This window comes from Rhododendron vialii, chromosome 5a (assembly GCF_030253575.1).
Source record: "Rhododendron vialii isolate Sample 1 chromosome 5a, ASM3025357v1".
Lineage (NCBI taxonomy): Eukaryota > Viridiplantae > Streptophyta > Magnoliopsida > Ericales > Ericaceae > Rhododendron > Rhododendron vialii.
Genome location: NC_080561.1, coordinates 18,942,582 through 19,014,670, shown reverse-complemented (window position 1 = coordinate 19,014,670; position 72,089 = coordinate 18,942,582). Strand labels below are relative to the sequence as shown.

Sequence of the window (72,089 nt, the reverse complement as noted above, 5' to 3'; positions counted from 1 at the left end):
CGATGCAAAGTACTTTATAAACTGAGTGCACATCGCAACACTTTAACCAAATAAATATTCTTGGTGGTGATCACAACAATAACTCCATCAACAATGGGGAACCTCAATCAAATAGTACCATGGCCATAATAAATCTCATCAAAATTGGATCCAATATCGAACTTAGAGTCACCAGGGTTGGCAGCCCGTGGTACTTTTCCCTAAGACGATCCGGCAAAAGAAAGCCGTTGAGCATTAGGGTCACCGGCCTAACACGGTCTTTTCCATAATGGCCAGGGTCACCGACACGAAAAGGAATAATTTCCCTGGACTTCCGAAATAAATGTTCCCATTAATATCCGTCAAGTTCTCACCAAAAAGAATATTAACAATTGATCTCAGAAAATTCATCGCATGCCAATTTATAGAACAACTTATAAACAGTTTTGAGTCTCTGAATAACATTCATATAAATTTCTCAAGGAAATACTTTTAAGGGACACAGGGACCTTTCGAAAATACGTAACATACTTAACTACTCACCTGAATCCAAAGGTAATATACACCGAACAACGTGAAATGAAGTTAACCTAAACAAAAGAATAATACGAACTGATCATCTAATCTGCAAATTACGCTGACCATAAAACTAGCTAGGGAACAATGTATCAATAAACTAACCAATCTCCAATTTAGGTTGCTAATTCTTAGTACCCAACCGAAACTATAAAACCCAACTTCTGAACCTTATTTATTCCAACTCCAAACCATGATCTGTTCTTCACTTACCCAATATGTTCCTGCCAATAAAACCAAAACATGTTCCTCTTTTCCAATATAATATACTAGTCATGCATTAAGCCAAGATTTCACATCCATCTGCCGAGATTAATCATAATCAACAACACCCATGCACGCACCTCACACCGCACCATGTCGCGCACACAAACCCACACGGCACATACATCTCTCAAACCACCATAGCCTCACAAAAGGACAACCTCCAAACCCAATAATTTAACTCGACACTTGTGCGGCAGTGCCCAATTCATTGGCCTATCGCTTGTGAAATGGTAGATCAAAAGAACGAGAGAGATGAAGTAAAATATTACCTCGAAAGACTCCAAAGATAATCTCCTCTGTACTATGGCTGCTGCTCTTCTCGAACTTCAGAAGTTCTCTTATGCTTCTTATCTCAGACGTTCTCTCAAACAAAATCCTAATAACCTTTTGAATATCTGACCAAGTATAACTCTTATATAACAACCCCCTAATAACGTGGTACCCTAAATTATAGCTAATTAGTATTAGATAGAACGTAACACAATATATAAAATTACCATTCAGTTCTACTATTTTGCCCAACATCAATCTCGTACCCCAAATATTACAATCGTGTCAACAATATCCATAGCGCGTACAAAATAATTAGTTGGGACCCAATCATAACACCAATTAATAATGGCAATATAAATAATTAAAATAAACAAAAATGCTAGGCCGTAACATCTTTCCCCCCTTAAAATAAATTTCGCCCTCGAAATTGCATACTAACCTCATCCGTACAAACATGGGTATTTTCTTTGCATTTCCCTCTTCACGATGCAAAGTACTTTATAAACTGAGTGCACACCGCAACATTTTAACCAAATAAATATTCTTGGCGGTGATCACAACAATAACTCCATCAACAATGGGGAACCTCAAACAAATAGTACCATGGCCAAAATAAATCTCATCAAAATTGGATCCAATATCGAACTTAGAGTCACCAGGGTTGGCAGCCCGTGGTACTTTTCCCTAAGACGATCCGGCAAAAGAAAGCCGTTGAGCATTAGGGTCACCGGCCTAACACGGTCTTTTCCATAATGGCCAGGGTCACCGACACGAGAAGGAATAATTTCCCTGGACTTCCGAAATAAATGTTCCCATTAATATCCGTCAAGTTCTCACCAAAAAGAATATTAACAATTGATCTCAGAAAATTCATCGCATGCCAATTTATAGAACAACTTATAAACAGTTTTGAGTCTCTGAATAACATTCATATAAATTTCTTAAGGAAATACTTTTAAGGGACACAGGGACCTTTCGAAAATACGTAACATACTTAACTACTCACCTGAATCCAAAGGTAATATACACCGAACAACGTGAAATGAAGTTAACCTAAACAAAAGAATAATACGAACTGATCATCTAATCTGCAAATTACGCTGACCATAAAACTAGCTAGGGAACAATGTATCAATAAACTAACCAATCTCCAATTTAGGTTGCTAATTCTTAGTACCCAACCGAAACTATAAAACCCAACTTCTGAACCTTATTTATTCCAACTCCAAACCATGATCTGTTCTTCACTTACCCAATATGTTCCTGCCAATAAAACCAAAACATGTTCCTCTTTTCCAATATAATATACTAGTCATGCATTAAGCCAAGATTTCACATCCATCTGCCGAGATTAATCATAATCAACAACACCCATGCACGCACCTCACACCGCACCATGTCGCGCACACAAACCCACACGGCACATACATCTCTCAAACCACCATAGCCTCACAAAAGGACAACCTCCAAACCCAATAATTTAACTCGACACTTGTGCGGCAGTGCCCAATTCATTGGCCTATCGCTTGTGAAATGGTAGATCAAAAGAACGAGAGAGATGAAGTAAAATATTACCTCGAAAGACTCCAAAGATAATCTCCTCTGTACTATGGCTGCTGCTCTTCTCGAACTTCAGAAGTTCTCTTATGCTTCTTATCTCAGACGTTCTCTCAAACAAAACCCTAATAACCTTTTGAATATCTGACCAAGTATAACTCTTATATAACTACCCCCTAATAACGTGGTACCCTAAATTATAGCTAATTAGTATTAGATAGAACGTAACACAATATATAAAATTACCATTCAGTTCTACTATTTTGCCCAACATCAATCTCGTACCCCAAATATTACAATCATGTCAACAATATCCATAGCGCATACAAAATAATTAGTTGGGACCCAATCATAACACCAATTAATAATGGCAATATAAATAATTAAAATAAACAAAAATGCTAGGCCGTAACATCTTTCCCCCCTTAAAATAAATTTCGCCCTCGAAATTGCATACTAACCTCTTCCGTACAAACATGGGTATTTTCTTTGCATTTCCCCCTTCACGATGCAAAGGACTTTATAAACTGAGTGCACACCGCAACATTTTAACCAAATAAATATTCTTGGTGGTGATCACAACAATAACTCCATCAACAACGGGGAACCTCAATCAAATAGTACCATGGCCAAAATAAATCTCATCAAAATTGGATCCAATATCGAACTTAGAGTCACCAGGGTTGGCAGCCCGTGGTACTTTTCCCTAAGACGATCCGGCAAAAGAAAGCCGTTGAGCATTAGGGTCACCGGCCTAACACGGTCTTTTCCATAATGGCCAGGGTCACCGACACGAGAAGGAATAATTTCCCTGGACTTCCGAAATAAATGTTCCCATTAATATCCGTCAAGTTCTCACCAAAAAGAATATTAACAATTGATCTCAGAAAATTCATCGCATGCCAATTTATAGAACAACTTATAAACAGTTTTGAGTCTCTGAATAACATTCATATAAATTTCTTAAGGAAATACTTTTAAGGGACACAGGGACCTTTCGAAAATACGTAACATACTTAACTACTCACCTGAATCCAAAGGTAATATACACCGAACAACGTGAAATGAAGTTAACCTAAACAAAAGAATAATACGAACTGATCATCTAATCTGCAAATTACGCTGACCATAAAACTAGCTAGGGAACAATGTATCAATAAACTAACCAATCTCCAATTTAGGTTGCTAATTCTTAGTACCCAACCGAAACTATAAAACCCAACTTCTGAACCTTATTTATTCCAACTCCAAACCATGATCTGTTCTTCACTTACCCAATATGTTCCTGCCAATAAAACCAAAACATGTTCCTCTTTTCCAATATAATATACTAGTCATGCATTAAGCCAAGATTTCACATCCATCTGCCGAGATTAATCATAATCAACAACACCCATGCACGCACCTCACACCGCACCATGTCGCGCACACAAACCCACACGGCACATACATCTCTCAAACCACCATAGCCTCACAAAAGGACAACCTCCAAACCCAATAATTTAACTCGACACTTGTGCGGCAGTGCCCAATTCATTGGCCTATCGCTTGTGAAATGGTAGATCAAAAGAACGAGAGAGATGAAGTAAAATATTACCTCGAAAGACTCCAAAGATAATCTCCTCTGTACTATGGCTGCTGCTCTTCTCGAACTTCAGAAGTTCTCTTATGCTTCTTATCTCAGACGTTCTCTCAAACAAAACCCTAATAACCTTTTGAATATCTGACCAAGTATAACTCTTATATAACTACCCCCTAATAACGTGGTACCCTAAATTATAGCTAATTAGTATTAGATAGAACGTAACACAATATATAAAATTACCATTCAGTTCTACTATTTTGCCCAACATCAATCTCGTACCCCAAATATTACAATCATGTCAACAATATCCATAGCGCATACAAAATAATTAGTTGGGACCCAATCATAACACCAATTAATAATGGCAATATAAATAATTAAAATAAACAAAAATGCTAGGCCGTTACATCTTTCCCCCCTTAAAATAAATTTCGCCCTCGAAATTGCATACTAACCTCTTCCGTACAAACATGGGTATTTTCTTTGCATTTCCCCCTTCACGATGCAAAGGACTTTATAAACTGAGTGCACACCGCAACATTTTAACCAAATAAATATTCTTGGTGGTGATCACAACAATAACTCCATCAACAACGGGGAACCTCAATCAAATAGTACCATGGCCAAAATAAATCTCATCAAAATTGGATCCAATATCGAACTTAGAGTCACCAGGGTTGGCAGCCCGTGGTACTTTTCCCTAAGACGATCCGGCAAAAGAAAGCCGTTGAGCATTAGGGTCACCGGCCTAACACGGTCTTTTCCATAATGGCCAGGGTCACCGACACGAGAAGGAATAATTTCCCTGGACTTCCGAAATAAATGTTCCCATTAATATCCGTCAAGTTCTCACCAAAAAGAATATTAACAATTGATCTCAGAAAATTCATCGCATGCCAATTTATAGAATAACTTATAAACAGTTTTGAGTCTCTGAATAACATTCATATAAATTTCTTAAGGAAATACTTTTAAGGGACACAGGGACCTTTCGAAAATACGTAACATACTTAACTACTCACCTGAATCCAAAGGTAATATACACCGAACAACGTGAAATGAAGTTAACCTAAACAAAAGAATAATACGAACTGATCATCTAATCTGCAAATTACGCTGACCATAAAACTAGCTAGGGAACAATGAATCAATAAACTAACCAATCTCCAATTTAGGTTGCTAATTCTTAGTACCCAACCGAAACTATAAAACCCAACTTCTGAACCTTATTTATTCCAACTCCAAACCATGATCTGTTCTTCACTTACCCAATATGTTCCTGCCAATAAAACCAAAACATGTTCCTCTTTTCCAATATAATATACTAGTCATGCATTAAGCCAAGATTTCACATCCATCTGCCGAGATTAATCATAATCAACAACACCCATGCACGCACCTCACACCGCACCATGTCGCACACACAAACCCACACGGCACATACATCTCTCAAACCACCATAGCCTCACAAAAGGACAACCTCCAAACCCAATAATTTAACTCAACACTTGTGTGGCAGTGCCCAATTCATGGGCCTATCGCTTGTGAAATGGTAGATCAAAAGAACGAGAGAGATGAAGTAAAATATTACCTCGAAAGACTCCAAAGATAATCTCCTCTGTACTATGGTTGCTGCTCTTCTCGAACTTCAGAAGTTCTTTTATGCTTCTTATCTCAGACGTTCTCTCAAACAAAAACCGTAATAACCTTTTGAATATCTGACCAAGTATAACTCTTATATAACTACCCCTAATAACGTGGTACGCTAAATTATAGCTAATTAGTATTAGATAGAACGTAACACAATATATAAAATTACCATTCAGTTCCACTATTTTACCCAATATCAATCTCATACCCCAAATATTACAATCGTGTCAACAATATCCATAGCGCATACAAAATAATTAGTTGGGACCCAATCATAACACCAATTAATAATGGCAATATAAATAATTAAAATAAACAAAAATTCTAGGCCATAACATTAACAATGTACTTGTTCTGGGAATGAATATCAGAATGCAGTAATACCTTGGGCTTTGCCACGGACAGAATCAATTTCAAAATGTTTGCTTTCACACGGACAGAATGAATATCAAAATGTTCTTTAAATGTCGATGCCAATGCCAATGTTCATCCTCATCTCAAAATGCAGTAAGGGGGGCGGAGAGGAATGTAGTAACCCCATCTCAGAATTCAGTAACACCTCTGGCACTGCTCTAAAAACAAGGAGCACATTCAACCAAAGAAGGCCAATTGCTATTCATTTATTCTGGTTGTTGGTTTATTCAATAAGAACTTAAGCAACCAATTCGCAATTCCTATGCATCTATCATTTCAGTTACTAGCAACGTCAATAACAATGACTAGAAGGTAACTAAAATACTTTTGTACTCCCTGTTTTCCAGAGTCAAACATCTCTCCTTCCCTATTTTTCAGAAGTTCTCATTTCCCCTGTTTTCATTCCATAAAACATAACAGAATATATATCTCCAACACTTGGCTCTACATACTAGAGTACAAGCATAACTACAAGTCCCAAACATAAAAAACATAGCTCTACATTTCTTCTAAGTAAATGAAGTCTCTCTATTGCTTTGCCATTTTCTCCATCTCCATCTCCGTATGTCGCCATCTTGTCACGAGTCGTTTTCCCATCCTGAAACACGAATAATTCATAATCTACACTACTTCTTTTAAATGTACGAAGATGTTTCCTCCTTTTTGCATTCCACAAATGCCCCTAGCACTTGCAACTAATACCAGTCCTGTCCTACACCTCTTCTCAACCACACAATACGCTCCAACCAAAACGATACAACTTGAAATGAAGCACCGCACTACTCCAACGCCTCTACACCAAATCAGTGAATATGTCTCTGAAAACCCCCTCTAGAATCACTTCTGTTGACGACCCCCTTCCGACGATCGATCGAAATTCCTTCCTCCACCATTGTCCATCTTCTAGAATCTCTTCCTGTCGCAGCTTCTGCCTTTTCTCACGGTAAGCAGTCTCTAAATTCCAATAAAATGTTGTTTTAGATCATGATGAATTATGTCGCAACAACTCTTTACTGCACTCAAACTATTAGACGAATTGCTTCCATCGGAATTAACGAATCGAACTCTCCTGACTCTCTACTTTCCCACCAACGGACATCAAATCCAATGGCGTGTCTTGAGCCACTCCTACGGATGACTCAAGTGCCGATCAAATCCAGAAGCCTTTCGACGTTGTACTCCTCCAGTGCCCACCATCTCTAACACCAGAGCCCACCAAATCCATCAACACCGTTTTTCCTTTGCTGTTGTCCACCGTTCTTCAAAATCCCTTCCTGCCGAACTTCTCTCGATTTCAAATGGTAAGCATTCCTTAAATATGGTAATCTAATGCTGAGTTTACATCATAACTGAGTTGGTCATGCCAAACAGTTATTGCACGTAAGTTGTTTGATGAATGGTTTTGAAATTTCAGAACCCGACGTTTTGTCTTTTGAGGCAACGTATTCTCCTCTACCGCCTGTTTCTTTCCCTCCACCTCTCCTTTTGCGAGTGCGATATTTCGGACAATAAATTCTCATTTCTCGATGCTCCTACCTATTGAGAAATAAAGGCGCAATTGATAGGTTCTTAGCTTTTGCCGCCGATGGGGAAATCGAGGCGGTTGCCCCTGTGGACATCGATGGTGCCAATGTACTCTATACTTAGCATTTGTCTCTCTCTCTCTCTCTCTCTCTCTCTCTCTCTCACACACACACACACACACACACAACTTGAGTACCTTCCGCCTTAGTGAAGTTTCTTCCGACAACAAAAGGCAATTGTTCATCTTTGCCATGATATGGTTGACTTTCACATTGACCATGTTGATTTGCTTTTTCTTCTCCCTAATGTTTTTTGGTGTTTTCAATTGCTCCCTTTTGTTTCACTATTCTAATTTTCTCTTTTGAGATCCATTTCCTTAATTATTGTTACAAATTCTTTTGTTGGTGTTGACAATTATGTATGCACGTCCTACATATCCAAGGGGTAAAAATTTTGACAACTTATGGCCAAATGTAGGTCTTCTTCCTAACTCTCACCTCCAACAGAAAAGGGTGGAAAAGAGAAATTAGTTTCCTTTAAGTAATAGTATTTTGTGCTATCTACCACTGATTACCACCTAAAAATATTCCTTATATTCCAATTTTATTAATCCTTTACGAATTGTGGGTGGGCACTGCATGTCGATAAGGTTGGTGAATTAGGTTCTTGAATTCAAAACAGAGATATAGTAGCCCTTAAGGATGCAAGGTCACTAGAGATAGAAAGCTTATATTTGGATAGTAGCTAAGAAGTAAGAAAATGAATACTAGAGTGAAAACTTTTGGATTTAGTAGTTATGTCCATTGGGCCACCTTCTACTTCTTTCTTGTGCAACATGGGTTTCTTTTGCACCAAGCGTGTATAGTTCTTTTCGGAATTCTACGTGATGCTTAAATTGTTTACTTAATTGTCACATTATGAACATTAGTTTACGATCTTGCATGTGAACAAAAAGGCTGAGTACCCCAGTCTTTTAAGTTAAGATTGGATCTTTGCATTGGTAGAAATGAATTGGGCACTGGCTTCAATCATGGACATGTCTATATTATGGAATGTGAAAAGCATATGTGCGTAAAAAAAAAAAAAACTATATCAATGCATGAAAAAGGTTTGAAGATGCACTTTAGTACGAGTGTCGTGAAAAGACAAGGATGCTGGAGTATGTATTTCTCCTTTCTATTTGCCCCTGTGTCTTGTTTCCTTTCAAACAGAATTTCCTATGTATATGTTGATTTTTGTACCTTGAATATTGATGTACTCCATTTTATCCTAGCGGATATATGAATTGGAACAAATGTTCCAGAACATGGTATGCATTTGTTCACAGACAGTGAATTTATCCATCCAAATCTGGTAGATAACAAATGGAAATAACCAAAATCTAGAACCACCGAATTTTTGGCAAAAATGGTGATTAATGCTCCTATCAACACCTTTTTGCATAACAATGTGATGAACGAAAGTCAGCTTTAGTTGTTGTTTAAGTACCACAGAAATGTCCTATGGTCTGAAGTATTGAAATATGACATGTGTCGGACACATACGCAACACAGGGCACTCTTTGGCACACTTGTGAGACATGCCTAAATATGGGTCCGATTTTTGTATTTTATTTGTTAAGTCTGGTACATTGTGGACACGCTCGGTCACATTTGAGACACTTTTCGGATACATTAAGGCCGCACTAGGATGTTAAGATCATTCTTTCTCTGTTTTTTAATTTGATCAGTTGGCATGAGTCATTTGTAGTGTTTGCATGTTAGCCTAGACCTAGTTGGCTAGATTCTTGAAACGTTGGAAGTAGAACATGTTTATTTTTGTTGCGTTGTTCTATTTGTGTTATATGTTATATTTGATGCATACAAGTACACACAATCCTTTTTCTTGCTCGCAACATTACACTTATTTCAGAACCCATCTTCATGTAATTGATTCAGTTTTTGTTTTCTTGCAGGCATGACTTCTACAATTATGTTATTTGGAATGGAGCTTTCAGATTTTAGTGCGAATCTACTATGAAAACAACAATATCAAAGGCTACCATTTCTGTATGGGTAAGAATTTTATAGCGTTGGAATTCAAGCACACCTATTTTAAAGCCCTGGAATTGAATTTTAGCTTTGATAAAAGTTCAAACCACAAAGCACATGTATTATTAGAACTACCACACCTGAACATTTTCACAAGGGAGATTGGTTTTGTAGGGGCTACTGCAATAGATGTATTTAAACTAGACCATTCGAAATGTTGAGTTAGACGAATTTGAGATATGATGGGCAACCAGGAGTGTACCTAGCATTCCAGCCATTTGGCCAAAGGTAAAACCAAGGACTTCATATTAATGATATTGTTTGCATTGTGCTTGCTCGGGCCGCCGTTCAAAAAAAAAATAATGCTCGCTCGGGCCAATAGATTCCCGGAATGAATCCGTAATGCAAATGCAGCTGAGATGTTGAGAGTTGTGATAAGAAAAAAAAAACACCTTCTCTTTGCGTTCATATTTTTGGGCTTTAAAATTATAGCATGAAACACTGGAAGGATGAATAGCCATGAGGGCATGATTAGTCCATATTGTGTCACAATTGAAGCCGCTATCGAGCACTGATTTGCAATGGGTGGAAGTTTGAACCCCAGAAGGGTAAGGACGCTGATGAGGAGCTAATTTGTTTTGTGTTTTCATTATTCTGGTTACTCTTAGGAATTTCTTACTCTTAGGAATTTCCGAACTTCAAATTTGATATCGTAAGAAGTAGGGAAACAAAGTACTTAACAAAGACCATACCTATATGCAACCAAATTAAAATAACTTTGGCCGAATTAATGGGATTCCTTTTATTACACGTGCAAACTAATCTCAGTAGATTTGGCATTCCTAATCTCTTGACTTTGGCATGTTCCTCTATATGTAAATTCATGTACAATTTTGACTTTAGATTGTTAGTACAGGTATGAGATGGCCAGTGGATACTCACAAGACAAGTTTCCATTTCAACACAAGCCTAACTTCAAGGGGTAACTATGGTACAGATACTGCCACAGGGTCAAAGAGAAGCCTGCCACCATCTTGAAGAAAGTATGGAAGAGGAAAAATCCTTCGAGTGGTTAGAATGCAGTGCAAGTAGGCGGCAAGGTTGACAATTTTTCCAGTAGCCCTTAAAACTTAAAAGTGAGAATCAATCTAGCAGGGCTTAACATAACCTCAATATTTAGTGCTATGTCTGTATTCATGCTACAACAACAATAACCTCAATATTCATGTTGTTGTTCTCTGTATTCATGCTACATAAGTATTGATTTAATAGTTTATCGCTACAGAGGAATTTGAAAAAATTTCACTACATGATAATCTTCCTCATGTGTTAGAAGGATTAATCTAAATGCACCTATGTTGATTTCACCACATTGTCTTGCTCGGGATCCAAGTATTGTTGAATATCAATAGTTCCTTACATACAACACAACCATGTGTTTTTGGTAGATTTGATCAATCAAGAGACTAATTGTTTGCTTGCGTTTGGAGATATTCAGGACTTGATTTTAATCTGAGAGTCAATGGCATATGATGCTGGAAACTGGTGTTGGAAACACTAGGTGGACAATAAACTGACAGGTGTATTCAACGGAAGTCTGTAATTGTTGATATTCAAGATACCTGTTTTAAATTGATTGTTTGTGACTTACTATAAATGGGTTGGCTTAGCTTACAAATGCTAGACATCTTGCTCTCTTTCGAAATACACGTTTTGAGGATATCAGGGTTCTTAAGTTTAAAAGGGATACCAGTTGCAAGATGTGTAATCCTTAAAATCGGGAGCCCTTGTGGACTTCGATCTCCAGGCTGTAGCTATGGGATATATGTTCATCTTCATATTGTGTTCCCGCAGGTATGGATGGAAGACTTGTTGGATGGATGTCTAGTTTCTTTATGACATAAGATCCTCTATGCTCAAAAGAGATTGTTTGAAACTTTTTTTTTTTGATCAGCGAGATTGTGTGAAACTTTAGTAACGCTATATTAAACATAACACATTATTCATGCACTCTAATTTCTGTACCTTTCTCATGTCAACATAGAAAGGTATGCACAGGCCATTATATGATTGAAGTTATTACAATTTTTTTCAATCGTTGGATGGGGAATCAAGAACCTCTCACATGACGATCCCTCGGACGATTCCTAATGTGATATGTAAAATAATACTCACCACGAAATATTTTCTCATTTTATATCACATGAATGATCGTCGTATGAAAAGTCTTAATTCTACTTATTCTGTCTCATATTAAAGAAAATGTCTGCCTTACAATGAAGGAAGAAAGATGATCATGACCATTATTAGATTCTCACCAAGTCTAACTGAAGATAATTTTCATTCTTGAGACTTTAAGCTTCAACAGAAAATAATACTCCAATAATTACATATTTTATTGGCTATCACTATTACAAAGCCAAACATTGCTTTCATGTGCACCGCACGTGCATTTTTACTAGTATGAAGAAAGCTACGAAAACAAAAAATTCAGCCCTGTTTTTTTTGTACAAACGCTTACATTAGTCAATGTCGTCATCATCATTGCACCTAACATCTCCAGAAGAGCTAAGAAAAAAAACAACGATTACAATTTTTCAAGAATGCAGAGAATGCCATTTACAATTTCTCTTTTCTACAAAACCAGAAGGAGAGAGAAAAAGAAGTGACCTCGTAACCTGTAACTTACAACATGGCTGTCACAAAAAAAAAAAACCCTAATTTTTGCAAAAAAGGGAAACCTTAATTTCTGGTTTTGCAGATAGAAAGAAAAGAAAAGAAACCAAAAGGCAAATTTTGAAAAGAGACAAAAATAAAATAAAATAAATTCCTACCCACAAAATGTTTTTATCCAGACTCCGTGGTCTTCACAAAGTTAACATTTTCAGCCATGATAAAGGGAAAAACATAAAATCATGCAACACAAACAAAAAGAAAACAGATAAACCCTAATTTTTGGTTTTGTAGATAGACGAACTCCAAATCATTTGAACCCTAACTCTAAAATCAAAACCAACCCTAACCAGAGAGAGAGAGAGAGATTCAATCTTCTTCTTTACTCGTTCAAAACAAGCCCTTATCTGGTTTGAATCGGCAAAAGCCCTAATTTTTGAATGGTCGAACCAGCAGATAATGTAGAGTGGGAGAGAGAGAAATCAAACCTTGTTCTTCTTCTCCAGATATTCTTTTTCCTTGTTCTTTTTCTCGTTCGATCGTTCATCGTCGTTCTCTCTCTCTCTCTCTCTCTCTCTCTCTCTCTCTCTCTCTCTCTCTCTCTATATATATATATATATATATATATATATATATATGGGTGTTGAACTCATACATGAAATAAAAAGCAGAAGAGTGATTTGTTTTGTGTGACCCTTACCCGCTTACTTTTTTTTACCCGAATCTAGGTCTCTTTTTACCAGCGAGCTCCCTTTAATATTCATGCCGTTGGATTTTAGTGTTTGTCAGAGGTGCAGATTTTAGTGTTTGTCCAGGATACCTGACCTGAATATATATATATATATATATATATATATAAAATCCGTTTCAAATGAGGATCACATCATTTTAGTTAAAATATAGACCTCCTCATTTCTCCCATTTTTTAAGGGTACACACGAGAAATCAAAAAAAAAAATGACCAGGGAGGGTTTCATTCAAACAGTTATTTATTGAATGGTTATATATATATATATATATATATATATATATATATATATATAAACACAGTCATTTTCAAATGAGGAGATCCTTATTTTAGTTAAAATAAGGATCTCCCCATTTATCTCATTTTCCAATTGAATTTCGATGATCCGAGCCGCTCAATATGTACATAATGTAGTTTTAAGAGTACCCGCAAGATAAGGACCAACTTAACTTTATAAAATGCAGACCTCCTTTTCCCGATCGAATTTCAATGATCCGAGCCACTCAATGTATTTAGAATGTGATTTTAAGGGTACTCGTGAGAAATCAGTAAAAAAAATGACCGGAAAGGGCTTCATCCGAGCAGTTTTTTTTTATTGAATGGTTCAATAAAAAATAAACAAAAATTGCTCGGATGAAGCCCTTCCCAGTCATTTTTTTTGTCGATTTCTATTGGGTACCCTTAAAATTATATTTGTACATATTGAGCGGCTCGTATCATTGAAATTTGATTGAAAAATGGGAGAAATGGAGAGGTCCTTATTTTAACTAAAATAAAAATAAGGACCTACTCATTTGAAAATAAGTGTATATAGACAGGAAAGAAAGAGATGCGGTGCTACTGGTGTGGGTAGTAATAAATAGAAGGAAACTTATTTCAGCGGACGAGGAAACATGCCCTGCAATGTTCGGCGGTCCGATTTTCGGTTTCGGGAAAATTTTTAAATTTTACCGTAGCGTAACAAAAACTGTGCAGGTTTTACCATGGTCTTGATTTACGGAGGGAAAAAAATCTCATTGGTTGTGAAAATATTTACGCAAAATAATAACACGCATTGAATGAATTAAATGCACAATAATTAATTAACTAAAACTAATTAATAAGGAAAATAAAATTGAAATAATATTACGAAATTTTTATTTATTAAAAATTCCAGAATATTACAAATTATTTGAGGACTGACCAGATCAGATGGAACTTTGAAGGTTAAATTAAATAGATAATTAGAGGCCGGTCCTCATTTTTAGGTTTGGTTTGATCCCAATCCTAAATATTATTTCTGGAACCTAAATAGGCTCGGATATGATACGTAATGACATTTGTACCCCAAAGTCAAATGGACCCCCTCTCTCTCTCCCTAAATGTTCTGAACTCTATCTCTCGCCAGCCCTCTAACGGAGTCACGAAGAACTCCATCGCCAATATCAGCGCCGGATCGCCGTCGACCTTGCCGACGAGTCCACCTTCGCCATCAAGTGGGCCGTCCACCATTACCTCTGCCCCAGCGACGCCAAAATCAGACCAAATCAATGGGTATCACATGAGACCCATCGACGATACACCGGTATGATTATGAAATTTCATTCGTTTCTCATCAATTCTGTCCCAAAGTTTTCCAATTTTCTTTTTTGGACAGGATATTGATGGAGAAAAATGAAGATGGGTTATGTGAAAATGGAATTAGAAAACTGTAGATGGGTTATGCTCGAACGCCGCCATCTGGATCGCCGGTCACGAGGAGTCTGACGACCAACAAGGTTCAGAAACGAATTATTCTCCGAGGAGGACTCCGATCTGATCAGGCTGAGATTTTTGAAGGACAATCTGGTGAAACGCACGCACCTTTCGACACTACTACTCAACGATGAGATGTTGCTTGAAGGTCTCTCCTTGATGTCCCAATATTGCAAAGGCTACTGTAGCATTATTCTTCTTCTTTTGTTTTTTTTTTTTTTTTGTCAAAGGTAGCGTTATTCAGTGTGATGTGTTCGACGATATTTTAGCTCCAAAGCTTGATTGATGATTTCTTGTAGTAATCGAGTTTGTGAAGGAATTAAGATTTGAGAGCTGTGAGAACCGTGTATTTTTCTATGAGAACTGTATAATTTCTATGAGAACTGTGTAGTTTTTTACGAGAACTGTCTACGAGAACTGTGCATTTTCTATACGAATTGTGTATTTTCTGTGAGAACTGTGTATTATCCATGAGAATTGTGTTTTTTCTATGGAAATTGTGTATTTTTTAAAAAAACTGTGCATTGTTCATGAGAACTGTCTATATGAATTGTGCGGTGCATGGGCTATGAGAACTGCAAATGCGAATTGTTTATTTTAATGTGTCGTGCGTCTATGTGAATCATACGGTGAGTTATGAGAACTGCATATGCGAACTGTTTATTTTAATGTGTGGTGAGACTATGTGAACTATGCAGTAGGCTATGAGAATTGTATATAAGAACTGTTTATTTTAGTGTATAATAAGACTATGTAAACTGTGTTGTGGGCTATAAGAAATGGTGGTGGAGGATTTTCTCTATTTTCTTTTTCTTTTAAATATTTTATTTTTCGGCCTTACTTTTTTTATTACTATTACTACACTTGGCTGGATTTTAGCTGAGTGCTACGAATTTGTTCAATTTTTTGTTACTTTGGAAAATTGTTCAATTTTTGTTCGTATGTGTATTTTTTATGAGAACATTGTATTTTCTATGAGATTTGTGTATTTGTCCATGAGAACTGTGTATAAGAACTATGTATTTTCAATGAGAACTGTATATTTTCTATAAGAATTGTGTATTTTCTGCGAGAACTGTCTATGAGAACTGTGTATTTTATATGAGAACATTGTATTTTTCTATGAGAACTGTGTATTATACATGAGAACTATTTATGAGAACTGTGTATTTCTTACGGAAACATTGTATTTTTCTATGAGAATTGTGTATTTTTCTATGGAAATTGTTTATAAGAACTATGTATTTTTTATGAGAACTGTGTATTTTCTATGAGAATTGAGTATTGTCCGTGAAAATTGTGTATTTTCTATGACAACTACGTATTTTATATGAGAACTGTGTATTTTAGTATGTGGTGAAACTATTTAAACTGTGTATTTTTCAGTTCATATAGCCATTTCACTTAGTTCTCATAGAATTGACTATGAGAATTGTCAGTCAGTTCACATAGCCAATGGTATTTTTGTTCGAAACAGTTCTCATAATGACAGTTTTCACACAGATAGTTCTCATAGAAATAGTTTTCATAAACAGTTCTCATAGAGACAATTCTCATAGAAAGTTCTCATAGCAAATAGTATTTTTTTAATTTTACATAATTTCATATTCAAAATGGATCTTATGTAGTAGATATCGTCGAGTAGGTTCCAAAAATATAATTTTTTTAAAAAAAATAAATATCTACAACAAAAGATACGACTTTTTGAAATTTAAATAATGTTTTAATGGTGCACCAATGCTCATGGAGCATTGAATAATTTTTCTATACTAGATGCTATCTAGTTCTGTGCGCTGATGCGCGTGAAGGGGCATGATTAAAATAAAAAATACAAATAATTATACATGACTAAATTAAGTCCAAACCTAATTTTTCTGGTCAGCCTAAAAATTCCCCTAAATTAAAACTCGAGTACGGACGATATGAACCTTAGCCTACTTTAACCATTTTCTTTGTCAAAGGTCGTTTTATTTCAAATGAACACAATGCGGGGTGGAGCTAAAGTAACGGCCGGTGACCGGAATGAAATCGTAACCCGTCTAGGTGCATCCCCTCCCCAGAAGAAAAGAAACCCCTCTTCGTCAGACCCACGCATCTCTCTCTCTCTCTCTCTTTTTTTTTTTTTGATCAGTCTCTCTCTCTCTCTCGACATCGAACTTTTCACACACAAACACACCACACGTATCTATTAGCTGGAGTAGTTGTTTTGGGGAGGTGCTAGCGTTTTTTTGTTTTACCTAAACCCATGGAGTCATCGTCAACCACGTCAGGCAAATCCATTTTCCGGTACTGCTACTGTGACTGCTTCAGACGCCGCTGTCGCTGTTTCTGCTGCTGTTGCTATTGTTGTTGTTCTGAACCTTGATTATCCCAACCTTACATAATCCTCCCCCTCTCAATTTTTCGCTTTAGCAAATTCTAGAATTAGAAAGGTTTTTGAAAGACGTTTTTCACGTTCCCCGAACTCATTCTATTGGGGTTAGGGTTTTTCATTGGTAGGTGTATGAATTTGGTCCTATGGATTTGACACAGACGCAATCGAATCTCTCTCTCGGGTTTCTCTCTCACTCCTCAACAGCCCCTACTCCCAGCCGTTCCCTGGTCTCCGACGACGAACCGTTCTCGTTCCAGATCGACTCCAGCTCCCGGGATGCGCCGCCATTTCCGCTGCAATTGATGGAAAAGCAGACCAAGGACGAGGTCGAGAACGAGGACAGAAAGAGTGATGATGAGGTGAAAGAAGACGACGAAGGAGAAGAAGTCGAGGAGTTTCGGATTCTAGGGCATTCCATGTGTTTAAAGAGGAGGAGGGATGGTGAATCGTTGTCTTCGTATTCATCATCGTCAAAACGGGCTTCGATTGAACCGCCGGTAGGGCTCGAATCGCGGCAGAGTGCGGTTAGGGTTTGGGGAAACCAACCACTCTGCGTTGCAGACCCTGATGTTTTCGGAATCATGGAGAAGGAGAAACAGAGGCAGTTCAAGGGGATTGAACTGATAGCTTCGGAGAATTTTGTGTGCCGGGCTGTAATGCAAGCTTTAGGGAGCCACTTGACGAACAAGTACTCCGAAGGAATGCCCGGTGCGAGGTATTACGGTGGTAATCAGTTCATAGATGAGATTGAAACCCTATGTTGTGAACGTGCTTTAGCTGCTTTTGGTTTACATTCGGATAATTGGGGCGTCAATGTTCAACCTTATTCCTGCACATCGGCCAATTTCGCTGTTTACACCGGGTTATTGTTACCCGGAGATCGGATAATGGGATTGGATACCCCTTCTGGTGGAAACACCAGTCATGGGTATTATACTCCTAATGGAAGGAAAGTTTCTGGGGCTTCGATTTTCTTTGAAAGTCTCCCGTATAAGATTAACCCGCAGACAGGTTATGTTGATTATGATAAACTCGAGGAGAGGGCGCTTGATTTTCGCCCCAAGATACTTATTTGCGGTGGGAGCTCGTATCCGCGCGAGTGGGACTACGCAAGGTTTAGACAAATTGCTGATAAATGCGGAGCAGTGTTAATGTGTGACATGGCTCAAATTAGCGGTCTTATTGCGGCTAAGGTGATGATTTTGTTTCAGTTTCTGACAAATTGATAATTGAAGTTTCTTCCTCGTTCTTGACAAATTAGCGGTCCTTCTTATAGCTTGAAGGATTCTGTTTCCCACACTTTTCCTTTTTGGTCAGTTGGTTATTGTGGTAACTATGCATGCTTGTGTTGTCCTTTATGGTTCATTAGTGGATGCTGGCACAGCTCGAACAATCAGCACAAGAAAGAAAATACTGAACTCGCGTGCAATATACGGCTCAAACAATCACAACACGCAAATTAATACTGAACTTGCGTGCAATATACCAATCCGTGTCCAACAAATTCAACTATGCTATAAATAATAACGCAATATATCCATTGATAAACATCATAATCTTAATGAAAAGGAAATGGGTAGCAAATATACAAAAAATAATGGAAGAACTCACCTCGGTGGATTCGGTGAAGTAGATTTTGGTGGCATTGAACTTCCCAAGAGAGAGAGGAGGGAGAGGTAGAGAAAGTAAAAAAGACGAATGTGAAAATCATATGAACGATGTATAGAAAATTTTATTTTCGGTGATTTCCATGATGTACGTTTGATAGCCTAGAAATAGTAAAGGAGGATGCTATGGATACCGACCCAAGCACACAAATCATACGTACCGACCATACGCGGGGCCCACTCCGGACCCGCATGAATGATCCATGCTGTTCAATAATTTTAAATTAAAAACCAAGTGGGTATGTGAAAAATCAGCACAATCCGGTATTTATAAGTGCTTGATCCAATCTTTCCATTTTTTTTTTCAATTTTTCAAAAATGGAAAGATTTGATCTTACACATATCGGATGGAGCTGATTTTTCACGGGCCCACTCGTTTTTTTTTAAATTATTGAACGGATCGGATTATCTGTGCGGGGCCCAGAGTGGGCCCCGTGTACTGTCGGTGGCCATGGTTGATGTGCTCGGGTCGGTATTCATTGAGTTTTCGAATAGGAAAAGAAATGTTGGCTTTGATTTCGGTGATCTCGGTGGCTTTGATTTCAGTTTTGTACAAAGGTTATATATGATTTTTGGTTTTCATTTGAATAATGTCTTAATGAGTGGTTTTGAATACAATGCCTTAATGAGAGTAATTTATGGGAAGAGAGAGAGAGAGAGAGCGCTTCATTCCTTTGATTCCAATGGCTATAACCTTATCACTAAGTATGATCAAACGGCTGTAGATGCATCTATATTTGTATGCCTAGACATTTTTAAAGAAAACCGCTCTATTTTATAATATATAATATAATAATATATATAGATAGATTATTTAGACTTTTGAGTTTGGCCTTTTCTTTCTGGATTATGTAACTAGCAGCGATTATGCGGGCAGAAGGGAAATGAAAGAATAAGTCTTGGGTGTTTGTTTTGGTTCTTCATATGGGTGAATGTTCTTTATTGTTCACAATTAATTTCTAGTAAGAATGCATTTGGTCTTTGCTGGAAGAAAATAATCCTCTCTGTTAGGCCTGGCAGCGAGGACAATCCTCCTTTGATGTTTTGAGGAAAATATTGGTAACAAAATCCCAAAGTCTTTACTAACGGGTGTGTTAAATTGGTCAGCTCTTGTTTTTCATAAGTCGAACTAATTCCTTTAGCCTGCAGAAGTTGAAATTTGAAAGTTCTTGCAAGTTTGTTAGAGGTTGTATGTGCTTCAGGCTTCAGGTATCTATTGCGGTCTGCATGCATGACAGTTTTTTTTTTTTTTTTTTGAAACGGCAAAATCTTATTAAGAAACTTGATAGGGTACATCAAGTGGGGGAGAGGGGAGGGAATCCAACCACAATTGGATAAATAGAGGGCAAAGTCTACAACACCTGAGGGCGAAGCGGCCCGAACACGTAAGGGCCACAAATGCCCAGATCAAAACAAATGCCCAGATCTGCGTGCATGACAGTTTAAGTGCTTTTCTTTCCTAATTCTTTGGATGAGGACCAAATTTTGGGAAAGTATAAGGATAGGGTACATTACTGGCTGAGCGAATTCGCTCTCGTGTATTTATAGTTTCTTTCCCTTAAAAAAGAAAAAGTACCAATGCTATATTGATAGTAGAGTCAGGAACGGGCTGGCATTTGATTGATTAAAGTACTGGGAAAGCCATCTATTTAGTCATGATTTTTTTTTTTGTTTAACTTGCTCATGTATCTTACCAATAATGCATACTAGCTGCATGACTAAGATATTTGTCTTGTTTATGAGCAAGGAAAATATCTAAGATACTTGTTAATAATTTCAGCATCCTTGTTCTTATCGTTATATCTGTGTATAGTACATGCTTCACAATTCTTAGAGAATAAAGTAAGAGTGTCATTTCTCCGTTCCATTCATGACTCCGTGCAGAAATCGGCTCATGCTTGGGTGAGTAAAGGGTAGGAATGACAATGGAGCGGGGCGGGTTTTGATGTACACCAACCCTAAAATTCCCGAACTCCCCCAACCCCGCCCCAAAACCTAACCAGGTAATGAAAATTTCCCCGTCCCCGCCCCGCTGCGTCTTTTTTCCTTCTCAATTCTCCATCAAAAGAATGCAACAATGAAACAATTCCTCTGAGAAAATAATTCTTGCAACAAGTTCAATTCCAAATTTTCTTAGCATAACAACAAACAACTAGACAAGTTCATCCATAAGCAAGTAGCTACTCAAAAGTATCCGAGCATAATAACAAATAAAAACTCAAGTACTCGACAAGGGATCTTGCAACAAGTTCATCCAAAATAAAACTAGGAATTTCAACTCAAAACACAACTAGGAAACTAAAATAAAACTGCCAAAAAACTCATAGACAAAATTTTCAACTTCTGCGCAACCACAAAGTGAGATGGTGGAAGTATGCCTGGAAAAAAAAAAAAAACTAGAAATACAAAAGTGAGCCGTTTCAATCCACAAAGTACTATTTTATTTTAACAGTTTCGACAAATATGAAAACAAATATTTCATAATTAAACTTACCAAATCTAGTCTTCAACCATTGTAACATAGGACTGACAGCTATCAACATCCATGTCATCGACAACCGATGCAAACTCATTTGAATTATTACCTTAAAAAGAAACAAAATGAACCACATGTTCTTTAGATTAATATCTATCCAATTCAATTGCAAAAAGACCAAACAAGGCACTAGAAAAGTAAATGGAATTTAAATTACCTTTAGATTCATGAGCCAATAACCAACTACGAGCGCACATCAATGTCTCTATTGTCTTGGGATGGAGCCTACCACGATGTGGAGTCACAACCCTCCCACTAGTGCTGAAAGCAAACTTGGACGCAACAGTAGAAACATGTATAGATAACAGATCCCTAGCTATGACTCTCAAAGATGGGAACTTCATGTCGTTTTTTCACCAAGCTAAAACTTCAAAGTCTTGATTACCTCTCAGTATCACATCATCTTCCAAATAACAATCCAATTCTGACTTTTTATCTGAAACTTTTCTTGTCTGATTACTTGTAACAAAAACATCAAAGTCAGATAAATCATCTTCAGCTTCAATAGTAGACTCAACTTGGCATGAAGAAGCAATGCCACCATTGTCCAGTTACAATAATTGTGAACCCTCTCAATCTCAAAAATAGCATCCTCCCCATAGATCCGATTGAAATAGTATTCTACCAACTTCATCTTGAACCTAGGATCTAACACCGCCACAACACCCAAAACACTATGAATTGTTGTCCAGTACTTGTCATATTTCTCAATCATTTGTGATGCCATATCTCTCATTATCTCCCTTTTTCTCTGTGTAAAGATCTTCCATCTCAGTACGTTCATACAACTCGGTCCATTCTGTTAATGCCATTTTTATCCTACAAACCTTTGCAAAAAACAAGTTAGATGTTGGATACTTTGTCCCGCTAAACACCTCTGTGGCCTTATAAAAAACTTCCAACCTCTTACATACTTCTTTGGCTACCTCCCAATCAGTGTCCTGTGGACAACTCTTGTATTGACTTTCACTGATTTTCAAACGAGAGAAGACATACATATAATATATGGCAGTTTGAAGCATCAAAAACACAAAGTTCCACCTCATATTGAGAGAATTTTTTACCACATGAAATACGCAGTTGTTGGGCATTTTCGGCATTTTCTTCAAACTTCGCCTCTCTTTGGCGACAATGTCCAATATGCGACACTTTCTCTGATTTTGTCAATTCCCCCCTTAATCACCTCTAAACAATCCTTCACAATCAAATTCAAAATGTGGGCAACACACCACATATGAATTAACTTTCCTTGGGACGTAGGAGATTCAAGTTCTAACTTTCCAATGAGAATAGAAATCATGGCATCATTACTAGAACAATAAGAGTTGAAAAATTTCTATCAATGTTCCAATCCAAAAGAGTCTCCATCAATGATTCACACTACACTTCCGCCCAAGGACGGACCTATGTGGGGGCACGTAGGGGCACGTACTCGAAATTAAAATATGTTTTGAAATATTTTTGTATGTGTTTTTAAATATTTTTGTATAAATTAGCATAATTATGAAAGTGTGCTAATATATAAACATACACACTTGCATATGTCTCAAAAATACACATATAGAATTAGTTTTATGCTTGAATTTCATCATATGGTGCATTTTGAATTTCATCATATGGTGCATTTATACTTGTTGCTTTATGAGCTGTTTGTCTATTTGGTACATATAGAATTAGTTCTTTCTTGATTCTCTTTATTTTTAACTTTTTGGAAAAAATATTTTACAATAACATCATTAACAAAACTAGTTTGTTCATTCTAAAACTTGTTGATGTTCATTTAAAACATACTTTAAAAATTGACTAAGATTTTGTATTCATTTTTACCTAATTTAACTTGATGTACACGTTATAAACTTTTGTAGTTAGTAATGCATGCATTAATTTTGTACGATCTTACTGTGATTGTCTAAAAAAATGAACTTTCGCCATTATGATTAACAATGTGCCCCCACCGGGCTATATTCTTGGATTCCTTCCACCGTGTGGGGACATGGCACATAAATAAACCTAAATTTAAAACACATACAAAATTTAGGAATTGCTTTAACTTGAAATTTAAAACACGTTTTTTTCCATGTAGTTTATGTAATACATATATGTGTGTGTGTGTACCTCAAAATGATGCTTTGTAACTTCCAAGAATCATCAACATAGTGGCCTATGATGACCATAAATCTTCTTTTCTTATTGCTTGAAGTCCACATGTCAGTCGCAACCCTACTTTGAATTTTGTCAATTGTTTTGATTGCCTTCAACCTTTCACCATCATATATTCTAAAAATATCAGCTTTGAGGGTGTTTCGAGGAACCATTTGAAATAAAGGTTGAAGCGCCAATGCAAATCTCTTAAACCCGGCGTGTTCTACCATGGACAATGGATACTCATGCATTATGATCGTGCAAGCAAGATCTCTCTTAGCAAAATTTTGGTTGAAAGTATGAGCTTCAAGCTTTTTTTTCCCATCCCCGGTCATAAAGCTTGAGTTAGAACCTTTTTTTGTGATGAATTTGCAACCTTTCTTTTTGGACACCTTTTATAATGCTCATTCAAAGCTTTGGTTCCATTCTTAGTGTTCCACAAGCATTTTTTTTTTTTGCAATAATGACACTTTGCCTTAACTTTTCCATTGATTTGACCCTTGTCAAAATGTTGCCAACAAGAAGCATTTACTTTAGCCAATGGTTTCCATTGATTTTCACCTTCGCCTCCACCACCATTTTCGCCTCCATCTCCGTCTTCCTCTCCGTCTACGTCTTCATTGAAGATGTCCCCAAGTGTTGGAGGTTTTGGTGGCAAAATTGATGCTATCGAAGAAACAACGGTAGAAACGAGATTCTCTTGTGAAGCTAAGGCATTAGTGGTAGAGTTGTCTCCCGGGTGAAGACATTTTTGCTGCGTAAAAAAAAAATTTATTAGGCATCCAAAAGATTTTATAATTAATTACTCATAGGATTGAACAATATCAACTAGCTCACATAATATACTTATCCAAGCCATATCAAACAAGCCTTTTGTTCCCTTTGACTAACTGATAGGATTAAAATAGCAGTAACTAAATTTAATATTGAGGTGTAAGAAAACAAAACTCTACTTTTGAATAAGAGACAAGTGGGAAACAAGGAGATGACAAAAGTTTTTTACATAGAGATTGACAATAAGAAAAAACAGATAATGAAACAAGTGTTGGAGATAATGAAAGTTGTTACATAAAGATTAACAATCTGCAATATATTATATTTTTATTTTTATATAGTACTATACAAAAGAACTGATCCCAAAGTCTTTCACTTTCTTCTCTCTTTTTGCTTTTCTCGAACTATATAAAGAGAACTCTTAAGTTCATAACAGGAGAGAGAAATCAAAATGCAACTGAGTCCTACATATGTACAACATATTCACTTTCAATACATTGGAAAAAACAGGAGACAATGATGGGTTTTAAATGCTTTTGTTTGATTTTCTATTTTGTTTATTGATTTGATACCGATTCTGAACAAGAGAAATCAGACCTGATCCGGCGAGACAGAATCCGAGGAGCGGCGCTTCATTGTGAAAGTAACTTAGCCAAGAGGCTTGATGGTGGACCAGTGGTTTGTAATCGCCGCTTAGGTTGAGAGTTAGAGACGAGGAGTAGCACTGTAGGACGAGTGGACGACGTCAATGCGCTAAGGGTTTGTAACTCTTTGAATCTCTGATCTTCTCTTGGGCCACATGAAAATATTTTAAACTCAGGCCTGTTAGAATAATATTAGTCTAAGTCCCACACTGCTTAGTCAAGTATTGTAACTACGTCTCCCATATTATAAATAATAGTTATTTGTGTTAGGGTTCATTAACACCCTATACACTTTTACTCTTCTAAACAACATAGTATCAGAGCTTAACTTTAATCCACCTTAGATATACAAAACCCTAGCCGCCATCTTTCGCCACCCGCTACCGCCATCATCATCTCACCACGAAACCCTAAATCTACTCCCAACTACATCATCTCACCATGAACAGTGTTCGCGCATATGTCAACTGTGCTCGTGAACAATGTTTGTGAACAGTCTCTCTCAGCGCGACCTCTGTTCTCTCTAGGTGATCATCATTGGCCGTCGTCTTGTATCTGGTGACTCTTTTTTCTGGCCCGTTAGCCCTCGAAACTCCAAGTCCAGTTGATTTCAGCCCTCGAAATCATCAACCCTGTCTATTTCGGCCTCTAAAACCACTCGAAAATCATATACCCAGTCCATTTCGGCCCCCGAAATCTCCTAAAAAAACCCTAACCCAGTGTTCAAAATCCCCTAAAATCACAAACCCATGGTCGAAATCCTCTACAAGCCATGACTCAGTGCTCGAACAACCCTGAAATCCCTCATCCAGTGCTTGAAAATCCTTAGAACGCCCAACCCAGCTCTTCTCAACTTTGATCAGCCCCAAATCAGGACCGAAAGTGCCTGAATAGTGTTCAAAAGTACCAGTTGGTGTTCACAATCCATACATCAGGTTTGAACTTACCTTAAAACCCTCATTGGTGTTGTTTTTTGGATCTGTTGATGCTTAGGCTAATCATCCTCTGGTTGATTAATTTCTCATTCTTCTGCTGCTCGGTATTTCGATCAAAATCAAGTTCGCAACTGTGTTTGAGACTCAAAAGTTGTGCTCTTCGTTCGTCATGGTTCGATACTACTTCATTGTTTGCTCTCGTTCTCTGCTCGTTTACTCGTGTTTAGTTATTGTCATTTGATGTTGCTTTGGTTGCTAATCGGCCACCTTGATGGGGAGTTATCGTGGTTCTCTTCTCATATAGTTGCTGCTTTTTGGGTAATTTGCGCACTGACAGTTGGATGCATGTGGAGTGCTCGTGGTTGTTAGTCGGTTGATTGGTGGCTTATTTTTTGTTCGTTGGTGGAGTATTGGTTGGTTGGTTATTGCTCGTTGGTGGTTTGCGTTACCTCATTATCGGTTTTTGGATTTATTTGCTCCAGTTAGTTGACTTTATTAGATCTGGTTGGTGGTTGTTGATTCAGTGCAATGGATAAGAGTGGCAAGTTTGCCTCTGGGTTCTGTGGTCGTGATTCTCGGTACAGTGGTCGTAGTTTTGGCCATGTTCTTGGTTGTCGTGATTCTGGTCGAGGTGATTGTACACAGGGTGGAGGTAGTCATAGTCGTGGTTGTGTTCCTCGACATTGCACTTATTGTAATGGCACCAATCATACAGTTGATTATTGTTGGGATCTTCATGGTTGGCCTTCTACTTGCCCGATTACTCACTCTGCTGATGCCACCGTGACTATTCCCGCGAAGGAGTACCAACACCTTGTGTCACTTCAGACAGGTTCCTCCATTGCTACGCTAACTCAGACAGGTTCTTCCGTTGTATGTGTTGCATCTTTTTCTTCTATTCCTTGGGTCATTGATTCTGGTGCATCTGATCATATGACTGGTACTTCTACTACTCTCTCTGGCCATCGGTCTATTGATAAACCATCTCGTGTTACCTTAGCCGATGGCTCTACCACTGATATTACCGGTTTAGGTTCTGTTACTGTCAATTCTTCTTTGACTTTGGATTTCGTATTACATGTTCCTCATTTTCCATTAAACCTTATGTCTGTTAGTAAACTTACCAAATCTTTAAATTGCTTTGTCACATTCTTCTCTGATGGTTGTGTGCTTCAGGATCTCAAGACGGGAGGAAAATTGGTGGTGGTACTGAACGTGGTGGCTTGTATTACTTTACCAACGATGTTCACCCTAGCTCTATTGCCCTTCAGTCTTCGGTGTCACCATATCAACATCATTATCGTCTTGGTCATCTATCCCTTCAGAACCTTAAATTGCTAATACTTTCAAGTAGTCGTGTTGATGTTTTGCCTGTGAAGTCTGTGAGTTTAGTAAACATCATCGAGTGTCTTTTTATTCTAGGGTTGAGAGTCGTGTGTCCCGTCCTTTTCAATTAGTTCATTCTGATATTTGGGGTACAATGCGTGTTCCTAATGTTTTTGGCTTTCAATATTATGTTATCTTTGTCGATGATTACTCTCGTGTCACGTATCTTTATCCCATGAAAGAGAGGTCAGAGTTGTCTTATATTTTTAAGTCATTTTATATGGAAATCAAAACTCAGTTTGATACTTGCATTTGTATATTTCGTTCTGACAATGCCGGTGAATATTTTCATAATTCTCTTTTCTAAGTTTTTTGATGATCATGGTATAATTCACCAATCTTCTTGCACTCGGACTCCACAACAAAATGAAGTTGCTGAACACAATATTAGACATTTATCAGAAGTTATGCGTGCATTGTTATTTCAAATGCACGTTCCTAAGTCTTACTGGAGTTATGTTGTCCTTACAGCATGTTACTTGATCAATCGTATGCCATCTAGCGCCCTAGGAGGTCAAATACCCCATACAGTTTTATTTTCTGGTGGCCCTCTCCACTCCTTACCCCTACGAGTGTTCGGGTGCACCTGTTATGTTCATGCTTTTGATCCTGACCGAGACAAACTTGATCCACGGTCAATTCGGTGTATTTTCTTGGGATACTCGCGCACTTCGAAAGGGTATAAGTGTTACTCACCATCACTACGTCGTCATTTTGTTTATGCTAATGTCACATTTAATGAGTCATTACCCTTTTACTCGGGTCACCCTACTCCAATTGACCTTCCTGAGACTGTGTTTGTGTTCCTATTTGTCTACCATCTGTGCCACCCTTGCAGGTATACGTTTGTCAACAGAAAGTATTAACAGCCCCACCAGTACCAGCCACTACGCCTCCTCCGTCCCAAGATCTGGTTGCACCTCCACCGTCCCCTCCAACTGCTCTCCGTAAGGTATTCGGTCTTGCACTTCTTATCCTATTGCATGGTTTGTTTCCTCTGATCACCTGTCTCCGTCCCTTCATGCCTTTACTACTTCTATTTCTTCCCATTTTGTTTTTAACACTGTTCAGAAGGCCTTATCTATTTCTGAGTGGCGGAAAGCTATGGAGGATGAGATGTCTGCCCTTCATCACAATGGCACATGAGAGTTGGTTCCTCTTCTTGCTCGTAAAACTATTGTTGGCTGTCGTTGGGTATTCACTGTCAAGTATCTTCCCGATGGCACTATTGAGCGTTATAAAGCTCGCCTTGTTGCTAAGGGCTACACCAAGACTTATGGTGTTGATTATTCGGAGACCTTTTCTCCTGTTGCCAAACATGGTTCTGTTCGGATCCTTATTTCTCTTGCAGCAAATCTTGGATGGCCATTGATTCAGCAGGATGTCAAAAATGCCTTTCTTCATGGGGATCTCCAGAAGGAGGTCTACATGGAGCAACCACCCGGGTCTGTTGCTTAGGGGGAGCGTAATCTGGTAAGTCGTCTTTGCAAAGCACTATACGGGCTTAAGTAGTCTCCCCGAGCATGGTTTGGGAAGTTTAGTGATGCAGTTTTGAGATTTGGCTTGCATCGCAATCAGTTTGATCATTCTGTGTTCTCCCTCACATCAGATCGAGGGAAATTATTATTGATTGTCTATGTGGATGACATTATAATTACTGGTGATGACCAGCAAGGTATTGATGAGCTAAAAACCTTCTTATATCAAAAGTTTCATACTAAGGATTTGAGAAAATTACGATACTTCTTAGGTATTGAGGTGGCACGATCCAAAGAAGGTATTAGCTTATCACAGAGGAAGTATGTGCTGGATATTCTTGAAGATATTGGTTTGTTGGGAACTAGGCCTGTTGAGACTCCTATGGATCCCAATGTCAAATTGTGTGTTGACCAGGGGGAGCTACTCTCCAATCCTGATCAGTATCGTCGTTTGGTTGGTAAGTTGAATTACCTTACGATTACACGTCCGGATATTTCTTTTACAGTTAGTGTGATGAGTCAGTTTATGTCTACTCCTCACCATCCACATTGGGAAGCAATTCTGAGGATTGTGAAGTACCTTAAGTCACATCCTGGACATGGTTTGTTATATCAAGCTAATGGACACTTACGCGTTGAGGTGTTCACCGATTCTGATTGGGCAGGAGGACCATCTGATAGAAGATCCACGACTGGATATTGTGTTTTCCTTGGGGGAAATCTTGTTAATTGGAAGAGTAAGAAGCAAACCGTGGTTTCCCGGTCTAGTGCAGAAGCAAAGTATAGAACAATGGCGCACACAACGTGTGAGATTGTATGGTTGCGGTCATTTCTCGAGGAGATAGGATTCAGTGTGCAGTTGCCTATGCCTTTGTACTGTGATAACCAAGCTGCTATTCACATTGCATCTAATCTGGTATTTCATGAGAGGACCAAGCATATTGAAGTTTATTGTCATCTAGTTTGTGAGAAGTTAACTGGTGGTGTGATAGCTACTCTGTTTGTGTCTACAGAAGCTCAATTGGCAGATTTGTTTACTAAGTCATTGTTCAAGCCACGGTCAGAGTTGTCGTGTAACAAGCTGGGACTTTATGATATCTATTCTCTAGCTTGAGAGGGCGTGTTCGAATATTATTAGTCTAAGTTCCACATTGCTTAGTCAAGTATTGTAACTACGTCTCCCATATTATAAATAATAGTTATTTGTGTTAGGGTTCATTAACACCCTATACACTTTTACTCTTCTAAACAACAGGGCCCAGGCCTGACAGCCCATAGCACATATATCAAAAACCAGCCCTATTTTATTACTAGGAATATATAAATATAGATACATATATAGATTGGGGCGGGTATTTCGGGGCAGGGTATTGTTCCCCCGAATCCGGTCGGGTTTTATAATTTTTACCCCGACCCGACCCGACCCGATACCCGAAAATGTGGTGGAAAACCCACCTTGTTCAGGGCGGGGCGGTCCGATTGCCTAGCCTAGTAAAGGGTACCACCCTGTTGTTTGGTAGCAGAGTGCATTTTAGTGTTTGCTATTGGATAATATAAGATGAATGGAATTTATGAATAGCTACACACTCCACCTTCTTGGTGTTGGGTTAAAGCGTGTTACTATCAATTATTGAATTGGGATCTTCTAGTTTTGGTCTTAGACTTGGTTATTCCTGCATTGGGTTTTTTGGATTCAATCCACCATGCTAACTTCCTACCTGTTGTTTAAGAGTGGTTCCTTGCTTTTCTTTCAAAAATTATATTCCGTCTTCTCAATATCTGGTGGTTGATTTTCTGCAGGAATGTGTAAACCCCTTTGATTACTGTGATATTGTTACCTCGACAACTCATAAGAGTCTTCGAGGCCCTAGGGGAGGTATTATTTTCTATAGAAAGGGTTCAAAGCCTAGGAAGAGAGGAATTCTTTTGACTCAAGGTGATGGTAGTGACAGATTTGACTTTGAGGAGAAGATAAACTTCGCTGTTTTCCCAGCCTTGCAAGGTGGACCACACAATAATCACATTGCAGCCCTTGCTATAGCCTTGAAACAAGTAGTTACTCCTGAGTACAAGGCATATATGCAACAGGTGAAGAAAAATGCTCAGACTCTAGCATCCGCTTTATTGAGGAGAAATTGCAAATTGGTAACTGGAGGAACTGACAACCATTTGTTACTTTGGGATCTACGGACTCTTGGACTAACGGGTATTATATATCTTTCTCTTTGTCTTCTTCTGTATATAACGGAGAATCAAGTCTCACTCCTCTGGCAAGTCATTTGGTTGTTTGTGTTGTTTCATTATCATTTGATTTTTTTGAGTTTCTACACGGCCTAGTGATTGGATTGTAGGCATAATCTAGGCATGCTGTGATCAAAACTCTTCCCTAGAAAGGAATGAAAATGCGGCATTGGTTTCTATCATGATATGAACACAGCGTCTTGCTAGCAGTCTGTACTTCTGGACTTCCCATATGTTAGTTTTCCTTCTCCATAATATTTTTCACACGCTTGACTTTACAAGCTCAGAGTTTATCGCAAAGCATGATGAATCAGATAAATTTACAAGATTGCACTTCAAAGAGAATCCATGGCGAGTTTAGGAAATTAGAATTTCATTTTGTAACTTGAGCTTGCTTCCTTATATAAGGATATCCTAGTCTTTGTCGTCAAGTCTTAGAGAAAAGTGGGTTTTTAATCAGATTGTGAGGGACAAGAATTTGAGTCCCTTATAGATCACTTTGCCCTTCCCGATTAGCGGTGGGCCCTTTTGAGTTGGGGCTGCTTTATTGTACTCTCTATTTGGCATGCACATGCAGTGGCGCACAGAACTTCTATATGAAAAAGTGAATGTGCGGCACTTTTCTTTTGTACCCTGTACTAAATCTATTATCTATACTAGAAATGCATACATGTACTTGCATGTGCAAGACGTTCATTTTTCTGCAGATGTGTCTATTAGTTATCCATGCAAATTAGTGTAGAGCTTGTAGTGTTAACACTGAGTTCAGGCAACTTGCAAATGAATTTGGATTGGTTTTAGCTGACCACCTTTTTCTTAATTTTCTGTGGAAATCCCTAGTACAGAGGCATCAGGTGCTGGATATTTTCTTTGATAAGTAAGCCATCAGGTGCTTGATCAACTGCCCCTACTACAACTTCCGAGTTCTACTCCTAGAAAAGTTATGATAAAATGTGATGCTTCACACTTTCGATTAAAGTTATCCTTACTTCCATGGTAATGGCTTTATGTCATATGCTGTTGAAATTAGCCTCGAAATAAATTTCCATTTGGAAAAGTTGTATTGGTTTTCACTTGTGTTATTAGGACCTGACTAGGCCATCCTTGACCCACTCAGTCCAGATTTCTTTGGTATGACCAAGATACTTCAATTAATGTCCTGAAAACTGGAACAGTTGGCAAACCAGAAAAGGGATCGGGTGGATGGGTTCAACCATGTTGAACCGGAATCAAACCGTGATGTCATAATCATGATGAAAAATACATATTAATAGTACAAAACTAAGTAGAATTAAAATGTTAAAGCATGTATGTAAAAGAAATGTTTGAAATGCAAATGTACCACTCATTCTTTGAACCATTTTTCAAGTCTGTTCAAAACAAGACACATTATGCATTTATAGTAGTACCACATCGGTATCCGTGTGGAGTTGAACTTCACGGACACCAAGTATGTATAAACCCTTAACAAAGTACAGATGTGCCCAGGGACAGAGACGTGCTCGTCACAGGACCCATGTATAGCTCATCTGCAATTGTCAGCTCTAGCAATAAAGTGGGAGCATTAAAGTTGGCTGCCAATAAGTTCAATTTTTTGCCTATCGGTGGTTGACCCACGGGCAATTCTTATGGGTTGGCGGTTTAACCGCTCAAGTTCAGCAGTTTTCAATTTAGACAAATTAGCGGTTTCCTGGTTATAACTTAGACCCCGTTCCAGAACACCTTAAAAAATAAGTACTTATTTCACATTTTCAAACTCAAAAATAATGTAAATAACCGTATAAAAGATCTCGATAAAATCTATCAAACAAGATCTATATTGCGAGAAAAATTATTTGCATAAACATATTATTTTTGAGCTTGAAATTGTCTTCTTAAAAAATAAGTACTTAAACAGCGTTCTAGAACGGAGCCTTATACCGGAGTGGAACATGGACCGGTCAACTGTCTAAACAGCCGATTTGCTCTGGCTTTAAAACATTGAGTCTTCAATGCAATTTGATCTTAATTTGGCATTGTTCCAAAGCTAATGCATAACATTGCCTTTTAATACTCCACCTTCAAAGGACACCTTATGCCATAAAACAACTTCATTAGATACAAACTATGTAGCACCGACACTCCGCCAGAGGCGACGTACCGGTGTCGGACATGTGACATGCTCCCGACACGTGTCCGACACTTCTCCCGGAGTGTCCTGTTTTTTTTTCCAATATTTGGAGTCTGACACTCTTCCGACACCTTACGGACACTTTGGGGGTAAAAATGCAATTATAAGAACTTTTAAAATGAATCAAAGTGTACACTTTAGGGACACTCTATGTTTGAACATGTTCTCTCTCTCATTCTCTGTTCAAATTTAGGGCTATCTGGGTATGATATTATTAAACTTTTATCTTATTTGAATGTTTTTTTTTTTTTGATGTATAACGTGTCCTCCAATGTGTCGTATCCCCAATTTTCTGAAAATTTGTGTGTTACAGTTTTGGTGTCGTGTCCATGTTCGTGCTACGTAAGATACAAAATTTATAATTATATGCCGGCTAGGGGTGTCAAATGGGTGGATTGGGGCCAAATTGGGTAAGTTATAAGTGGGTAATGACCCATTTAGTCCCAATTAGTTAGGAGCCCAATTACCCATACCCAACTCAACCCATTTATTTGAAATCAAACCTGACCCGCTCATTAACCCAATTAAAATTAAAAATGACAAAAATACCCATATACATTGAAATGACCATATCACCCTTGTACATTTAAATGACCAAATTACCCTTGCATATTAAAGTACCATAATACCCCTATATACTAAAATGACCAAATTACCCTTGCATACTAACTCCGTCAACTGGATGGAGGAAATGACTTAGATACCCTTTTGAGTTATACCTTAGAGCATCTCCATTCTCTCTCTCTCTCTCTCTCTCTCTCTCTCTGAATCAAAAATCAAACACAAAACCCATTAGAAAGCCCATTGAACTAGTGAACTGGAAAACAATCGCAAATCTCAAACCCATTGAAAATCCAAATCACATAACCCGTTACAAACTGATCAACACCACAAACCCGACCTAATAAACTACAAATCACACCTCAAATTGAAAATAAAAAATGAATCGGACCTACCAATTGAAAACCCAAATCAAATCTCAAATTAAAAACCACAAATCAAACCCACTAAAATTGGGAAAACCCACTAAAATCCAACCTCAAACAGAGTATTGGGAAAACCCACCGAAATCTAATCTCAAACAGAGTATCAAGAAAACCCACCAAAATCCGACCTACCACAACTCGCCGGAGCCAACGACGGCGATGCTGGAGCCAACAATGGCTGAATCGATTCCCACCAGAGCCAACGCAGAGAGAGAGAGAGAGCGAGGGGGGGGGGGGGGGGGTGTACAAACGCCTATCGATTCCCACCATCGGAGTGGGGATAGGTCTCTGTTTTGTTAAGTTTTTTTATTTTGGGAGGGATGACGGCTGTTTCCGAGAGAGGGGGCTGTTTTGTTTAGTGGGTTATGTTGATGACCCATTGAGTCATTTAAGTTGACCCAATTGATGTCCAATTGAGACCCATTAATAGATGGGTTAGAATGGGTTGCGACCCGTTCTAACCCAACTTATAAATGGGTTGGGTTGGGTCTAATTTTTAGTAAGTGGGTTTGGATTTACTAATGGGTTTAGGTTCAATTTGCCACTCCTAATGCCGGCCAAAACTTGTTTCTTAACGGATATGGGATACAGGATATAACCTGATACAGATACGGTGATACGACTAAACCCAAAAAAATAGGATAAGGGTACATCGGGGATACGGCCATAAAAATTATACGTTTTTATCTTTATTAGTCTTCCACTATGCATAAAATAAAGATAAAGAAATAAAAGAATAGTTGAATTGCTAATATCAAGCATTTAGCATATGTCAATTGCAGTTTTCTAAATGGCAGTCGCCTAGGCGCTTGGCGGCAGGTCACCGCCACACCTACACCCCTTGGCGGTTCGTTCGGCGGCCAAGGTGCTTTGGCGGAGGTAGGCAGGGCCTAGGCTAGGCGGTTAGGGGTCGCCGGAACAGTTAGATCTGATTCGTATACAGAAACAGAAAAGAAACAGGGGAAAAAGATGAAAAGATAAGGAGATGAAACAATCAAGAAGATGAAAATACAAGGTGAAAAAAACAGAGGAAGAAGATGGGCCGAAAATATTAAAAAATAAATAAAACGCCAAAGTGCTTGGTGGGCGCCTACGCGGCCTTGGCGCTTGGCGGTGGGTCACCACCCTACTAGCGCCAAGCGCCATTTAGAACACTGGTCAATTGCCAAAAGTTGTTCCAAATGAAAAGAAAGCTAAAAAAATTACAACCTAGCATTCAATGCATGCCCTCAGTAATGTATCAATATATCCTATATAGATAACAAAATAGATAATATATACCTGTAGATGCATACACATAGGCGATTCAATAGGTAAGTATGTATATATGGTACATAATAATGAATGTTGTGTTTGTGTATTTTACAGTAAGTGATCCCCGCTAATAATCGGAGCCGTTCAACTTGTTTAAACATTTATTTAAGGGTACCTACAAAAAATCGGCTCAAATGAATATTGGTAAGTGCTTGATCCAAACAGTTTTTATAAAGCTCCTTTATGCAAACTTTTGGATCAAGCACTTACCGATATTCGTTTGAGCAGATTTTTTGCAGGTACCCTTAAATACATGTTTTAAACATGCTGAACAGCTTCAATTACTTGTGGGCTTGTTTGTATGACTATTGTTATGTGGTATGAGTATTTTGCAAATTTCTAGTTTGATGTAATTTTCATTATATTGGAAATTATATCCAACTGATTGGCCACCCAAAAAGTCATCTTTACTGCCAGGTTTTGGTGGTGTTGTTATACGTGAAATTGAAAATGGGTTGAGACTTGAGAGTAATCATGCAGCAATTGATTAGTATCACAGTTGTTCATTTATCTGATGCTTTGTAATCTGAGAATGTCCTTATCTTCTCTCCCTCGTAGGTAAGAACTTTGAGAAGGTCTGCGAGATGTGTCACATTACTCTTAATAAAATCGCAATATTTGATGACAATGGCACTATAACGCCTGGAGGTGTAAGGATCGGTAAGTGAAGATGTATTGCATATAACCTCCAATTTGTTGTTTTTATTCTTTTGTGCTTTACGTGACTTTTTGCTTTTGTTATGGCTTGCCACATGTTTTTTGGGCCATCAGGTACCCCTGCTATGACATCAAGAGGTTGTCTAGAGGCTGATTTTGAAACAATGGCTGACTTTCTCCTTAGAGTTGTACAGATTACTAGTACAGTCCAGAGAGAACATGGGAAGTTGCAGAAAGCTTTCCTCAAGGGTCTTCAGAACAACAAAGATATTGTTGAGCTTCGAACTCAAGTTGAAGATTTTGCGAAACAGTTCGCTCTGCCTGGGCTCGACTGATGAAAATATACCTTTGGCTTGACACATGGTAGCAAGTGCTGTCCTGGTATTTTTGCACTTGCTTTTGCTGCTCTAGATTGCTTGCCTAGAGCAAATTATGTCCACAAACTACTCACGCTATGGGTGTTTAGTTGCCAAATACGATGGTAGGGAGAAGTAGTTCTCGTATCTTTTGGAAAGCTCAGTAAATATATTGGCATTTGATATAGGAGCTTGAAAACCCTTTATCTTCTTCAGAAAGTGTTCTATTTGCCCTTTGATAAATTGTTTGGTGATTTATATAAAGTTTGTTTTTTCTTTGTTTCCTTGATATGTTGATTCATTACTTAAGATTCATGGATTTGCTATTGAGAATACGTCTTGTGAAGAGGAAATCCATAATTTATTATCAGTGTTAGCTTACATGATATTTGGCACTCCAATGTTCCATTGGGAGTTGAGTCTTTGCTGCTGCTATTTTGTTCATTTTGTGTTTTTTGGCGAGTGAGGTTATTAAACGGGTTCACCATAACTCAATACAGTTTTCTCAACAGCACCTTTCCGATTTCTGTTGGTGTGTCACATCTGCACTTTATCAGGTATGTCTCGAACAAGGTCAGTTTGGATTTTTGTTAAGAGGGGAATCAATCAAGACTGACAATTTTCAATCTGGAAAAATGCACTCCTTGCATTGTAGTATTTGTATGAATGCAAGGAAAAATGTGCTCTTGTTTTCTTTGTTTTTCTTATCAGAAGAAAAACTGTACTCCACGTGTAAAATTACTTGAACTAATTAGAAAGTCGCTAGAGTTTATATTGATTTTGTAAATTTCAACTGCTTTGGAACAAATCATCACATATAAACTTCACTCAATTGTTGAGAAGGCCGTTACAATCAAGCCATTGTCTGAAATAGGATCACAACTTTGAGTCACTTGAACAACTACTACCTTGGAGTTATAAATAATCCAATCAAGCAGACCCTCCCAGAAAGGAAGTATGAATGGACTCGCCAAATAGAACTAAATATAGGCCAGATATCCATGACAAATTGAGGGACCATATAGGCAAATCATTTAAAGTTTTCAAGCTACTTTCCCACCAAATTTCCATCTGTGCACAAGACATTCCGATTTCAAATAATATCTCAGTTCCCTTTGGTTCATGAACGATGTTCCCTGATGTAAAGCTATTAGGCTAAGTGGTGAAGCCATGCATAAGTCTACAATCTCCTAATAGTCTTGCTCTCTATAAATGCTAACATTCATTCATACATATCTGCTTAACTAACATACAGAGCAAAAATCTAATTTCAGAAAAGAGAGACCATTTCCTCCAGTGAGAGAATTATCCTGAGATTCACTGACTGATTTGGCCTTCAAAAAAATCGATTACACTGCCTTCTCTTCTCTAGAGTCGAAATTTTCCAAGGCTATCAATGATTCCATAGACCCATCGGGTGTCTTCGATCTCTGTTAAATACTCGGTATGAAATAATACCAGCTATATGCTTATGGAAAATCGTATTCACAACTCTGACTTGTCTTCAGATTCACTATCGCTAACTGAACTTTGTGTTTTTATAGGAGACACTACCCGTTCTTGCATATCAACTTCTTCACCTAAGATTTTTGCAGTGAAGCTTCTTGCTTCAAAGTCAAGATCTGGCCACTCTGCAACAATTCTTCTAGCACCCTTTGAAAATATAAGGAAAATGAACAAATTGATAGGACATTAATCAGTAATCATAACAATGGTTCATGTTGTGGAGGGTTTGTAGATGCTCAGAAATTCATATTTACCTGCAGCTTGGGCTCCTTCGTCATGGGGTTGTTGCAGAGATCAATGGTTTTTGCCTTTGATTTTGTGGCATTACCACACCAAGACTCGCACCATAGCCATTCTTGGGGTAGTGAGAAGATAGGCACCGTCTGCTGAGCATAGTTCGGAAGATCCTGAATAGAAATAGATTTGGTAAACAAAAGTGGGAAGTCTGTGGAAGGACTTTTTGTATCCTTTAATTCACAGAACATGCAGGGGAATGAGATTCCACGATTGATAATAAACATTAGTCAGCTCATTCTTCAAATCAAAATCATTAAAAAAGGCACTCAACCGAAGAACAGTTCCACATTCGATGAATGGCTCCTGTTTCACGTAGGGCTGCAAATGAGCCGAGCCGCTCGCGAGCAGCTAGAAACTCGGCTCGAAAAAAGCTCGTCCAAGCTCGACTCGGAAGGTAAACAAACGAGCTTGAGCTTTTTTCAAATCGTTTTGTTAACGAGCCAAGCCCAAGCTACCAACAGCTCAGCTTGGATGAGCTTGCGAGTCATATGATAGGCTGTGGTAAATATGTCAAACTAGTAATGTTTCGACTTTGTGAACTTTCTGACTCAATAACCATCTGCCATGTGTTGAATCTGGGCACCCACATATTTGATTCAAAAAAGACAAGTGGAAAGCTTTAGAACAAAAGCAATGGGTGGTAATTCTTTTCCCATTCAACGTGGGACAAATCACAGGTAGTGAAGGCAAAGGTAAGGGAAGGTTTCCCAGCAAAGTTTTACCTTAGTCCCACATCAGAAAGATCACAACTTGTCCACGAATGAGAATCCTAAATAAAGTGAGGACCCAGCCTCTTCATCTCACAAGTGATATCGCACGAAATCAAGCTCTAACAAGCCGAGCCTGAGCCATGATGAAAACCTGCAAGCCAAGCTCGAGCCTAATTTCTTCAGCTTGTTTCGAGCTCGAGCTGACCCTTTCTACAAAGAGCCGAGCCTGCGCAAACCAAAACTTGACTCGACTCGGCTCGTTTACAGTCCTAGTTGTACATGTTTTTGCATAGTATTTAGAACGACTCGTCATCAAAGCTGTTGGAGTTTGTCCCAAATCAGTTAATTATCTCCTCCAAAACTAGTATATGAGCCTGGGCGGCCTCTCCATCCATTCCCAATTGAGTTGGATGCTCTAACATGGTATTAGAGCTAGGGTTTCAGAGAATTTGTTCCCCCTTGTTTGTGCCATAATCGGACCGTTGTTTGTTTACCACTCCACATGCGAGTTAGGGGTCGCACGTGCAGGAGAGTGTTGGAGTTGTCCCACATCAATTAATTATCTCCTCCAAACTAGTATATGAGCCTGGGCAGCCTATCCACCATCACCAATTGGTATTGAGTTGGATGCTTTAACAAAAGCATTTAAAACAAGTTCAGTTTTTGCATGTATAGAATCAACTTGGAGAAGATGTTATTCTGGGGTTCATTGGCAAAACAATTCAAGCAAGAAGAAAGAAAACCGAGTATCATTATGGTGAAGGCCCCCTCTTCTAAAACAAAAATCAATTTGCTGGAAGAAATAGGCATTAAAAGGAAAGATAAACATCAACTGCTCACTTGTATGGGAATCCAGATGCATCGTGTAGTGGCCCCGGAAATGGGGTTCGGACCATTCCTGAGCCAGGTACCACCGAACATGTCCAAATCACGGAATGCAGCTCCGTCCCGTATTCTAGTGCCTCGAGGTCCCGTTATCATATCGCTCGGTTATGCTGGGCTGCACCAGGCTCCTAATGTCCGAGTGATTTGGAAGCGAAGTCTTGTCCTCGTGCAACCAAGCCCCTCGGTCATGTATGTCATTGTGACGTAGGCCGAGGTGGTTACAACACGTGGTCATCATTGCCACCAGATCAAGCCATGTGCTTAGTCATTGCCTTATCCAGTGCGTCATATGCGACGTCAACCGAGGCGGTTACCTGAGTGTATACTTCACGCAATTACTTGGTCGCCAAGTAAGGTGAGGTCTATAAAAGGAAAGGGATGGGAAGATAACCTAGAGAGGTATGCCGTTTCTCCCTAATCCTAGACCTACCTTCTCCTTCCTAGTTCTAACTCGATCATCGGAGGGTCACTGGCTGCCACCAAGCCTTGGGACTTGTTGCAGGTCGGGCGGAGGGCAAGCAGAGCTAAGCGGAGGGAGCCAAAAACCAGTCCAGACCTACAGATCCTCAAACCTAACCCCACACATCGTAAGTAGGACAACAAGAATTGCAGGATGAAAAATACCATAGGTGAAAATAAACACTTGGAACATTGTTGGAGTAAGAGCTGCAATCTTTAACGTGATACTTGCCTGATCTAGATTCGAAAGACTGTTAGGATCCTTGCTAAGGTTTTCATAGAATACTCTCAGGTTATCTCCAGCTGCAGTTTCCCGGAATTTAACCAAATCCACAACATATAATGCACTGCAAGTCATGTAATACAAATTAAATTGCAGCCCATGCACAAGGGAAAAAAAAAAAATACAATCAGTAATTCTACGATGAAAGCACGTCCCTACCTTATATGATACGGCCTTCCTCTTAAATGTTCATTCCAAAAACCCTATTCAACAAAAGCCACAGGAATTTAAGCAGGAGTCGCACAAAATCTTCAGTAATAGGTAACTTAAACAGCAAGTCAGCACTTCGTGTCTAAGTTGTTATTTGTTGCAGCTTAAATCATGGTAAAAGCTGTGTTGCAACAGGGGAAGCAAAAAACATCAAAATGGAGCTTCCCGACTATCAGCTTTATTTCCCGCTTAAGTTGTTTTTGCCCCATAAGGGGAAGCAAAAGTGCACCAAAAATCTGACGGATTTTGAAAGAAAAATGTTAAAACTTGGACTAAGAAGCTGCAACAAACAAATCCTAGCTGCACAAGGAATAATGAGAAGCAAAAACAAAAAAGGGAAACAAAAACAAAATTATCTACTTGTCTCCAAAATCGATAGCCATCCATGTCCTTATTATTGTCACAAAATGGAGTATAGGCCAGGGGTCGTCCTTTTATATCCATGTCATAGAGTTCTCCCATGTCTGCCCGGACAACCTGATCTGCATCAACAAATATAACCTGCAAAAGATATGTCATACATGTAAATCTACAGACCATGTATGAGAGGCGGGCAAACATTTGAAGATAAATGAGCAACAAAGCCGCAGGGTCATTTTATGCAGTTCGGAGACAAACCTTCTCTAAAGAAATAGGGAAAATAACGTCAAGGAACAGAATTTTATATGCCCAGATGATTCGCTGCTTTTCTTTCTGTTTGTTTAACCATGTAGGCCATTTGTATGTAATCAATTCATATTCAAAACCATATTCTTGTGCCATATGAGGAATTACATCCTGCATAAGAAGTCATGAACAAAAGATCATTTGCATATTAGACATCTAAGTATAGGCCCCCATGGGCTATTATTGTAAATCTAAAGTTCAGAACAACCACAGAAAAAGGGTGAATTAAAATAATAGAACCTTGAATTGAGGAGAGAGATAATTCTTTATGAACCAGAACTTTACTGGTCGACGAGTGTTCTTCAGAACACTAAGTATCATGATTTTCAGAAAACGTTCATATCTGCAGAAAAGAAAGAAAAGGAAAAGCCGTGTAAAAATGCACAACCATACAGGTATGTGACTATAGAAAGCTATGAAGCCTATGATATAAGGAAACACCTAATGAAGTCGCTTAAGAAGAATATTCCTTGAACGAGAGGGGAAAAAAAATCCATTTCATGACCTAGAAAAAGGATTAGATGCATAATTCCAACACTCTACATCATTGCTAGTTGTTACCATTGAGGAATGCTACATACACTACATACTTTCACTACACCATCCACTACATTTTTTATAGGACTCATTTCGGGTCCAACAAAAATACAGAAAAATATCCATAAATTTTAAAATAATATTTTAGGGGGCCCCGTAAAAAATCAGCTCTAACGGGTATCGATAAATATTATTTATGGGTTCGTATGTTGTAAACTGCGCAGTTGAGCATTTTCACTCCTATAAATTTAGAAATAATACTTACCAATACTGGTTAAAGCTGATTTTTTGCAGGGCCCCCTAAAATATTATTTTAAAATTTATGGATATTTTTCTGTATTTTTTGGTGGACCCGAAATGAGTCCCATAAAAAATGTAGTGGATGGTGTAGTGAAAATGTGTAGTGTATGTAGCATTCCTGGTTACGATTTCATTACCAATCTTTCCTTTGACCGAATAAAGCGCTATATCAAGATAAAGTTTAAGGTGTAATCAGTTTGATCGAGAGAGAGAGAGAGATACGCAACCAATTCAAAAGATAGATTGATTAAGAGAGAGAAAATCCCTCAAAGGAATACAAAGAGTGTAAGCTCTAATAGCTATTCTTTAAAATGATAAAAAAAAAAAAACTACTCCCTCTATCCCAATTTGTTTGCTCGTCACGGGAATTATCCCAGTTTAGATTTTGGGTTGAAAAGTGTCTAGATTTTCAAAAATACCCGTTTAGCTTGGTTTTGTGTTAACTTGGTATTTCCTTCAACTCAAAACTAAAGGGGTATAGTTCGAACTTTACCCTTTTGGTGATTTTTAATTATGGAAAATTGCAAACAATTTGGGAAGCCCAAAAAGAAAGGAAACCTGAGCAAACAAAATGGGACGGAAGGAGTATAAAATGAGAGACCTAAACACCTATTTACCCTACTAACACTAGAGGATGCTAAATGACACAAATACCATCAATCCACTACATCAAACATATTCAACTCTACAGGATATTGATCTCCATATCCATCATTATTCTTGGACACTTGAACGAAATGCAAAAACTTTTAAAAAAGATTATGTGAAAAAGATGCATTATCCTTAAGCCACCTTTCCAAGAATAACCTCAAGACAGAACAACAGAAAAAGCAAATGAATGGAGAACGGGTAAAGAAACTTACAAGTGTCCAGAAGCTATTGAAAATATATTAATTCTTTTTCCACTTCGCAAGCCATTTGCATGCTCCTAAAGTTAGGTAAATATGCATTTAGAAGGGGGAGATAGTGGGGAGGGAGGAGGGGAAGTCATTTAAAGTTGAACCACAAGATGAGAAAATTCCCCACCATAGTGCTCCCACTCTTCTTTGAAAACTCACTGCCACCAATAAAACCAGAAGCCCATTTTAATAAATTTGAGTTCCAGCCGTTCTGATTACCCTGTACAAGTATTCAAAAAATGGTTACATCTTGGAAATCATCTAGTAAGTCAATTGACTAATAACAAGTGCTCACCTTTTTCTTCCCATGCGAACTGTTCACATCATTAGAAGGAGCAAGCAGTTTCTCATGCTCCTTTCCCTTTTTCTTTACCACTTCCAGGTGAACCAATTTACCCCGCAAATCATTTATGGTGATACGTTTTGAGGAATGCAGGCCCTGATTTCCATCACCATCTTCTTTCATATCATAGAGCGCAGAACTTTTACCTGGAGCGAGCTGCAGATACCAAACCCCAGGAGAAACTTTCATTTGCCAATAACCCAAATTGGCCATCACAATGGTATCAACCAAGTGTGGTGTACTTTTAGTTCCAAGGATCAGTTGAAGACCTCGGGGGGGTTCATGATCTTTCTCTGCACAATGACCTGTAATAATAATTCATCAAGAAAATTGATTATGTAATCTATGGTTATTCTAAGACCACCACCATTCTATCTTCACTGGGCAAAGTCAAAAACTTCATTCACGGGACAATTGTAATTCTTGCTTGCTTTCCTAATGGATTGCATATAATTGTTTTATTCTTTTACTGATTACCAAAGCAGCCCCAAACTTATGTGGTTGTATCAAAAAAAATAACGGAAAAAATTCAAGGGACAAGGTAAAATTACTTGAACTGAGGCCAAAGATGAACTTATTGAATATTTTGAGGGCAGTTTACCAACGATATCATAAATACTTAAATACACATGAAACAAAATTAGAAATGTACATATGTCGTAAAAATTAGACGACATCATGCCAGGATCAAAAAGGGCTTTGTTCCAAAAGGTTTATGAATCTACCTGTAAGAACAAGAGCTTCAAGTTCGAACACTGCTTGCAATGTCCTTTGCTCGCCAAGATTCTCAAGCAATATATTGTCCAGGTCATGACTGAAACATTTAAAACAAAAAACAAATAAACTAAAATACACTACAAACTAGAAACATACATGTGCGATTTCTAAAGGTTTGTAGAATAGAAATCAAGCTCAAATATTTGGTACAGATGCTTACACAGCAATAACAGGCTCAACAAGCCAAGGCTCAGGAACATCAAGATTCATGGTGAGGGTTTTGGCCAATGGCATATTGGCGAAAAAGGCTTTGGGGCCATATACTGTGTAATCAGTACTGCTGAAGTCATCCTGCAATATCATGGCAAAACTGAGGCACCAAGTAAAGGACCTCAAATAAAGGAGGAGACAATAACTAAAATGCTTTTGTTTCACCATCGTCGGTACTACATATCTGTAGTAATTCTTCAGGGGAAGGTCAACCAGGGAACTCTGCCAGAAAAGCAGCCATCTATTAGTTCATCGAAACACCTTTTGTTATCTACAATTCTAAATCAGCCCTTCAAGAGACACTTGAGATTGAACTTTTACAACATGGAAGGCAAAAGAAGCTAAGTGATCTAACATATCACAAAAGTATAGAAGAACAAAGCAGCCATGGTTGTTAGAGTCATGCCATTCACTATAAACTCTACAATTCCATATGAGTTTCAACCACTTCAATTCGAATCATGCTTTGAATTAGAAATTAAGGGATACTTGTGATACAATTTGTGATCCACTTCGGTTCCCAACAATTCATGCATTACAGTAGGATTAGGTAAAATCCAGTCTTATCTATTTTTACTCGTGAATTGCATATAACAACATTGTTCTCTCCATCAAGAAAAAAAATGACATTGACTAGGTTGATCGATTTCTCGTATAATAGCTGAATAAAAAGCTACAGGTTAGTTGTATTGATATTGTTTTATTTTAAACAGTATGTATTCTTTTTTATGCATATGCGTTTATAAATCATCCAATAAAGTGCATCTTGCGATTCACTTTTCGAGTTTCGATTTGACAGCAGAAAGCAACTAACAAGACCAATGCGCTCAAGAAGAATGGTTGACTTTATAATCTCATCCGAGCTGAACATAGAATACAGAGAATGTTCCACAATTCGTCATCAACCCACTATAATTTCCAAGATAAACAAAAGAACTCTAATCAAGTAGAACTCAGTAAAGCAGTTGATGCTTACTTGATCGCCGGATCTAGCCAACAAATTGATTCCCATAAAATCAATATTCATAAAGAGTACTGCAACAGTTATCTCATGAAGTAACAATGCATCTATATTGAGTCATCAACCATCCAAGGGGGGTTGTGGGTGCAAGAATGCCATTTGGTACGAGTATGTTGGAGCGTCTCCAAGCGCAACATTTTAGACACTCACCTTTCACATCCGAACAGACATAATAGAATCAAACAGTAGCTGCAAGCAAGTCAGCTTTACAAACTAAATTTTTTTTCCTCTTTCTTTGGCTATTTCTTTTTCCTTGTTTACAAGTCTTTACCTATCTTATTGTCAAGCAGAACAGATTGGAGATCCCAGTTTACCATTCACGTGGACTGAAAGGAACATATAACAGGAGACAATCAATCTGCCAAAGAGTTTCACTCTTCATTTTCGCATGGTGTCAACCATTAAGAATGAAGCAAATTCAAGCACCTCATTAAGAAATCACACACGTAAACCAGACCAACCATGTGTACCGAACATTCATGCAAACTCAAATCCTCTATTTTGGAACCCACCCAATCACAAATCCTCATGTCTTTCCTACTTGTCTTCAGAATCCATGAACAAAAGTTACACAGAAGGAATCATTCTTTGACACATTGAAGACAAGAATTAGCTTTATCATGAATCAGAATGAATTAGCTTATGAGGCTTAAAAGAGTTTGCAAGAAATAAATTGAAATTGTTTTCAATAGTTTACCAAGTCAGATTTTTTTTTTTTTGATCCGCTACCAAGTCAGATTGTTCCAAATAGTTTAACACTACAGGAATTGTTTGGAAGGTTCATGTGTAATTTAAGAAAAAGGACATCAACCACTCTTGCTGTACCGCATAAAGATAATGGAGATCAGAGTTTAAAGTGGAGCACAGCTCACTTGAATATCTCCTGCCACCCTCGAATGATATGGTACAGGGTTTGTGTCCCGGTTAGGTGATGGCTGTGTATCTCCCACTTTTATTACAGAAAATAAAGGGTGGAGAATAGGAAATAAGAACATAAACGAGAGAGAGAGAGAGAGAGAGAGAGAGAGAGAGAGAGAGAGAGAGAGAGAGAGAGAGATTTAACATCGTCAAACGAAAATATGCAAGACCACAAATAATCACAGACGCTCTTCTTGATCACCTAAATGTTTGAAGTTTCAAAAATATTATACAGCATTTAGAAGCTTAAATAATCTGTCATTTGTTATTCTCAGTGAGTTCATAGCTTCACAGTGCAAGAAGTAGACAGGCTTAGTCATAGGTTTTCAATATTTACTAACAAGGACCAACTCACCAGTGGATTAAGTACAAGCCGCATGCTTGGCTGAACGGATTTCCACAAAATTTTAAGAAGCGAAGACAACTTCTGACCAGAAGGGCTCAAAGGGTCAATGACAGCATCAATATGAATGCTACTATTTTCATTCTCAAGAATAACTGCACTGCACGCAACCAATAACAATTAAAGGAAATCAATTTCAGGGAACTGTAAATTCTGGGCCCCAAATGACTAAGAAACATGCATCCAAGTGATAAAAGAACTTGATGACACAGTGAGGGAAGCCTCAAAGGACACCATTGACTGACAGGACATGCAAATAAATGATACTCAGAGTAAAATTTGTTCCACCTGTTAAGTCACTAGTAGTCCCAAAAACTTAAGCTATTAGGAAATGGGGCCACCAATGTATATCAAGCTATCTAACATCCTCCCTCAAGTGTAACCCTGTCTTGCATGTGGAGATGCAAATATTCATACATATCGCAAAAGAATGCAAAGGAAACATAGTACAAACAGGGAACAAATGCGAATATAAAGACTTGAACCCATGTCTCCTGCAACCTGAGCTCTAATACCATGTTAAGTTACTGGTAGTCCCCAAAGCTTAAGTTGTTAGGAAATGGACCCAACAGTGTATATCAAGCTATCTAACATCAATTTTCTAGTTAAAATCAACAAACAAGCCATTATGCTCCCTCACGTTCAGCAACTTAACAAGGTCAAGACAAAACATAGAGAAAAGCTAAAAAGAGCAATGCTAGATGTGAGAACGCACCAAAATACATTTTCTGCTGCTTCTTTTTTTGGGTACAACGGATTATTCATTTTCTGCTGTTTGCCAGAAAGTAATCATTACCCAAAAAAAATGCCATGATTCCAACTCATTATCAACGAAACCATACCCAATACAATGCAAAGTAAACTTGCGTTTGGATTAGCTTTGGCGTACTTCTGAGTCAAAACCAATATCAGCATGATATTTGGGAAGCTCAAATATGTTTAAGAGATGAGAAAAGGCTGAAAAACCAAGAAGCCAACGATGGCAGCCTTTGCCTAATGGAAGCTTTTAAGGAATGGAAGCTTTTAAGGAAAATAATTAAAATGGCACATTGGGCTGTAGTTAAGATTGAAAAAGTGCATTTGATTGATGTTAAAAATGTATACGAGTTATGTAAAAGTGTACTTAAATGCCCAAAATGTGCAAAAGAGGAGTGTTTTGGCATTTTTTGTCTCGTTGACAGCAGGACCCAATTTTCAACATGGAAACTACAATAAGACGTGGTATTGGTCAGCCTAGCACGAAAGAGGAAAATGGGGAAAAAGTCTAGATACCTCAATAAAATTAATTACCAACTGAACATCTTACTCAAAATCTGATCTATCGTGCAGATATAAACACCCAGATGAAATATCTCCTCCTTTGAAATATCTCATCCTCGGGTCATGTGAAAAACCAAATTAATTTCTTTTACAAACATTGTAGCTAGCCTTAATTCTTCATAAGCCACCTTTCCTTTTTTAACAAGACTTCTCCACATACTGACCTTTTCATCCAAACAAAAAACATGTTCATTTTATTGAGGAACAAGTCCAGGACATCATTGAATGTTTTTTTTTTTTTTTTGGCTTAGAAAACTTTAGTTTGTACGAACCTTGGTTTAGAGGATATGTAGTTCACACTCAATGTCTGAAAGGAAAATATGAAGTATAAACTGCAGTCCTCAAATCAAGGTGCCCCTGTTGCTTGGGTTCACGTTAGATGCGACAGATTACAATTTACAAGACAGGCTAAGCTAGGAATAGATGGGGAACAGAAATTGGTCAACTAATCAGGCTAATAAGCTTGAGGTAAGCAATGAAAAATGACAAGCTAGTAAATGTTTGTTTCTCTTGACACTTTCACAACCTATATAAACATTCTAAGAATTGGTGTATTCCTTCAACATTTCTTATATGTTCTTACTTATATCTCCTCAAATACGTCAGCATTTTAACTATATGAGAGAACAAAAGCAGTTTAGGATGAGATAGGATCAAGAAAATTTATACTGCCTTTGTCCCTCTCCTAGTAACAACTAACAAACTTCTGAAGAAGGGACAAAAACAGTTAAAATTAACAACGTAAACAATAACCTACTTATCAAGAAGAACAACCAATGATGTACAGGAAACCGCCCTGAAGTCTAAAATAAAATAGTCCACACCTGTATTCTGCATTCAAGATCTCAAAACGAGCACTTTCAGAACTTCGATCCCTCGTAGCAATTGAAGATGAGACGGACATAATTATGTCACTGATGAATTTGCTGCAAGCAGCAAATGCGCAAACAAAGAACAAAAGAAAACCATCATCCTATGTATGTCACAAGTGAATTTGCTGCAAGCAGCAAATGCGCAAACCAAGAAAACAAGAAAACCATCATCCTATGTATGTAACAAGAAAGAGAGTAGTGAAAAATGCATATCAAAGACAACACGTCAAACATGGTACTCACAAGTACAATACAAACTAGATTGCGCAGAAAGATTCTTGCTAGGCAAGTATTCCCTATAAAATAACATCACATGAAGCTAAAATGACACACCAGATACTACAGACAACAAAATATTAGCTGTCCAAACATTAAGGAAACAAAATGACAGACAAAGGTGTGCAAGGGAATGATGATGAACAACTCCATGAGAAAGGGCAATATAACTACATACCAGACAAAAGTTTGTCACTCCAGCATAGATACATACCAGAGGTGTATGTATGCTGCATGCACACATTACCTGTGAATGTGTGTCGCAGAGAGAGAGAGAGTACCTATTGAACAATCTATAAATTCTCAGATCGTTCATTCCCTACAACACTCCAGTATAGATACAAACCAGAGTGTATGTATGTTGCATGCACACATTACCTGTGTATGTGTGTCGGAGACGAGAGAGAGAGAGAGACTACATATTGAACAATCTATTAATTCTCAGGTAGTTCATTCCCAACCTCTTACACTTGAATTCAACCACGTAACTGCTATATGCCGTTCACAAGGCCCTCCAGTAGAGTTTTCTTTTCTTTTCTTTTTTGATCTAAATTATGGAAGAGAGCATCAAAGGGAATGGAACCCATGTACAAGAGTGACATTGAGCCTGTACACACAACAAGTCCCATAACAGGTAAAGGCTAAATAGCTATGAAGCACCGACACTCCAAAAGGGCGCCGTGTCCACGTATTGGACACAGGGACACGACGAGTACATGTTCCAATAATTTTTATTATTTTTTGATAGAGGACACGCCGGGGACACGGATGGAGGGTCAAAATGTAATATTTTTAATTTTGGGGAGTTAAATATGAAATTATTCAAAATATTGAGTTAAACTGTAATTATGCCTTCGAAAGAAAATTATACAATTTGTGAAATTATTCATATACAATGGTTCATTAAAAGAAATTATATTTATTTATTATTGATTTATAAATGTGGCTTGTCCCCCACCGTGTCTGTATTCCCATTTTTTTAGAATTGCCGTATCCATGTCTGTGCTACATAGCTAATAGGAGGGGAAGGGAAGCAACTACTACAGATCAACCATAATTGGAACTAGAAAATCAACATATTGATACAAAGTAGGCAATATGGGCCCTAATTCCCAGCTATAATGAATATAACAAAAAAAGGGACTTCAATTTATGTATGGAGTTTCCAGTTCCTTGGAAGGTCCTCCTATTACACTCTTTCCAAATCAACCACATCAAACTCAAAGTAGCTACAAGCAACCGTTCCTTTTCCTCCTTGCAACCCTTCCTCGCCACCAACTATTAAGAAGCCCCGCCGCATCTCTTTGGAAGATCTAATGCATCTCGAAACAAGCCAGTATCAAACTTGACAATGCATGTACCACCTTATAATGCATTAGAAGATGATTGGCCATTCATTGTCGCAGTTGCTTGTAAAACCGGTATCTTACTATTAGATTGTCACTCATCAAAACAATCTCACACGCGGTATTAACGTAAATAAATAAAATCAACCTCACAAGGAGCGCCAACCGCTTACTTTCCTCTTCACAAAAATTGCCTCCACTAAGACCAATGCCCCCTAAAATGAACAAGATGTTCCATTTCCCAGTCTCAAACAACCATCCTACCCTCTAAGCCAGTCCTAGAAAGGCGCGACTCCTTCACACCTAAAGTAATAAGAACCGTCGCCTCTCTATCCACATTCAATCAGAAAATCGCTATATGAAAGTGGCCTCCAAAGTCTCCTCTCTACACCATGTACAAAGCTAGAACTTGGCTCTCTAACCATACCCTATGTTACATAGATCCTACAAAATGTATAAAATATCCATGAGACACTGTACACTCGACACATGGATAAGGGTAAGGGTCCAATGTCTAAAATCTTTAGTTGGACATTCACCTAGCACGCATGTTACTTAATTCAAATGCACCATTGCATGGAACTCCTAATTATGCATGAAATGCCCTACGACCCTGTCTATCCAAGAAAATAAACACAATTTTTGCAATTTTTTTGAATATTTGGCACATCCCCATGTTTCTTATATAGAAATGGGGGAACTGCATTTCAATGGAAAAAGGGGTTGGCACATCCCCGTGTTTCTTATATAGAATGGGGGAATTGCATTTCAATGGAAAGAGGGGCAAACAAATGCAAACTCGTGGACAAGTTATTGGGAATCATCAAGTCATGGAAAGCCAAAAATAATTGCACATACATGCTATTTTAAAATTAGTCGAAAAAAAAGCTCCTGTACCCAAACAACATCCTTTGCCATTGTGATGTCCAAGTCATACTTTATTTTCTGGGAAAAGTGTCCTTTGCTCTTTGAATCGAATAGTGTTGCACCTTATATGACATTTAATTGCATTTTGTATGGTACGGATTGCCCCCAATGAGGACAAGTTAGATGCCATGGTGATGTCTAAGTCAAACTTTACGTACAGGGGAATGGAAATATTGCTCCGTGAGGTTAACATTCTTGCACCTTCGGTCGAAAAAATTGCATTCTTAATGGAACTAAATTGCACCCAATTCAGGACAAGTGGGTAATGTGATGTCATACCATACATTTTTTTTTATTGGAAATGTATCATTTGCTCCTTCAATCGGACAACGTTGCACCTTATATGACATTCTATTGCACTTTGTATGGAACGGATTGCCCCCAATGAGGACAAGTTGGGTGCCATTGTGATGTCTTAGTCAAACTTTATGAATTGGAAAATTGAAACATTGCTCTGTGAGTCAACATTCTTGCACCTTTGGTCGAGAAAATTGCACTCCTTATTGAACTAAATTGCACCCATTTCTGGACAAGTGGTGTGATGTCAGAACATACTTTATGTTTTTGGTAACATATCTATTGCCCCTTCGATAGAACAACGTTGCACCTTATATAACATTATATATATTGCACTTTGTATGAACAGATTGGCCCCAATGAGGGAATTTTTAGGTTTTCACTTACAATAGGTATATTCGTCATTTAAGCAACCCGGTTCCATGTATGCGCAATTAATGTTTTCCTTCCCATGCCAGGCACAATTTCATAAAAACCTCTTTGTTTGCCCCTCTTCCCAGTGAAATGCAATTCCCCCTATAGAAATTAGATGAATCCAACACTAAGACACAATACAACATAGGCCATCCACATTCCCTCTCTCAACAGAATTTACTATATCCGATGCTTTGCACAGATTTCCTCTAGTATAGTTTCTAGTCTACATCAACATAGAATACCCCTCTAAACGCCTCCCTCTCCTATGCAGCCACATTTATGAGATCTGTGATTGAGAAATTGGACACTACTTTGCATTGCATAGATTTATCTCAAGTAGTAAATTTGGTAACAATAGTGTGAGAGGCGGCTAAGCTTCATTTCTGAGGCAGTTAAGGATGAAAAAGGGATGGCTGGTTCTACAATGTATGTATCAACTTAGCATTGGCTTTCACAACAACCTCCTGTGAAAGGTATGGCACCGCCACAGATAAAGCTGAACACATCAATCCTAGGAACTAGAGTGGATAATAAGAAAGAAATAGGATAACAAACGAAGTACAATCAACAAACCTTGTTAGCATGTCAGGATCAATGCCCTCCCATTTCACTTCTTCAATGACCTCCACAATGTGCTTAATTCTGTTCTTTAACTCCACAGACTCTAAAAGATGTAGATCATGACTCAAAAATGTGCCATTGTCAACGCGGATCACCTATCATATACCAAGCGTAATTTAAATGTAGAGAACACTACCTTATCAAAAAGAATATGTAGCGAACACTATAATGTTCTGGGTAAATAACAAATAGTGTACTTCCCAATACAAATAAGTACAATCAAACTATACTTCAACTCGTCAGAAGCAGCCCATATGAAGCTCACCCTTCCATTAGTAATGACTGCATTACTGCCAGATTCAAGGCCAAGTTGCCCGTATAAGAATTGTCCCACCTGCGACGTGTTTGGAAAGGTAAAGTTTAACATATAAATTTTCCATTCAATTGTCACTGGGTAAAATGAAATGGCATAGTTAATATGCAACTCTTCAAATGTGCAACTATTCAGAGAACTTGCAAAACTTTAGCAAGGGAAAAGGTATTCTCAATGGTCGCAAGGAGTTAAAAAGGAAAAGAAAAAGGGTCTTCCTGGCAGAGCTGCTTGTTGCAACTAGGGAGCAATTCCATTGCCTCCTTTTTTATAGCAGCTTCGACCTGGTCTTTGAACCAGAATTTTTGGTTAAAGACACTTTGTCTCGTCTGGTAGCACAGTCAAGTTACAGGCAAGTATGAGTCGGAATTACGTCCTTTTCTATTCATTAAAGTATTATCTTCTCTCTCTTTTTTTTGGTCAACAGAAGAGTAGGTTAGCAAGATACAGGCTTCCTGGCATTGTGGTATGTTTAAGTAGATGAAGCTTTAATGATTACACTTCAATGACTGAATAAATCACAAAAGCATACAACCGTAACATTCTTGATATTTCAAATTGATGTAGTATGTAGTAAGGGACTAAGGGTACCTATGTCATTTTGTGCTCTTGGTAGTAAGGGGTATATATATATACACACACATATATATATACACACACATATATATATATATATATATATATATATATATATATATATATATATATCTGTATACATATATGTATATATGTATAGATATATGTATACATATATATATACATATATATATATATGTATACATATATATATATATATATATGTGTGTGTGTGTGTGTGTGTGTGTGTGTGTTGGAGTCTCTTATTTGGTACCTTTATCATTTTGAACAATATTATCAAGAGCTAGTCTTTTTTGTATCCCATTTGGGAGTTTCTCAACTTTCTCTCTCTACATTATCTATGGGTATTTGGATTTGCATCATTTGGTATCAGAGCTTCTAGGCTCGATCCCTACCGTTCATCTCGCCGGAGACTTCACCGAAAACCTAGACCTCGCCGGAAATCTCGCCGGAAACCTAAAACGGCGCCGGAAAATCTCGCCGGAGCCCCCAAATCACTCCAAATCCTCAGATCTATCCAACCCAACACCCTATACTTCGATTTCGACCCTATTTAGCCCTGAATCGAACCCAAAACCCATCGGATCTGACCTGTTCGAACTTGAATCAGCCATTTCGGCACTGTTCAAGCTCGATCTACCCTTTTCGGCACTGTTCAGACCTGTTTGAACAAGACCCAGACTTGTTCGAGCTCAAATCTGCCATTTCGGAACTCAAATAAAACTTTCAAACCCAGATCTGCCTGTTTCGCACCATTTCGGAGCTGTTTCGGAGCTGCTACAGTGATTCCGAGACTGCTACAGTGATTTCGGAACAGCTACAGTGATTCCGAGTCTGCTACAGTGATTTCGAGCACAGTTACAGTGATTTCAAGTCAGATCCGTGGGTTTTGAGAGTTTTCGGACTGATTTTTGCTGATTTTGGACAAGATCTAAGGTGGGTAAGTATCGATTCCTTATTTTCTTTGCTGGGTTGTTGCTAGATTGCTCTGTAGTTGTCGCTTCGAGTATGATTATTGGTAATTACGTGTTTTTGGGTTATTCTGTTGAAATTGGAGGCTGAGTTGACTGGATTTTCATTATTTGGGGTGTATTTACTTGTTTAGAGTTGAATTTGGGTATTGTCGTGGCTTATCGGGTCAGAGGTAGAAGAGAAGGTAGAGGTAGAGGCTTTGTGGTGAACAATGGTGAAGAGAATGAGTTTGGCAACCAAAACCATGAGATTCAAGAGTTGAGACAACAAGTTGCTACCCTAACGGCGATGGTGCAAGGCTTGCAAGTGTCACGTGCGGGTAGTGGAGGGTCCGAGGACTCTCAAAGTCACTTTGACAATCCTTTTGGTGATCCGAATTGGCATAGGCCACCTTTCACTCATTCTCCTTATAGGTGGGAGAAGAACATCAAGATTGAACTTCCCGAGTTCAATGGAAGTCTTAATCCGGATGAGTTTGTTGATTGGATAAATACAGTTGAAAGAGTGTTTGATTATGGAGATGTCTCCGAGGAGAAGAAGGTGAAGTTAGTGGCTATCCGCCTCAAAGGAAGAGCTTCCGCTTGGTGGGAGCAATTGCAAGGAACTAGACTACGAAGAGGAAAGGGAAAGATTAGAGAATGGAAGAAAATGAAGAAGAAATTCAATGAGCAATTCTTGCCTTTCAACTATATGCAAAACCTCTACAAGAATTTGCATAATCTCAAACAAGTTGGAAGTGTTGATGAGTACACGGAGGCTTTCCATCAACTTGTTGCTAGAGTTGATTTGAATGAAAGTTTAGATCAAATGGTTGCAAGGTACATAAGTGGGTTGACAATCACAATCACAAAGTATGCAAACTTTGTGGACGGTTTCGGAAGCTTACAATTGGGCCTTGGTGGCCGAAAAACAAGAAAAGAGGAAGTTTTTTAGATCCGGACAGCAAAATCAAGGCGGTTTCCCGTCCGGGCAGCCCTTTGACACCTCTTTTCAAGGTGGTTCTTCTTCTAATGGCGGTCAAGTTGGTCCTCCGGGGTTTGATGACCGAAATTGTGGGGATAAAGCTTCAGCCCCTACTCAAAACCAGCCTCAATCCGGTGTTTCAGGGGCTCGAAAGCAAGCCCAAAGTGGGGAATTCAAATGCTTCAAGTGTGGGGAACCGGGTCACAAGTCTTCGGATTGTCGAAAAGCTTCCGGAAGTCGTAACAAAGCACTTTTTAGTGAAGTGGAGAAAAGTTATGATGATATTCCCTTGTATGATGATGTTGCATGTGAAGAGATCGGTGGTGACTTGGAAGAGGAAGTGAGTCTTTCACTTATGATCAAGAGGACTCTCCTAACACCTAAGCAAGATAGTGATGAAGATTGGTTGCGCGCCAACATATTCTATACTACTTGCAACATAGAAGGGCATGTTTGCGATATGATCATTGATAGTGGGAGTTGTGACAATATGGTATCTCAAGAGGCGGTTGACAAGCTTCAACTCAAAGTGGAGGAGCATCCCAATCCTTATGTTGTTTCTTGGTTCAAAAGGGGAAATGAAAAAAAGGTGAACAAGAGGTGTTTGGTGTCCTTCTCCTGCAAAAGTACTTTGATGAAGCTTGGTATGATGTGATACCTATGGACGCTTGCCATATCTTACTTGGCCATCCGTGGCAATACGACCGCGATACTCTTCATGATGGAAAGCGGAATACCTACACCGTGCATAAGGATGCGCAACAAATCACCTTCTTACCCATGAAGGAGAAGGTAACTACAAAATCTCATTATTGCCCAATGTTATTTGCTTCTAAGAAACTTCCTCCAATGAATTTGGGTATGATGGATGTTCCCAAAACCACCAACAAGCTCTTGAAGGAGGATAATATTGTGTTTGGTCAAGAGTTGACAATGAGGGAAGAGTTTGGGAATGATTTTGAAGATTTCCCTATCTATGATGAGTATCTTGATGACGACGAAGGGTTTGAGGATGTGGAGCAAGTGGTAAAAGAAAGCCATAAAGGTGCATTGGATTCATATTCAAAGTATGAGATTGTGGAAGATCCTCCAATCCTTGAAGACCTTGTAGAGCCAATGGGTGTGAATTGTTTTCAAGTTTTGCCTTCCGCGTTCCCCCCGATGCATGATATACAAGTTTGTGAAGAATTGGTGACCAAACTAGGCTTCATGGGACAACTTGAAGATCCCTTGGGAATGGTCTTCACTCAAGAAAGTCTTGGGTATGGCGTTTTCCTTGTCTTTGAATCTTCAAATGGCTATTGGTCAAGGTACTTTTTGGGAGGATGTCTTAGAAAATACTTCAATGTAGCTTTGCCTTCAAGACATGCCAAGTGGATTGCTTACTCACACACAAGCATGGATGCGGTGGACATGCACAAAAACAAGCTCATGTTTAAGATTGGATGTGCTATGAGGGTCGTGTTGGGTCGAAGCACTACAACCGTAACTTGAGGACAAGTTTCTTTCTAGTAGGGGAGTATGATGTAGTATGTAGTAAGGGTACCTATGTCATTTTGTGCTCTTAGTAGTAAGGGTCTATATATATATATATGTGTTGGAGTCTCTTATTTGGTAACTTTTATCATTTTGAACAATATTATCAAGAGCTAGTCTCTTTTGTATCCCATTTGGGAGTTTCTCTCTCTACATTATCTATGGGTATTTGAATTTGCATCACTAATGAACTAGGAAAAGCAGACATGATACGAAATACAGAGGAAGCTTAACAAGTCGGTGCTACTGATTAATAGAGACCAATATCTATCAAAGAAAAATTGCAAAAAGAGAAAATTGGTGAAGTTATAAGGATTAGAATGTAAGGTCCAGAAGCCCAAAGGATTCTTAGCGATATACCTCGTTCAAATGTTCTCTCAACTCGTCAACCGAAAGTTCTGAGAGAGCAGTTCTCAAGCACTTGGATGGTAAACCATTTGCATCGGCTAGATCACAGACCTTATCAATAAATGCTTGATTGCCTTCAGAAACTACGGAAGACGCAAGCTTGTATTCATGCTCATAAAATGCACACATTTTATCCAAAAAATCCAACACCTTTCTCTTATGACTGCACAATGCCACAAAAGCAAGCACCGAGTTACAGAACGTATACAAAGAAATAAATCTTTTGCCGTAAAGATTTAGATTGCCTGTAATGAAATTTATGACAAGTTTGGAATAGAATACCTATATGACGCTGCAGCAACTTCAGATGCCTTCACAAAGAGGAGACTAGGAAAACCCACATTTGGATCGGCATTAAACAGCATTCCTAAGCGAGCATTTTTAGAACCTTCTATCTGCAACACACAGTAATCACTAGTTAGTCAAGGAAAAAATGAAATACCAAATCATTAACATTATTGATGATGATATTAATAACAGCAGAAATGTCCATCATCGTGGAAAGAAGTGTGACTCCTGAATATGAGATGAACATTGAGTATTTTGCTGTAAATTTATTACCAGGTACCGTATCCCTTCACGAAGCAAATTGATCCCCTTTTTTGATGTGACATCAATGACAAGAAGATGGGTCACAGGCTTCAAATCATCTACAGCTGCAAGAAAGATGATTTCAGGAAAAAGAAAACACCAGATTCAGCAAGTCTACAAAAGTTAAGATAGGAGGCCTGGGGCTTTAGCTCTAGTGCAGCTTACTTTCAGGAGAGTGCAAAAAACTGACATCATTTTGGATAAAATCGTTTCGAAGAATAGCTCTAGACAAAGAAACAAATTTCGGTTTCACCTTGCCATCCGCAATAATCTACAAAAGCAAAAATAGCATGAAGAGTTACCTAGTTAACAATGAAGTTGAAAAAACATTAGCATGCATTTCATAGAACATCCCGAATAAGTCTCCATATACACAATACCTGCGGATTATACCGAGGAACCCCACTTTCTGACAGAAATTTGTCCAGCACGTCAGTATGAGAATTTATATGGCCGTAGTAAACTTGTTCCTGTATTCTTGGGAGCTCATCGTTCATGGCATTCATAAGAGCATCCTGATGGTAGTAAATCCCCCGGAAAGAAAAAATAATGTCACTGAAGATTATGAACAGAGTATACTGGAGATCAACTGTCAAGTGTCAAGGCGCATGATTTACATTTGTTTACACGAGGACATTTAGTCAATGGAACACATAATAGATTCCTGGGTCAACAATAACAGAGAAAAAGCAGCCAGCCATATGGAATGTTACAGAAAAGAATAACTGTGTTTGCCTCAAACCATCATCGGTGTAGCTAAAGCCTAAATGTTTTTGTCCAAGTGTGTGTTAGATGACAAAAAGTGATAAAAGTGGGATGTGTCAAGGGATTGCTACTTTAGAGAGTGAATGGGCGCTCCACCATATATGTTGACCTGTGTGTTAGAATTGTATAAAACTAACAATAAGACTAAAAACTACGATGGGTCTTTTCCGGGTCTCTTCTTCAACAAAAAGGCTCTTAAGACTTGAGAGAGCTAACTTATGACACTAAATGGGCTCTTAAGAGAGCTGATGGAGATACTCTTACATGACAACATCTGTCACTCTTCTGCTAATTGCCACAGCAGAACAGAAAGGAGCCAGCACAAACCTGTATCTCTACTATTAACCAAAAAAAAAAATTCTAATATCAAGATCAAATGAAATTTTACCTCAGACGTGAAACGAGAAATGTAATATGCAAGGAAGACAGAATCAACAAGAGATCTAAGCAAGTGTACCTCAGTAGAATCAAGGACAAGACCATTCATCAAGAGGCAGCATTGCAGGTTAGCTAAACCCAGCTTAAAAGCAAACATGGAACTCTCTTGGGATAGTTCATTGAAAGTCAGCTCCTTTTCCAGTTTTAGTAAAGTATCTTGAGGTGGAGATTTAACCTTTGACCTACAAGAAAAACGTATGGATAGATTACAAGGAAAGAGAAACATAATGGATGTGAATCCATATATATATTATCTAAAGTGGACAAGCACGAAGGACCCCTATCACTCTTAGAAACGCAAGCAAAATAATCAAAAATGGCAACCCAAAAATGCTTCGGGATCTGAACTGTAGCATCTCTCTCAGACTAGCAACAATTTAAAGGTTAATTTTTTCTATTTAAGAGAAAGAAAGGAAGAACGCTTACAATAAAGTTTCAACAAACGCCCCTTCCACGTGGTGCATTTCAGGATCATCTTCGGGATCTGCTGACTCGGTCCGCAATCTGTTAATCTGCCATATACATGCAAGATCGTAATCATCTATACATAATTTTCATTATCATTCCCGATTGGGAAAAAGAAAACAATATAATCCATCTAGAGCAGTTTTGGGATGAAATTAACCCGGAAACACATGGCATAGCTACAAAAAAGTGGAAAGGGAGTCTCAAGATTTTTCCTAAGTAGTCCCACATGCATCTTCAGATGTGCACAAGGTCTGATGTAGGACAGGATTTGAATGCAGCCAAGGATATGCTCAAACACGAAGAGAAGTGAATGTTTTGGGACTGTGAACAATGTAGGTGAACAATAGAAAGAGAAGATGTCATTTTAGGAAGATAAGTCTACGCATCACACCTAGGGACTCTTTAGCATCACACCAAAGAAAAGATTGCATCACACAATCTAGCCAATAGCTTGAAAGCTACTCAATTTTTATTATCACTCATAATGATTTGCCATATGGGTTACAATCTTATTTATACCCATTTCAACTTGACTCTAGAACTTCCCAAAAATAAATAGCCTTTAGACTCCCAAAGACGCATTGAACAGTCTCTTTGACTGCATTAAAGACATGGAAAAACTTAATGACTCTTTGATCAACTAATTGACTCTTCGACTACATCTAACATTAATGACATGGAAAAACCAAATGACTCTTCGATCAACTAATTGACTGTAAAGACTTTGACTAGAATTTAAAGAGACATTTTGACTTGACTAGAACCAAAAGACACTTCTATGAGTCCAACCCATGTCTGACCAATATCCCAAGTTGGCCTTATTCATTCCACATGTGCCAAATTAAGGCTTGTGCCTTAGAGCCATCTAGTCCATAAGGCCATAACTTCCAACCATGTAAAATTACCGAATTCCCGTGACCTCTTTGTAAGGACCGCATCAAGGTCACATTCCCAGACGCATTGAAGACTCTCCCATAAAACACCGGTGGGATATTTCCATATAACATTCACCGGATGTGGAGACAACATTATCGGGAAAAGTAACTTCGAAGATAATCGTGGAAATATGTGTTTCCAAGGAACACTACTACCGTGAGATCTAGGTTTCAGAACGCACTTTTCGAAATATGCAACGCCTTCGTTCCGGCGCGATCTCTCATAGTTTATCTGGAAAAACCAGTGTTATGAGCCAAAAATCAATAGTCTATACATCTTTCTTGATGCACTTGGTGGTGTATTCCTTTTTGTCTTAGGCCTTCTTTTGTAAATGGATTGATGCTTGACCTAACATACCTTTATTATTTCGTAGGCCTTCTTTTGTACATGGATTGATGCTTGACCTAACATACCTTTATTATTTATCATAAATAAATAAAAACCAAAAAACAAAAGAGGGTAGAGTTTTTACAAGACAAACACAAAAAATTGGACATTATGCTCCTAGAAATGCATTTTGCATAAATAATTTGAAACATAATATGTTTTATTTTATTGGGCGCTTATAGCCTGAACTAAGTAGATTACACAACTCTATCTAAGGAACCCTACCCTTATGCACCAAAATTCAGAGCATTTGGTACCACATTCCGTTCGCATTCATCATGTCGGAACCACATTTTGGGTACCATAGGTCAAAACTTTTGAGACAGTGCTTTATTGAGCTGATTCTCTCAGTTTACCGGACCTGGTAGCAGTTAGCTACTCCACTTGAAAAGTGGGCAGAAACATGGTTAATAAGATGTGTGATGTGACATTTTGATTAATAAGAATAGGGTTGCTGAATATAGCAGTTTCTCTTATTCTTTTAATCACACTCAAGCATGTCCTTCATGGGACCCCACAGACAGATAAACCCAATCCAAATGAAATAACCAGACATCAGAGTCCTCTTTTTACCCTACAATTGGAGTTTGAGAATACAAAAAAAACATGAGATGCAGGTAAATGAGAATTATAATTAAGCAACGCACACAATAGTAGGATGAGATCAAGCATCCCACAGATAAGTTAATGGCCATTATGTAACAGGCTTCTTGTAGCTTGTATTCTCCCTAATTCAATTATTGTTGACAATATTAGCAGCAAGAGAAAATATGAAGAAAAAAGACAACAAAAGATAACAAGAATAGACAAAGGATTTTCTGCATCTCAGCTACGACAATAAGAAAGGTAAAATTACAAGGTCATACACTGCTCAAAAACTGGAAAGCCATTTGAGCCCCATGCTGTTCCTCAATATAAATAAACAGGCGTATGATCTGCAATACAGAGTCGCATTAACAATTATCATCAGCATTACAACAAATCCATGAAGAAGTGAACAAAGCACACATCACAAATGGCTGCTTACAACGATTTTTTGATAGTAAGAAAAATCATCAAGTGTTGCAACAAACTTCTTTAAATAATAGTGGTACCAAATAAAGGACTCATGAGACTTCCTCTAGCAAGAAAGACACAATACCTCCTCTAACATGGAAAACTCCCCTAAGTATGGTTCAAGTTCCGGGTTGCATTTCAATTGAGGCAATAAAGGACTCATGAGACTTCCTCTATCAAGAAAGACGCAATACCTCCTCTAACATGGAAAACTCCCCTAAGTATGGTTCAAGTTCCGGGTTGCATTTCAATTGAGGCAATAATGTCCACAACCCCATTTGACTAGTAAAACACAATTCTACTTTGCTAAAAGACACTATAAACAAGAAATTAAGCAAGACAGAGAGAAGAATTACCAAACTGGATACATCTTCCCCAACACCAGTGTGATTCTCCATGGACGCTGATGGAATTTTACCACCTTTCGTTTCAACAGTCTTGATGAACTTTGTAGAGAACAGTATCACCCCAAATCTCATGGGAAGATTATTCTCATACAATGAAATAATCATGTCAATGGACTACATAACCCAAAAGAAAGAAGTTACACGAGTAATTTTTGCAGTAATGAAATGCAACAAGGAACTCAGATCCAAAAAAACAAAGACATGCCTCAAGCCCACAAGTTGAACCAGGATCCAAAACAAACACTGCATGGAACAGGTTTTTACGGATGTAACGCAGCTGTCCAGGGAAGACAGGCATCAAAACCTGCGGTGGCAACGTAAAACAAAAAGAACTTTATGGAACTCCATTGCAATACAAAGGCATCTAAATGTTTGGTTCACTCGCATATTTGCTTATTACCTTAAATAACCAATAAGCTAAACAGAGGATAAGCAAATTTGTTTGGGAAACCAATTGCTTACTTGCCTATTCTGTGTGTTGCTTTCTGTTATGAGCAATCAAGGAATCTAGCCCCAACAAACAAGCTTATTTGCTTATCGCTCATCGAATAAGGAATTAGCAAGCCAACAAACAGAGTCATACCACCACAAGAAACTGTACCTCATTAATATTGCTTCGCCATCTCTTGTACATAGCATCTAGCTCCAAGTTATTAAGGTAATGAACATGTGTTGACCGAAAATCAACACGGAATGTACTGGACTCGGAAGGAGGTAGAGTTGATAGGAGTTTCCGCACTGTACTTGGAGGGATCTAAACTTTTGGCAACAGTAGTTAGCAGGCAGTCTACAGACTAATTCAAAAGCTACTGTCAAAAAATCAATAACCAGTACCATTTTTTAACCTTTTATTGTTAACAATACCAGGTTCACATACTATTTCACTAGCTTGTTTAAGATCTAGAAAGGTGATGGAAACCAACAAAAGCTTATACAATACAAGGTAGAGGTGTAACCTCACTTACAAACCCGATATGCATGGTCTACCCAATGTTTTTGCAATGTTTTCCAAGTGTGAGGATATGTCAGACCTATCCTAAACTTTGTTTTCATAAATGAACAAAAATACTCCTGTGGGAAAAATGAACTGCTTGCTTATGTCAAAGAGGCGACTGCACCACTATGACAACAAAAAATTTCACAATTTTCAATTACATGTCAAAGATCAAAATCTGTGAAAATAACACATATTGCGCCCTTGCATTCACTGTAAAAATAAAATCTAACATCTTGACCAAAATCAGGTTGTTTAACACCATCTAAATTTCCTCACGTATCTCCTAAATAGCTACGAAGTGGGATGCCCCAGTGGATAAGTATGCACACATTACAAGCTCCTTTTGCCTATGAAGCTTGAACACTTGTTAGAGGTCACGTACTGGTGTCACACACTGACACTCGTTCAAACGTTTTCAACACCCATATCATACCGTCCTATTCTTTTCCATTTGAACACTGGACAATCTAAAACATGATTTGGCAGGAAACTCTCAACACATTTTTTGAATACTCCCAGAACACGTTAGTGTGTCAAATGAAATAGTAGCTCCAGTAAAAGCTTAAGAAAGTCTTCATTTGATAGATGATGGTTGATAGATTACAAAGAAACATGTGAATGGTGAAACACTTTATGTTTGAAAACTTTCACGAATACTGTAATGACGTATATAAACTATAAACACGTGTGGTGTTTTTATTATAGTTAGAGCAATATTATTATAGCACTAACAAAAAAAAAGGTAGACATACATATAGCCTATAGGATCTGGCGAATTATAACAGGAAAGCAGAATACAATCAAATTAAAAAAGACCATACTAGCAACAAAGATGAAAAAATTGTGCTACATCACAGGTTGAAACATCAAAGCAACGATCAATGCAAAGATAAAATTTAGGTAGAAAACAACGATCGAAGGAAAATATCCTGAGGTATATCATGTCACATCAAGCTTGGAAAAGATTAAACATAATTACCTTCAACCTCTGATATTGATCAGCCAAAGATATCTCCCGATGGACCATGTCAACCAACCTACAAAGAGCATCAGTACGCACAAACAGTTCTTAACAAAAGAAGATAGTTACACTTCTAAAGAAGATCACTTCAGATTACTGATTTGGCAAAGATTACTCAAGGTTGAGGGTGAGCCCCGACTGACCTTTGTAAGCTGATTGTTTATAGAAAATACTTATAGAGATATGTCCTACATTTAGAGATTAAATTCACCACTATCCCCCCCCCCCCCCAACAAAAAAAAAAGAGGAAAAAATAACATCAAAGGCATATTGAACGTGCTATTTAGTGGTTAGAGATGTACGACAAGCAAACATTCTGAATTTTCTCTACCCCGTAATTATTATAATTCCAAGAAGGTTGGCTTCTCCTACTTCCCCATGCTTCTGTCGTAAAATATTCTTGCTTTCCAACTACAAGCAGATGTAATAGTATATCGAACAACAAAAAGTATGAAATGAAGAAAAAAAAATAAGTGAAAGAAACAAAGAGGGAAGAAAGCTTTACAGATAAAGGTCAATATCTTCAATATTCAGTAAAGCCCCATTCAGAGCCATTAGGGACTTTCCGGGAGGAATCATTCGCTGGTTTGAAATTATTTCCTCTTTAATCGACTCATTCAGCTGCGCAAGTTTAAATTAGATAAAGATTTATCACCTACTAAGATGGCACTTGTTCAGTTCAAATCAAAACTGCACACATGACACATGTGCAACAGCAAATTTTACCTTCATACGTGATAACGAAGAGACAACACTAGGGAAATTCTGACTAACTTCTTGCATAGACTGCAAGGGATCAGAGGCTTGGATAATCCTTTGGGCAGTTTGGTGCCCTAAATCTGTAGCAGAAAAAACACACTGATCTCATTACATAGTACATAATATTCCTAATTTTCAGAGGCAAATGAGCAACTATATTAAAAGAAGGGAAAGAAAAGACACAACACGAATAACATGAATCTGCGGATAGGCAACGATGGTAATTACCCTTTAATTCCCAAACATCAAGCGTATCAGATACAGTAGATGAAAGCAGATAATCTCTAAAAGCCATTACTTCAGATGTTAGTTCAGGCTTGCGTTCCTGTGCAAGGAAACAAGACATGTAATATCAGCTCCGTCAAAGCTGTGAGACATACTTATACAGTTATAGTTCAAAATCATACTACAAAAACAATGTTGCAGTACAATCAAGGTTATAAGAATAGGATTTCACTGCCCTCAAGGAAAGAACAAATGCTTTGACTATTACAACTAACTGGGAACGCACATGACAACATGATAAGCAAAATATTTGGGTTTTCTCCAAAAGTTCCTTTCTCAAGCTATCTCTATCTCTCGTGTAACATTGGTAGTAAACTTCTCCATATTATCCAAAATAACAGTAACAACAACATACCAACTAATCAACCTACTTATAGAAAAGAAAATGTATGTGTAGTAATCATCCTACAGCAGACTATCAAGAAATCCCAAGTCCCAACCTTCCATAGGCTTTGATGTCTATATTTTTACTTTGTTGAATAAAACCAGTCTAGATATAACTGGCACTTATACGAGTTTGTCTACGTTGGACGCTTTCTTGGATACACACTATGACCCTCCTAGAAGGATTTTGTTGAGTTTGTACATAACTTTAGTCATGCCTAGAACCTTAGAAACTGCAACGAAAATACCACAAAAACATACATCTATTTGTTAAATCCATTTACTATTTAAATAAAAGAGAAAGCGACTGGCATAATTAGTTAAACTAAATAGAACTATAAAAAGACATTGGTATAAGTAAGCAGGACTGTTGAGTGTTAAACCAAAAAAAAATGACTCTTTTTCTTTATGTGATTCCCTCATTATAAAATTCTAATTCCCTAGACCCCATTCCGCTAAGATTCTTATTTTTTAAGTACTTATTTCCCACTTTACGAGAGAGGTCATTCTCTCACAATAAATCACCTTTACTTCAAAAACTAAGTACTTATTTGAAAAGTAAGTACTTATTTCCCTTAGAGGAACGGGGCAAATAAGAAAGTTGGAGATTAGTAGAAAATGAAGAAACAGCAGTCTTTGATTACTTCAGCTGAGATATTCAATAAAAAAGGGTTCCACGTGCAGAAAACAAACAATAACGGTCTCAAGTAAGTTTCATAACACCTGCAAAATAAATCTAGATCATGATTCGAGGAAAGATCGGCTAATAAAGCACCTATATAAGGGGCCAAAGAATTGTAACGTGGAAACAAATGACTTGTCCAAATAACAAACCAGAATTTTGGAGAATATGAACCCTCTAACTTCTTGGCCGAGATCTTCAGTGTGAGGATCTTCGAGAGTTACACCTGCACCTCAGACACCCGACTGTTCAATTTAGTCCTTAAATGAAGCAAATAGTTGAAAGCACTAATGTACCCATAGAAAAGATAAGATATGCATAGTATAGATGACTTAAAAACAGACAAATCCAAATCGCACATTATGAAGTATAAACACAAAAAATAACAAAAATGGGAATTAGGCCAAAGGTCTCGTAATGTGCTTTTAAACTAGGCTTAGTCCACAAAAGATTCACAAACTCCACTCGCCTTCCAGTGACCCTTCTGTACAGACAATGCATCCTTCCGATTCACTCATTCTGTCACAAACATTCCTTCTCCTTAGTCATTGCTGTTAAGCAAATGTGTGCATTCAAAGGAGATTGCTGAGATCTCTTCTTCTGGGCAGTTGGCTACAGCTGAAATGGTGACTTTTATCAGGGTCAAGGCGAGCTTTTCCACAACGCGAAACTCTTTAAAGATGAACTCACTTCCAGAAGATGGACAAACTACTGTGATGGCTTGGTAGATTTTAGGCCAGGAGCCACACTTGCAGCTGTGAAATGGAATGTATCTTGGTGTATCATATTGTAATCAAATTGAATCTATATATGGCAAAGATTAGGCGTAATCATATCACACTATTTACAAGGAAAAAGCAAAAGAAGCACCTTAGAACAGAAACAAAAATTGGAAGAACTTTAGGGACACTCATGCAATAAATCAGTCACAGGTAATTGAGTGCTCAAAATCATGAGGATGCTCTTAATTTCAGCAAAGAGAACAATTCCCATTCTCTAATGAGATGCATTACAGCTTTCAAGAATACCATCTATTTCATAGGGTCATCATACCAAAAGACAGTAAACGTTTGACTAGATTACAATGTTGGAACATTAAGTTGACAGCATCGCATGAGTTAAGCATGCAACCTTTTTTTATTGTACTGTCATCCATAGCCTTGTACTCCATGTTCTTCAGAGCAAGTTCTACACCATAACCACCCAAGTTTACAGGATCACTTGCACCGACAACTGCACAATGTCCACTTTCCGATTGACAGCCAGAAGGTAATACAGGTCTAACAGCATACTTGACTTTTCCCTGGAAGTTAAAAAAGCACTTGATTCAACAGCAAACTCCATTGGAAGGGGAAAAAACATAGAAACCAATCGCTATGTCCGACAAATTTGGGCGGCATTTGGATCAAGGGTTCGTGGAGGGAATTATCAAGAGACTTTTTAAAATAAAGGAAATGATGGAGCAACAAATAGCCTTCTTCAACTAATCTAATTTTCGTAATATTTCATTTCCCTCGACAAATTTGGGGCCTTGGGAAATTTTCAGCCCAACTTACAAAAAATAATTTTAAAAATCTGGGAGAAAACACTGCTCAGTATCAGGTAGTATACCTCTTTGGCTGCTCCCACCAAGGTGTCATGAAATTTTCTGAAGCATTCGGTACCAAGAGCTCCATACAAAATTGCCACGGGACTTCCAACACTGGAATCAATATGGACATGATCAAATGCATAAAGTTCTGGCTGCTGAAATGAATCCCCAGATCTGGCAACAGAAGACAGATATTATTAATGGCACAAAACAAAAAGGCAGTGACTTAGTTTGGGCAAAACAGAAATTCACATTTGACTCTGTAATGCATGAGCAGAACTTACAATTCCTTAGGGATATGAAGCCACGTTAACAACTCCGCAACATCAAAAAAAAGTGCCCCGCCAGTATCTACCCAACAACACTTCCCTCCACGACTTCTTGGGTTCACGCCGACAAGCAATGGGTCAACCTTCTTGCTTTCAGTTATTTCATTATTTTCAGTTCCTCCATTGACAGAGTTAGAAATAACATCGGCATAGAGGGGAAAAGAAGAAAGAGACTCTACTGCCAATTGACGGTACAACACTAGTCTTGGGGATGCTGATCGCAGAGTAAGAGAGAACTCAAAAAGTGATGCCAGATGTTCACTTAACAAAGATTGTCCATATTTAACAATTTTCCTCAAACAATCTTTTGCTGTATGTGAAACATCATCCTCATTGTGATGCCAAGCTTCAATGAACTCCCAGAAAAGGCCTTCCCATTCTTTAGACAGCAATTCACTATCAAGCAAAAGAATGAGGTTAATGAGCTCTTGTAAATCCCAGTGACAACTATTTTGGAAAAGAAACTGTTCATTTTTGTTTATGCAAATCAATTATCTCCACTCAGCCTGCTTAGAGGAAAATATCAAATATATTAGTTGTACTCATAGAACATGTAATTGATTATTGCTAACAAAGTAAATTTCAAGTTTATTGCTACCAAATTAATTCATTGTTAACAAAATAAATAGTTTAACCTAACAGGCTCAGTGGAATCTTTACCATTTAACTGGGCATCGGGTCAAAATAATTTTGACAGAAAAAGGATTTCATACACCCTTTGATAAGAAACCAATACCAAGCAAGGGAAAAAAACTGCAGTGTACCCCCTTGGAACCCAAGCTCAGTTCAGCACATAAAAAATCAAGTATAGCAATAATTTCAAACTAATGCTCAAGAAAAATAACAAATTATGCAAAAATATGCTGAGTTAAAGAGCATCTCCAGCCCTTGCCCCTTTTATTCTCTTAAATTCAAAATTTGAGTAAAAACACCTCACAATTAACTCCACTGCTTGACTTAAACTTATATGAAAGTGAGTTGTGCTCCAATATTGACTCAAATTTCAGAAGCCTATTTTGTGCCTCTTAAATTTACAACTATGCCATTATTAATGAAGCTTTCACTAAAAATTTATCCTTAGATTTGAGTTTCTCCATTGAAGTACTTCATTTAAATGAAGCTTTCACTCTCAAATTTGAATAAAAATGTAGAGAAGCTGGAGATGAATTAAAGAATCACGTAGAAACGAATACAATATGGAATTATAAACAAAACAAAAAACAAAATCCATGTACCATAACGGTAAAAAAGGAACATACCCAGCTTCCAAAAGTATAGGGGTACCAGTCCACTTGGCCTGAAGAGCCACCTGTACATTCTTGGGTCGACGGCTCTCCACCAATGGCAAATGCCCAGATAAACTCAAGACCACAACGAAAGCGATCACTACCCGAAAACCAGATCTGCAATCGGTTTCCATTTTTAATACTTCTATGAAAGCTGGATCAGAAGAGGGACATTGATCAGCGATGATTGAAAATATCGCTTCTGGAAGTGAGTGAAGGAGACGGAGACGGAGACGGAGACGGAGACTGGATTGGAGAGAGCAATGCTATTGCTAGGGTTCCAACTTCACCACCATCGTCTTGACTCGATGACTCAGGTGTTGTGAATGAGTTAGGCCCAGTATGGGTGCTCTTTAAAGCATCTTTGGGCTTCCAATGTGAGATTTCAAAAGGTTTTAGAGATAGAAACTACCGAACTAGTAGGTAGTATGAGCCAACAAGCCCTGGCTTTTGGGTGAGCTGGAGCGGGTGGAGCTGTCTTAGGCCTTTGTTGCTTGTTGGGCTTGTACTTCTGGTGGAGGAATATAGATGGGAAAATGATAGTTTACTGTTTATTTTGATAATTAATACTCGTTAAGGATAATTAATACTCGTTAAGAATATTTTTTTCAGCATTACCAAATGTTCTCTGCATCTCCTTGACGGATATTAATTATCAAAACACGTCTTTGACCGTCATTTTCCCAATATAAAGGAAAAATGACGGTTGAGTACGTATTTTGATAATTAATACCCATTAAGGATATTTTCATTTTCAGTTTTTTGTCTTTTTAGATTATAGTCAGAATGTATTTTGATTATGGTAGGAGTGTTTGGGAGATATGTAAAGAATATATTTTAGAACAATAGTAGTGTTTCGTAGATGAATGATGAAAATGAATTACGGATTGATTTTTTACCAGGTTGTCCTTAGCCTTTATTATTGTGTTAAAAGATGTTTGAATATTTATTTCTTCGTTGTTTTTTTATACAGATATTATTTTCTTTTTTTGGTCAAATGAAAATTATTGTTACAGATTTTCATATGGAGTGGTGCTACTGGTACAGATTTAAAATCTGTACCAGCGAGTACAAATGACTTTTTGGGCTTCTTTCGGGTCTCAAAAAAATAATCGGAACCGTTTATTTCGTTTAGAATACTTTGTTTATGATCCTTGCAAAAAATAAACTCAATCCGATATCGATAAGAGCATTTACAAAACATCCAACCTGGTTATAGAATTCAGGCCTGAATTCTAAAGTAAAGTTGGATATTTTGTAAACGTCCTTACCGGTACCGGATTGAGTTTGTTTTTTGCAAGGACCATAAACAAAGTATTTTAAACAAAATGAGCGGCTCCGATCATTTTTTTGTGACCCAAAACATGCCCAAAAAGGCATTTGTACACACTGGTACAGATATAAATCTGTACCAGTATCATTTCTGTTTTCATATGTGAGGTGTAAGGTACAAATTTGAAAGCCTGAGTACATGGTGAAATTCACATGCAATGTATTGTTATTTGAATTTTTGATTTTGGTAGTTTAGAATAAATATATATTACCATGTCATAAGTAATATTCGAAATAAGAAAATCATTAAGTTAATTTAACGATTCCATGTTCTTTGGTGTCGTGGAGTAAAAACATGTGAGGGGAGGATAAGGAAATAATGGGAGGGTAAATTGGAAAATACCTAAGAATTGATAGGGTGCAGAGACTCGTGATTATTATGTTTTCTTAATTGTTTAAATATGTGAAATATTGTATTT

General features: G+C 38.0%; 3 protein-coding genes and 2 long non-coding RNA genes across 6 annotated transcripts in view; 2 read left to right on the top strand and 3 right to left on the bottom strand.

Annotated features, from left to right (window-relative positions):
- LOC131326305 (uncharacterized) overlaps nt 1-6,330 on the bottom strand; it is a 10,941-nt gene extending 4,611 nt beyond the window's left edge. The window contains exon 1 of the long non-coding RNA XR_009199968.1: nt 6,224-6,330. This is a non-coding gene — a long non-coding RNA (uncharacterized LOC131326305). The remainder of the gene's footprint in view (nt 1-6,223) is intronic.
- Nucleotides 6,331-7,479: 1,149 nt separating this feature from the next.
- Nucleotides 7,480-12,018, top strand: LOC131326304 (uncharacterized). Of its 2 annotated transcripts, none has more exons than XR_009199967.1 (5): nt 7,480-7,622; nt 7,716-7,925; nt 9,780-10,143; nt 10,772-10,991; nt 11,354-12,018. It is a non-coding gene; the product is annotated as an uncharacterized LOC131326304 (long non-coding RNA). The 2 variants fall into 2 exon arrangements; XR_009199966.1 differs by having other exon boundaries at nt 9,780-9,879; nt 10,772-10,971; nt 11,346-12,014.
- A 5,064-nt stretch (nt 12,019-17,082) lies between these two features.
- On the top strand, nt 17,083-37,040 carry LOC131326301 (serine hydroxymethyltransferase 7-like). Its single transcript, XM_058359040.1, has 4 exons — nt 17,083-18,577; nt 30,747-31,152; nt 36,216-36,317; nt 36,429-37,040. The coding sequence occupies exons 1-4, from the start codon at nt 17,528-17,530 to the stop codon at nt 36,647-36,649; spliced, it is 1,779 nt and encodes a 592-aa protein (XP_058215023.1). The 5' UTR covers nt 17,083-17,527; the 3' UTR covers nt 36,650-37,040.
- Nucleotides 23,326-25,874, bottom strand: LOC131326302 (zinc finger BED domain-containing protein DAYSLEEPER-like). The gene is made up of 3 exons (XM_058359041.1): nt 25,101-25,874; nt 23,703-24,483; nt 23,326-23,597 (listed from the first exon to the last, which is right to left on the bottom strand). Exons 2-3 carry the CDS (start codon nt 24,062-24,064, stop codon nt 23,525-23,527), a joined length of 435 nt encoding a protein of 144 aa, XP_058215024.1. The 5' UTR covers nt 24,065-24,483; nt 25,101-25,874; the 3' UTR covers nt 23,326-23,524.
- A 663-nt stretch (nt 37,041-37,703) lies between the features above and the next one.
- Nucleotides 37,704-70,723, bottom strand: LOC131326300 (UDP-glucose:glycoprotein glucosyltransferase). Its single transcript, XM_058359039.1, has 37 exons — nt 70,312-70,723; nt 69,008-69,448; nt 68,744-68,897; nt 68,264-68,435; nt 67,285-67,358; nt 66,010-66,106; nt 65,749-65,861; nt 65,528-65,643; nt 64,981-65,038; nt 63,606-63,758; nt 63,210-63,308; nt 62,954-63,118; nt 62,408-62,476; nt 60,177-60,262; nt 59,770-59,932; nt 58,928-59,062; nt 58,713-58,818; nt 58,518-58,612; nt 58,239-58,351; nt 57,909-58,119; nt 53,436-53,504; nt 53,123-53,265; nt 49,239-49,340; nt 47,047-47,194; nt 44,918-44,974; nt 44,703-44,833; nt 44,491-44,579; nt 43,718-44,070; nt 43,550-43,642; nt 43,387-43,451; nt 41,927-42,029; nt 41,639-41,797; nt 41,381-41,521; nt 40,970-41,013; nt 40,760-40,874; nt 38,431-38,583; nt 37,704-38,323 (listed from the first exon to the last, which is right to left on the bottom strand). The coding sequence occupies exons 1-37, from the start codon at nt 70,470-70,472 to the stop codon at nt 38,156-38,158; spliced, it is 4,914 nt and encodes a 1,637-aa protein (XP_058215022.1). The 5' UTR covers nt 70,473-70,723; the 3' UTR covers nt 37,704-38,155.
- Between the last annotated feature and the right edge of the window lie 1,366 nt (nt 70,724-72,089).

Bases quoted from the DNA above. Each gene is read 5' to 3' on its own strand.
- LOC131326301 (XM_058359040.1), top strand. From the start codon at position 17,528: ATGGATTTGACACAGACGCAATCGAATCTCTCTCTCGGGTTTCTCTCT. The intron at 18,578-30,746 runs GTGATGATTTTG...GATTTTCTGCAG, and splicing joins GCGGTCTTATTGCGGCTAAG to GAATGTGTAAACCCCTTTGA. The intron at 36,318-36,428 runs GTAAGTGAAGAT...TTGGGCCATCAG, and splicing joins GCCTGGAGGTGTAAGGATCG to GTACCCCTGCTATGACATCA.
- LOC131326302 (XM_058359041.1), bottom strand. From the start codon at position 24,064: ATGACCGGGGATGGGAAAAAAAAGCTTGAAGCTCATACTTTCAACCAA. The intron at 23,598-23,702 runs GTACACACACAC...TTTTAAATTTAG, and splicing joins TTACAAAGCATCATTTTGAG to GTTTATTTATGTGCCATGTC.
- LOC131326300 (XM_058359039.1), bottom strand. From the start codon at position 70,472: ATGGAAACCGATTGCAGATCTGGTTTTCGGGTAGTGATCGCTTTCGTT. The intron at 63,309-63,605 runs GTACAGTTTCTT...TTGCCACCGCAG, and splicing joins GGCGAAGCAATATTAATGAG to GTTTTGATGCCTGTCTTCCC. The intron at 58,819-58,927 runs GTATTGTGTATA...TTGCTTTTGTAG, and splicing joins TTCCTCGGTATAATCCGCAG to ATTATTGCGGATGGCAAGGT.